General features: G+C 41.0%; 2 protein-coding genes across 2 annotated transcripts; both read left to right on the forward strand.

The window, feature by feature from the left end:
* Nucleotides 1–2,048: 2,048 nt before the first annotated feature.
* LOC139660737 (DNA-directed RNA polymerase II subunit RPB1-like) lies at nucleotides 2,049–5,844 on the forward strand. Its single transcript, XM_071538949.1, has 3 exons — nucleotides 2,049–2,138; nucleotides 4,268–5,592; nucleotides 5,802–5,844. Exons 1-3 carry the CDS (start codon nucleotides 2,049–2,051, stop codon nucleotides 5,842–5,844), a joined length of 1,458 nt encoding a protein of 485 aa, XP_071395050.1.
* Nucleotides 5,845–25,440: 19,596 nt separating this feature from the next.
* LOC139660736 (oxysterol-binding protein-related protein 2-like) lies at nucleotides 25,441–59,451 on the forward strand. Its single transcript, XM_071538947.1, has 14 exons — nucleotides 25,441–25,640; nucleotides 35,522–35,899; nucleotides 41,239–41,365; nucleotides 43,342–43,417; nucleotides 44,241–44,375; nucleotides 45,074–45,171; nucleotides 45,251–45,433; nucleotides 46,203–46,310; nucleotides 48,420–48,509; nucleotides 49,296–49,416; nucleotides 50,830–50,955; nucleotides 51,266–51,389; nucleotides 51,984–52,074; nucleotides 52,383–59,451. The coding sequence occupies exons 2-14, from the start codon at nucleotides 35,863–35,865 to the stop codon at nucleotides 52,483–52,485; spliced, it is 1,419 nt and encodes a 472-aa protein (XP_071395048.1). The 5' UTR covers nucleotides 25,441–25,640; nucleotides 35,522–35,862; the 3' UTR covers nucleotides 52,486–59,451.
* Nucleotides 59,452–61,995: the final 2,544 nt, after the last annotated feature.

Here is a 61,995-nt window from a genome sequence, read left to right on the forward strand (position 1 = left end):
AGTTCTCCAGTCTCCTCTACCAGAGCAACAGATCACAGAGAATTACTGATTTTGGGGTTTTATCATAGAGGAAGAGACACAACCAAAGATACTACCAAAGTTCAACATCACTTTAACGGTAAGTAGAATAAAGTGAAATTCCTGTATCACTAATATTACAATCCTCCCTGTAATATTCATGCAATTTGCTCCTTGACTAGAAGTTCTTTGTGAAATCCCATTTCCCTTTGTTTGATAATACTACAGCAGGTTTAATGGGTTTTTTTAATTTTATTCTTTTTCAAGGGAGCCCTGGGATATTTCACATAATGAGGTTAGAGAACCATTAACCTGTACAACAAATTATACAACACTAAACACAATGCTTACATTTGCCAATACACAGGATCTGTCCATTGTCCTGTTAAATTAGGCAGCAAGAAATTAGTGCCTACATAGAAATGTGGGGTGGTTGCTGAAGGAAGGTGGGGGTTGAGGTGGGGTGGGGTGGGGTGGGGGGTTTAACCACTACTACACTCTTAAAATAAGGTGCATTAATCCCAATATGATTTCTCTTAGCTTCCTTGAACTGCCATTTTATAACCTGCATCTGTTCTGTTTCTGTCGTCCATCACAGCTGCAGCAGCCGTCGCAACATATTCTTTCTTTCTTTTCTTTTTTTTTTCAAATATGGTTAAGGAGACACAAAAATAGACAGACTCATATTTCTCAATTGGCCCATTAACAGCTCATTTCTTGCATCTTTTGGCAGCTGGAAATAACTCATTTTTAATTTTTGGAAAACACAACAAAGTTGCAATCCAAGGCAACTTCTCCAACCGTTCTTTCTTTAATTCCTGAAAAGCTGTTGGCAGATGAAAGGTTTTCATCCAATAAAAGCGTTGCATAATCCACATACAGCTTGTGTGAGTCAGACAAACTATAACTTCCCATAATGGCTATCAATAATATTCATGAACTCTAGTGACAGAATTGACACAGCGGCAGCAGAGGAAGTTATGAAAGACAATAGAGGCTGTGGCTATATGAACAGGCATCACTCTGCAGTTATATCACTATGTTATATAAAGAGACTTCCAGAAGGAACACTGGGCAAATACAGCGCTTCAGTCTCCACTGGGACAATAGAGTAATGTGTGTGTGTGAGTGTGTGTGTGTGTGTGTGTGTGTGCTGGGGGCATTTCACTGTCATTACAATTTTATTTTATATATTTAACAGTACATATATTTAAATACAGTCAGGATTTCCTTCCCTCAATCTCTCTCTTTTTCTCCATGTCTCTCTCAGTCTCTTCAGTGGACACAACAGTAAAAAAAAAAAAAGAGAAATCTTCCCTAAAACACTTTAACACTGTCCAAAAAACAGCTACTGGTCATGTATGTTACATTTCTGGGTCTATTCTGTTGTTGGGTGGTGTATTTTTCTTATTCCCGTGGATAACTGGACAAACTTCAACATCATGATGAGATATTTCCAGCAGCTACAGTGGAGTTTAATATGAGAAAATGTTTCAGGATGTAAAACCTCAGCGATAAACGTCAGGTTTTGGTGTCAGTCCCTCAGAACCAAAAAGCGAGGGCTTCTTTCTAGAGCCGCCATTTTGCACCGAGAGACGTTCAACAATCATACAGGGAGAAATCCAACGCAGAAGAGGAGAGAGACCAATTTCTCCACCCACAGGAGCAGGAGAGGGACCAGAATGCAATGCAGCATCAAGGCAGTTATGAGTAAGGGCCGTGACTCAGGTTTTCTTGACTGGAAAAACTTGCTCTCTTGCTCTTACTATGCTATCACTATGACTATCACTCTCACCATAAGTATAACCCACAGATGAATGCAACAAGTTCAGGCCCGTTCTCTAGGGGTGGTCGAAAGGCATCGTGGGAAATGTAGGAACTCACTAACTGTTAGGCTTGACCTGATTAGCGGCTACCAAAAGGTGTTTATTCACCCACAAAAATGATATAACAAACTGGTTGACAAAAATGAGAGGCATGGCTGTGAGCAGCTCTCCAGGGTCCTACCAGTAGCAGAGTCAGATAAACACATGGTCCGTCCCAGAACTATATATAGGTGCTCGGACACCCCAGGGAACTCTTTTGCCCGAACACCCTGGAACACAGACAAGAGAGCACAGGTAAGTGATTGCATGAACCAACAATTAAAACCCTTACATTGCACCAATGTAGTATTGCCCTTAGAAGTATATATTGCACTAAGGAAGTATTGCACTTAAAAGTATTGCACTTAGAAATATTGCACTTGCCCATACCAAATCATGACATTCAACCAAACAATGAAAACCTATTTCATGTCAGGTTAAGTACTGAACATTTGTTTGCTTCTACAGGTGGAGCCTATCGTTGCCCATGCTGAGTAGCTGATCCAGCAGGACAAGATAAAATAACTCACTAAATACTAACTCAAAATAACTTTCCAGCCTATACGCGGCTCCATTTTGGAACGAGCTGTCAATGTAGATGCAATTCCTTGGTCGCCTATAGCAATCCAGGTGTAATACTCAGAATACTCCAGGGTCGACCAATGGCAAGAGACGGGTTTTGAATATGATGTAGCAGGATATGTATGCATCATGAAACGACAGATTGTGGAGTTTATCTGCAGACTTTAGTGGTGTCAGACAAGACGTTTAGCTGTTCATGTTCGCTTGTTGTACAGTGTTTGGTTAGAATGGAAAGCAGTTTAGGAGTCAATATGGCGGCATTGAAAAAACACTGACGCCACTGCCTCAGTCATGACATTTGTTGCATGTTATCAACCTCTCTCTCCCCAATCTGTCTCTCTTCACTGTAGACTATCTAATAAAGGAAAAAAAAGACAAAAAATAACGTTTAAATACATTTAAAAAAACCTCTGTATATATTTTTTTATGTTCTCAAACATTTATTCTTGTTGCCATGTGAATACAATCCGTCTACTTGCACTATACAGTGAGTATTAGTACAGTCCATCCATAATGGTGATACTGTCAAACAAAAGCAGCCAATCTGCACTTAAGTCATTGCACCATTTGTCGCCCACGACAATGAGAGGATGGAGTCAAAATATGGAAAAGCGCATCACCATACTTGCCTCCACAGCACATAATTCATACATCATGATGTTGAATGTGTTTCCTAACAAATTTTAAACTGCCAAAGAGATCAATGTGGCTGGGACAATTTATTTACTGATGTATAAGTTTATCTAAAAGAGACGCTGAGAATTATATTTTAATGGTTGGAAAAATATAGTTTTTAATCTGTTGTGCCTGGACAAGTGAGGAAGACACAATCAAATACAGCAAGACTATGGCTTGTGAATACAGACCAAAGTCTGTGATAAAATGCTAGATATCTCTGAGCTGGATTAAAATTCATTCCATTTCACTTAAGCATGGTCTACCAGCAGCAATCTATGGAACACTCCTGTAAAATAATTAACCACACCTCTCTTCTAAAATCTTCAGCTGTTTCCAACTAACCAATTAGATAGAGGAGAAGGTGATTGGATGTCAAAGCAATTTAAATAAAGCTCCAGAAGTCAGTTCACCAGGCTGGTGTGGTAAGACAGTTCCTGTTGTGTGGGCTGGTTGGATTAAACTAGAGGTTCTTGGGTTTGCCACTTCATCTGACCACAGCTATGGCAGAAGCCATGGGATTTCTTCTGAGGTGACGGTTTATATGAAGCCTGTCTTGTGTTGTGTCATGTTTCAACAGTGTGAACCAACTGTCACTGAGGTTATCCAAACTGTTCTGTTCTCTAGGGTGTTGCTGTCTCTCCTACTGCTTGGAAAACATCAAGCAAATGGTGAGTTTAGTCTTGATTAAACAAATGTTTAGATCCCTCAATACCTGTATTAACTCAAACTTGTTGACAGCTTACAGTATTGGATCTGTGGCCTCTGCAAAGACTGGTGACACCCAAGAGCCAACTTCTGGTTACTACACTGCTAACAGTGGTTCTGATTTTGGAGGTTCTCAACCACATGCTGGTCATGGTTCAGGTTTGGCTTACAGCAAAACTGATCCTTTGACTTATGACATGTCTTATGCTAGCCAGGGAACTGGCTATAAGCAATGGGGAGGCTTGCCTAGCTACCAGCCCCAGGTGCCTCAGCAGCCTAGCTACCAGCCTCAGCAGCCTAGCTACCAACCACAGCAGCCTAGCTACCAGCCTCAGCAGCCTAGCTACCAGCCTCAGCAGCCTAGCTACCAACCACAGCAGCCTAGCTACCAGTCCAAGCAGCCTCAGGTGCCTCGGCAGCCTAGCTACCAGTCCAAGCAGCCTCAGGTGCCTCGGCAGCCTAGCTACCAGCCCAAGCAGCCACAGGTGCCTCGGCAGCCTAGCTACCAGCCCAAGCAGCCTCAGGTGCCTCGGCAGCCTAGCTACCAGTCTAAGCAGCCTCAGGTGCCTCAGCAGCCTAGCTACCAGCCCAAGCAGCCACAGGTGCCTCGGCAGCCTAGCTACCAGTCCAAGCAGCCTAGCTACCAGTCCAAGCAGCCTCAGGTGCCTCGGCAGCCTAGCTACCAGTCTAAGCAGCCTCAGGTGCCTCAGCAGCCTAGCTACCAGCCCAAGCAGCCACAGGTGCCTCGGCAGCCTAGCTACCAGTCCAAGCAGCCTAGCTACCAGTCCAAGCAGCCTCAGGTGCCTCGGCAGCCTAGCTACCAGCCCAAGCAGCCACAGGTGCCTCGGCAGCCTAGCTACCAGTCCAAGCAGCCTAGCTACCAGTCCAAGCAGCCTCAGGTGCCTCGGCAGCCTAGCTACCAGTCCAAGCAGCCTAGCTACCAGTCCAAGCGGCCACAGGTGCCTCAGCAGCCTAGCTACCAGTCCAAGCGGCCTCAGGTGCCACAGCAGCCTAGGTACCAGCCCAAGCGGCCTCAGGTGCCACAGCAGCCCAGGTACCAGCCCAAGCGGCCTCAGATGCCTCAGCAGCCCAGGTACCAGCCTCAGCAGCCTAGCTACCAGCCCAAGCAGCCTCAGGTGCCTCAGCAGCCTAGCTACAAGCAGCCTCAGCAGCCAAGCTACCAGTCCCAGGTGCCACAGCAGCCCAGGTACCAGCCCAAGCGGCCCCAGGTGCCACAGCAGCCCAGGTACCAGCCCAAGCAGCCTCAGGTGCCACAGCAGCCCAGGTACCAGCCTCAGCAGCCTAGCTACCAGCCCAAGCAGCCACAGGTGCCTCAGCAGCCTAGCTACCAGCCCAAGCAGCCACAGGTGCCTCAGCAGCCTAGCTACCAGCCCAAGCAACCGCAGGTGCCTCAGCAGGCTAGCTACCAGCCTCAGCAGCCTCAGGTGCCACAGCAGCCCAGGTACCAGCCCAAGCGGCCCCAGGTGCCTCAGCAGCCCAGGTACCAGCCCAAGCGGCCTCAGGTGCCTCAGCAGCCCAGGTACCAGCCCAAGCAGCCTCAGGTGCCTCAGCAGCCCAGGTACCAGCCTCAGCAGCCTAGCTACCAGCCCAAGCAGCCACAGGTGCCTCAGCAGCCTACCTACCAGCCCAAGCAGCCACAGGTGCCTCAGCAGTCTAGCTACCATTATGGCTCTCACCCTACTTTTGCACAGATGGAAGGTGTGAGCAGCCGCTACTCGGATGGGTGAGTGATGCCTTCTACATCTTGCTTTTTACAGTAGCACTGCTGTAAAATGGTGCAATGACCCTTCTTGTAGGGGAAAAGCTCATGGCTATAGCCATGGTGACTCTGCAAAGCCAGAGGAATCTAGGTAGAGATTTCTCATAGTAAATGTTTGTTCTGGGCCTAAACTGCCCTTTTTTGGCTGTGGAAATGACTTTTTCTCTTTTCAGACCGCTCAACTTTGGACTTGCCTCCAAGACTCCGCTCAACTGATGGGGGGCCTGTAGAATTTCATCTTGTATGATTGAAAATAAATAGAATGTAATTTTAACCTTATGCATTGTCATTATTGCAGACAGTATCCTAGATTATACAAATTTGGGTTCCTCAACTATGCAAGTGAAAAGGAGCCATGGAGGCTTTGCTGAACTTGTGGCATTCCAGGTTAACCAGAGCTGTTGTGGCTTGTCCAGAACCTGCTTTTGTACTGGATCTTAGGGATTTTCAAGTAAACTGTTAGTTCATGCTTACCTAGAGTTGGGAGGGTAGCAGACTTTTTTTTTCTTCAACATGAGTTGAGGCATTTATGGGTTAAATCCTTCAAATGAACACATAAGGGAATCCAATCCACCAAGACGTGTCGCAGACCAAACCCCAACTTTGTATCTGTCGCAACATTTTTTTTTTCCCATGGCACACCATGTGGCCAGGGGGCATAAAGTGGCAAATTCAGGTCCCTCACTCGGGATGGTTTGCACATGGCCTCTAGAGGGTGTGCTGTGGATCTGTGCCTGTATACATAACTGCACACATTACACAAGTGCAAATTAACATGGTTATATTAAGGGGTGCTCCTGTAAATCCCGTCCCTCCATTAATAACCTGATGGGGAAACTCTGTCATAGGTACACATGCCCATTTTTATTTAAACTGGTCTGGTGGCTCTCAAAGTCATAACCACATGTGACTGTAGCCTTTCTGCTGCACCACTGATGAGACACTTCCATTCAACATACATACTTTCATATGTGAATGAACATGAAAACATATTCACACACATTTATGGCATGCTCCGAGCTTCATTTGTTTACTTTAGATTGAATTTGAGGGGGCGTCCTGGTCTCTCAGTTAGCTAACGTGTGGGTTAGGGTTTGTCACATGTCATCCCCTGCTTTCTCCTAAACTTTCTTGTCTGTCTCTACTGTCAACTATCACCAATAGCCCAAAGAATAATCTTTAAAAAATGTATATTTTGGAAGGTTCTGAATGAAGGGCCCTTTAGATATTAATCAACCTCTCACCACACTAGAAGCAAAACAAATCAGATTAGTGTGTTCTGTAAAAGTCATGGAAACTGTTCACAGCCATTACAACATTCTTAGTTATCTTCAACTTGATAACATGATCATTTTCAGCCAGTAGACATGGTAAGCCTGAACTGTAAAAATGGCCGAGTGAACTGTGTCTCTTCTGAAGTGCTGTACTCAGTGGTGTAGTGGTGCCTGGAGAAGTGGGTATACTCTTAATTTATGCCCCCAAATTTTTTTTTAAAGCAGCCCGTCCAGCAAAGGATAAACGCCCTGTGTTATAAACAGTGACATGTAAGACTACTCTTGCATGTTTAGTTCACCCAAAAATGGGCCAGTAGACTAGTATTTGCACATCGTCACTTAACTTCTGCTGCTTGACTGCAGGGATTAAGGATCATTATGAAATTAACATTAGCCACAGAAGAGGTGCAGATTTTGCAATCAATACTGGCCCACAGAGGATAGGGTGAGACAACTACGTAATTGTGCATTTTGAGTGAACTATTCCTTACCCCTTAGTCCATCCACACATGAAAATTGGACAACTATTCTCTCACTTTGCAAGTAGTCTATGGGCCAGTAGTTTCTTTTGTAAACTGTCTCTTGGAACAGCTGATTTGCAACAGATAGTGTCCCAGAGTGCCACCATTATAAATGTAACATTATTTGTCAAGGGGCAGTTTGCAAATATTACAGTGTTAATTTTGTTGAGGAATAATTTTCGTCGTAGTTTTCGTCAATTACATTTTTTCATTGACGAAAATTAGATAACTAAATAAAAAATAATTTATGATGACAAAAACTATCACGAAATGTATTGACAATTTCGTCAACGAATAAAAACGAGACGAAAATGTTAGGGAGAGACGAGTTGGGAAGAGATCCACACAGAAGTAGTCTCTTTGTGCGGTCTGTCGCTCTCCCTCTGTCGCGCTCTCTCTCTGTCTCGCGCACTCTCTCTGTCGCGCTCTCTCTGTCTCGCGCACTCTCTCTGTCGCGCTCTATCTCGCTCTCTGTCGCGCTCTCTCTGTCTCTCTCCCTCTGTCTCGCTCACTCTCTCGCGCTCTCTCTCTGTCTCTCGCGCTCTCCCTCTGTCGCGCTCTCTCTGTCTCGCTCACTCTCTCTCGCTCTCTCTCTCTCGCTCTTTGCAGCACATTGCTGAATGATGCGCATCAGAGGTGATTTAGAAGTGGGTATACGCAATGCCGACTGAAATACCATGCACTACACCACTGAGTGGATTTTTCCTTGAACGTCTTAAATGTAAGCGATTCAGCAAATCAGTCACTCTGCCTGCCCACTGTCTGTCTCTCTGCTTGTCTCTCTGCTTGTCTCTCCGTCTGTCGACCCGCCCACAGGACAAGGCCAACACCAGCCCCTACTCTTCCACACACAAACTGCCTACTTTCAAGGTGGGTGACTCTGCAAAATGTGTCGTGTGTGCTTTCTCTTTGGGAAGTCAGACAGGCAACCAGCCAGCATGGCAGACTGTCGGCCAACTAACCAGCCAACCAGCCAGCCGGCCAGTTTTAGATGAATGGTTTTCAATCAATCAGGAAGCCATCGTGGTCCAAGACTCTGCAGGTTTTTGAGGTTTTCATTATAAATAAACACTAAAACAGCTGATTTCACTCATTAGGGAAATAAAACATTGAAATCAGCTGGTTTATCAGATTTGTTTGAGTGAAAACCTGCAGACTACACATGATTGAGAACCACTGGATGAACTTTATTGATCCCTGTGGGTAAACATCCTTGAGTCATAATATTTTGTGTTTTGCATATGAAAGGTGTCCTGCAGAGCATATTGAAGCTGTTGATTCTGTTTTTTATTTTTTTACTTTATTTGTTTTCAGTTTCCAAATAGGAGTGAGCTTTGTGATGGCACGGTTCTTCATCCATGTCCTAACTTTAACCAGCGGCAGAAATAAATGACTGAAGAGCATCCTTAAAGAGAGCAACGGGACTCTCTCTCTAAAGTGGAGTAGAATATCTGATGCCTGACGTGACAAGGCACAAGCTACCATTACTTTTCCAAGTTTTTTCGAGGTGAGCTAATCTGCAAAATGTGCTAAAATGTTGCCTGAACATCAAGGGGAAATTAGACTTCTCCGTTGAACTGTCGCCGTAGCAACGGTGTAGGTGCCTACGGCGGTCCATTTATGGTTCTGCGTCGGTGATTGTGCAGTACTCCACCGAAACACTAGGCGGCAGTAGCGTGCTTTGTTAACATAGAAGTAATAACAGAAGAAGTAGTAGTGTTTTTTTTTGTTTTTTTTTGTGAACTGGCAGATAATTTTACCAGTTTCAACAAATTTGACTTTTTTTTTTCAGGAGAATGTAACTTTTTTTGGGACATTTACTGGTAACACTTTATAATAACCATCATTAATAAATGGTAAATTGATAGTTAATTAAACTTTAGTTAATAGTTATTTTACTGTTAACAAACAATGAAATGATCATTAATAATGTTTACTAATTATTAGTAATGCTATAATTTATGTTATTTTATCATTAGTTTGTGTAATATAAAATCATTTGTTTATAAATGATATATTGTATCATAGCTGATAAGAGACGGTAAAAAGGGTAAAAAGCTATGATTCAATATATCTTTACATCTTAGTAAAGCACTTAATGGCAAAATGGTTTTCAGGGATTCATGTATACATTTTGATTGGTTACCTGCTTGCTTGATTGAACTGATCGACCAGCCAGGCAATCATTCAGCCAGCCAATCAGCCAACCAGCTGGCCAAAGAGTGGAATGGGAGTGTGTATGAGGCGATGAACACCATGCGGGCGCCATGGCGACTAATCCCCCCCTCCTCCCCTCCTCCTCCGCTGTAGCACCAGGCCTGGATGGAGGATTGGGGGGAGGAAACCCGGCCGACCAATCAGCAAACACTTATTAACAATGAGCATATTTCACTAATTATCTGTGGAAAAACAGCCTGATGCTCCTTTCATTCCCGGCCAGTCTGGATAATGGGAGGCATGATTTCCAGTCTGCTTTACTGAGGAAAAAAGAGATGATAATAGAAACTTGCTGTCCTTGCAAGTTATCTTCAGGCCAGTAATTGGAAAGCAGTCATCCCGTAGTGTGTGTGTGTGTGTGTGTGTGTGTGTGTGTGCTCATGGTTATGAAGACTAGCTGTATCAGCAGTGCCACTGGTACTCTCTGCTTGCCTACATGAGGAAACAGATATATTCCAAGTCTGTTCTCCTGTCTTCTGATGTACAGTGTGTTGTGTTTTGCTCTTTTTTAAATTATGGTATTTCCTCTGCTCACAATTACTTTCTGCTGGTGTGTAATTTTCTGTTCTTTCATTATTTTGAGTCGATAACCAGGGATTCAAGCTTGGGGGTTTTTGGATGGTAGGTCCAGTTCACCTGTCATCCTATAGTGCTTTTTTCATTAACCTCCATTCAATTTATGATAAGTGAAGACAATGTTCTCACTTTATCCAAGATAGGAAATATCAGCTATGGGCTCAGAATGGGGTTCCAGTGGGATATTATGTTTACTTGCTATTATTTAATTTTTCTTCCATGTCCATTAACATCCAAAACAAAAATGTTCACAAAAATCACATTTATTTTACTTCTTTTTTTTTTTTTACATGGAAGACACACTCACACAGTCTTTTTGTGGTATTTGAAACTAAATCTAATTCAGAAATTAATCATTTGCATATCTTCTTTCTGCATTTTGTATCATTTTATAGTATCGCTGTGTTTTTTTTTTTTATTCACTTCACTTGCATGATTTATCACTGTGCAATTAGACTAAACTGCGGTTGGGTTTTTCCTCTGGGACTGAAGCTGCTGGTTCTGTAGCAGCGTTATCAGCCTCGACTTCAGATTATGTCGAGTCCCTTTGCAAGCGTCAGAGAGGAAATTTGTCATCCGCGAGTAAAATGAGTCTCCTGTGGCCGGTTTTATCTGGAATAACAAGTGTTTCTGCAGCGCTGCCTCCCTGCTGAGCACAGTAGATGGCCTATATATGAACGATAATGATATCAACTCACGACCTCCTGCAGATACTGCTGGAGCCCGCCTGGGGCTGCTCAACACTGTGTGTGGTGGTGGGTGTGTGTGTGTATGTGTGTGTGTCTGAGTGAGTGCTCCAATATCCTTGTTTTGACCATAAAGATGAGAAGAAGTGAGAATATTTTGTCAAACTTTATGAAAAAGTCCCATGTGAAAACCCATGTGACTTCAAAGCACATTGGCTTTCATGTGTGAACATGTGTTGTTTCATGTAGTTTTCTGACATCACGTGTCAGTTTCTACTTCAGAAGTGAGAATTTAAATTCATAGATGGTTTCCTATATGTGAACTTTTTTTTTTTTTCACGTTTTCACCAGCCATTACAGATGATGATGCTTGTTTCACATTTCACATGCAAAGAGACAGTTCACAGGAGCAGTTTCACGCGGGAAATGGGGGATTTCACATGTCCACATATGAAAACCAACACGTGTTCAGAGAGCAAATGTGCTTTGAATTCTTAATTTTCTCATGGGACTTTTTTGTAAGGGGATCTTCACTTTAAAAATGGCTCATTACTGGATTAAGGGTTAAAGGTTAGGATTAGGGTTAGGAATCCACCCTGCTGAAGAGTCCTTGAGCAAGACACTTCATCCCTACCAGCTGCAGGGGGCGCTGCTCTGTAGCTGATCTTCCTTTAGGAGACCAGTAAGCAGAAAGAGGATTTCCCAGTGGACATCAACAAAATATCACATTCCATCAGCATTACTGCAAAGACAGGCGGCTGAAATGTTTCTAAGCTTCTCATGTAAAAACAGCATGCCAGTAATCATTGTATCACAGTAGATTTTACTATTTACAAATGTTGGACATCTCGTTTTGCAGCAAAACTCTTCAGTTTGTTTTCATAATAGAACTTTTAGTGCTGTACTTTAATTGACCTCGGAGCATCATGGGTCCATCTATTGTCATAGTTGAAAAAAGGATTGATCTAATGAGGGGACAAGACTAACTCTGGACTCTTCAGGGCAACAGTAGACACCAAAAAACTAATTCAGTCATACTTATTGACAATTGCAACTTGCCCCATTGGTCATAACTGTCATAAGTAATGGAGTTGATTGGGATTCAAGACAAATTTCAGAGCTTCTGGCAAGCACTTAGTATTTAAAGTACCATCTCCTCTCATTGTAGCTTCATAACTGAACTGTTTCAACAATATAACAATCAACATTTCATTTGCTCCATTTGTCATATGTTGTCGTAAGAAAATGGAGCTGAGAGGGATTCAAGGAAAATTTCAGAGTGTCTGACAGTTAATTGAAATAACTTTAAGCTTAAAGTCAGAGCTTCTTTTAAATCTCTTTAAAACATATTTTTTTTTATAAAAAGGCATTTTTAACATCTTAATGTTATGGGGTGGTTTTCTGTTTTGCTTAGTATCTTCTTTTAAATCTTTTTATAACATATTTTAAACAAAATGTCTTTTAACTTCTTCATGTTGTGCAGAGCTTTTCTGTTTCGTTATATGTATGATTCAGTTCCTTCCTTTGATTACACTTGCACTGCTTGCTCTTACCTTTGTTTTATTCCTATATCATCTGTAGCCAGTGTTTTACATTTTATTTGAAAGCACCTTGTAACCTTGTTAAGAAAGGTGCTATATAAATAAAGGTTTATTATTATTATAATCATTATTAATAAAGTATTTACAGTGCTATCAACTCTGCTCTCATTGCAACTTCACAACTAAACAGTTTCCAATAAATAGGATTGTATGTCTAATCCAGCTATTATAGAACATTTATGAGTCAAATTCAATCCTGTATTACTGAGGAACATCTAGACAGACCGTCACAGAGGTAAAAGGTTTCCACAGTCTTTTACCTCCATCTAGTGCTGAGTGGAGGAACCTGCATGGGACACTGCAAGGTCAAAACCAGGCTGAATAAGAGCAAAACAACAACATGCTTCATTTGTGCATTGGTAAGAGGATAGAAGCAGTTTCTTGGCACGGCATCACAGGCCGTGGGACAGAACTGCTTTTACATTGAGAGGGAATTTGGCACAAGCAAGCAGGATGCAAAATATTCAAATTATTATGTTGGATAATTGCTGCAAAGATTGATGTTGAAGGACAGAGAGAGAAGAGGCTTTAGCGGGCTGCTTTTCCCTGATGATGCTGCTGCTCAGGCCAGTTTTTCAGTTTTTGACCCAAAAGTGTGTTGTTGTGCTTTATTGGCATGAAAGATGAGAACAACCTCTCCCTCTCTCTCTCTCTTTCTCTCTCTCAATTCAGTTCAATTCAATTCAAAGATGTTTTATTGGCATGCAATACGAAAGTACTTATTGCCAAAGCAAAGTTAACAAATTGATGTGACATTAAATTAGTAAATACAACAATAAACAGTCAACTAATTTATGTAAATACATATATTTTACATTCTCAAACAGTGCTGGACACAGATTTGTTCTTTGTTTTTTTTACGTTGTCAATTGTTGAGAGAACAGACTCTCTCTCTCTCTCTCTGTCTCTCTCTCTCACTCTCTCTCTCTCGCTCTCTCAGTAAACAATGATGGTAGACAATGGTAGTAATTATGTTGACTCTCTGTTGAGCCTGGTGGGTTGTTTGCCAATGGTACAGTACCACTATTAACACATTCCTAGTGTGTGTGTGTGTGTGTGTGTGTGTGTGTGTACAAGCAGGACTCTGTGCTGCTGAAAGCCTGAATAGAGACCGTTTTCTCCTCTCCTCCTCTGTTCTCCTGTTCTCTGTCCTCCTCCTCTCCTCCTTTTTCCTCTTCCTGTCCTCTGTTCTCTTTTCTTTTCTTCTCATCACACCATCGTGGCCGTTATGTAACTCGGGAAAAGAACTACATGCTTGTCTGTCTGACTCTCTCACCATCTCATCTGAACCACAGCGGATCATCACTGAAGGTTACTCTCCCTCTCTCTCTCTCTCTCTCTCTCTCTCTCTCTCTCCTTCCCGTGTTCAGTCACTTACATGTATAGACATGCAATCACTGCAGTTTAAAATGTCTTTCCAGAATGGTAATGGTCTCTCTCAATTATTATTGGCATGCAATACAAAAGTACTTATTGCCAAAGCAAAGTTAACAAATTGATGTGTCATTAAATTAGTAAATACAACAATGAACAGTCAACCAATTTATGTAAATACATATATTTTACATTCTCAAACAGTGCTGGACACAGATTTGTTCTTTGTTTTTTTTATGTTGTCAATTGTTGAGAGAACAGACTCTCTCTCTCTCTCTCTCTCTCTCTCTCTCTCTCCTTCCTGTGTTCAGTCATTTACATGTATAGACACACAATCACTGCAGTTTAAAGTGTCTTTCCAAAATGGTAATCAGCAAGATTCTTGTTTTTTGATTTACTCTCCCTCTTTATGTCTCAGCCTCATCACTGTGGTCATGCACTGCACTTCCCAGACATCACCTGTCAATCAAACAGTGTGGGCAGGACTGTTGTGCTAAGTCTTATATTACTGTAATAAATTCAATCCAGACCTTGAGACAAATTGTTTATTTTGCAGCTGTCAAACCTTGCAATGTCTTCTTTTTTTTGATCATCACTTCTGGAAAGAATTATCTCAGTGGTTACACAATCAATTGAATTGCCTAAAGAGAAGAAAGAAAGAAAGAAAGATTTTGTGCATAAATGTAAATGGCCAAATGGACACCCCAGACTTGCTCCTTTTTTGATAGATTGTAAGTTGCTATTATTCTGTAAAATATGTTTACAATGGAAAGGCTTTTAAAATATTAAATTTGTTTGATTTAAACAGGTGATATATACATGTTAATGTCATGCCTCAGTGCTTTTTTTTATGAATGACTGTATGTACTTGTACATACTTGGAATCTGTAGTAATTGAAACTGAAATAAGAAAACATTTCTGTAGGTGGCGCTCTTTTCTTTGTCTGTTCAGCCATGGTGCTATTGCTGCTCATGCTAACTACCCAGTTCTTCTTCTACTGTTTATTCCAAACAAACCGGAAACGTAAAACGCATCACTTCCTGTGCGGCAGAGGATTTTTCCCAGGAAAGAGCGACCAAACACCAGCTGTTTAGAACAGACAATGGAAAAGCTTTCATCAACTGGATATAGGATGGATCACTGTTGTGTTATAACAATTGGCAGTAGAGCAATAGAACAAACTTTTATTCATAACTTTCAGTCAGAAATCCACAGCATGTCAAATGAACAATATGGTCAATGAATACTAATTGAGTGGTTCACAAACACACACACACACACACACACACACACACACACACACACACACACACACACACACACAAAGAATCCCCACGGCGACCCTGTCTCTGTAGACCATATGTCTAGCTCCTCCGTCATGCCTGTGTTCCTCTCTATGAAAGCAGGCTGTTGTATCAACCATATCATTGACTGACAGGCTCCATTATTGATGAGAAGGATAATACACTTCGGCCAGGCTGATCTCTCATAAACAGGCTTGAAATGAACACCAGCTGTCATCCAGATGCCGGTCAGTTCTGGCTGCACCACGAGAGCTGAGTACCAAAATGAGATGCCCATCATTTCAGGAAAGTAAGCTCTGCTCTTACAAAACGACTAAGAGCACAAAACTGGAACAGCTAATGGTATTTTTAAAGAGTTAGAGTTACTTGGTTTTTCTATATTTTGGAGATAGTGAATGAGCAAACTCAAGCAGTTATGTTTTCTTTTTAAAAATGGATGTATGTTAGGACAGTGGTTCTCAACGTGGGGTCCGGGGACCACCAGGGGTCCTTGAGGGCATCCCAGGGGGTCCCCAGCAAATTGATGAAGTGTTAAACTTCATTATTTCATTTAAAAGAACAATTATAGAATGTAGGAGACTGACTATTTTGATCATAGTTTCTCTGTTATCTCTCTACCTACAATACAGACAGTCATGGAGTTCTGGACAAAATCATATCTGACAATAAAAAATATTCTCAGATTTGGGTCAGAGGGACAAAATCGCATCAAATGGGGGTCTATGGCCCTAATGTGGACTAAGTTAGGGGTCCTTGATATGAAAAAGGTAGAGGACCACTGTGTTAGGATATAAGAATGTAAAATGTTCAAGATATCATATTTACCCCTTTCCTCATCATTTTTTTCATCATCCTCCACATCATCACCATCTTCCTCCTACCCCCCCTCACCTCACCTCAACATCATCATGGTCATCAGTCACGGACATGAAGCGCTCTGGAAGTCAGCTGCAAGGCACAGACTAAGTGGGACTTAAGGGCAGGAACATGAATTCCAGTCGCTCACATAATGTTCAGTTAAGCTTGTTGAAGAGATAATGAGGGGACGCCTGGAATGTGAAACCATGGGGTGTGGTGGTTAATGGTTACCTTCCTTAGACAATCTCCCCAGCTTTATGTTGGCCCCAGAAATGTCCAAAATCATCTTAAAAACTAAATTCTTTGAAAAAAATAATTCAGCACAACTCTTGGATCGTGAAATGTTATATAATATTCAATCAATAAAATAAAATAAAACGTGAGAATGTGATTAAATTTCATGCACCCAGTCTCGGCTTTACAGGAAACCCGTCTCACATCAGAAAAACTTTGAAATCCACCTTTTTAATTCAACAATTAATAATTCAAACAAAATAAACTATTAACCTCTAAGTTGTAATATATCATATTAAAGCTCTCTGTGCAAAGATCAATAATCTATGAAACAAAAAAACAAACAAACCAAAACATCTCCCACAATGCGCGTGTTATTGCATTTCGGGTCACGTTTATGGTCGTAAATATCACCTGCATTGGTACACGCTGTTCCATTCTGTACCTGTGTTTCAGCGTGTGTTTCGATTGGGCAATCGGTCTGCTGACTAACACGTGATTGGCTGGGTGTCGTGTCTGTTATGCCTCTGACCCCGCCCCCTGCCAGCGACTTCCGCTTCTGTGTCAGACGGCTAGTCTTCTGCTCTTCTCTCTCCTGACTTGTCAAAACATTCGCGTACACTCACCGCCAAGGTAAGAAGGTGACATATTCGGGAAATTACAGTGTTCAGTCTTGGTCAGTGGTGTTGTTTTCAAGCCCGTAATGTTTGCTTTATCTTTGCGTAGTAGGGAGACTGCTAACAAAGCTAATTAGCCACCTTTTTATCTAGCCCGCCCGCTAACGTTAGCTGTCAAAAAGCTCCCAAACATTAGCTGGCTGTTAGCCGTTAGCCTCCTGTCAGATTGGAGACAATCAGCTTCATCTGTATCCATGTCGACAAGCAGCAGCTGAGATGTTTATTTAACTACCTTGTTCTCGTTCAAAACTCCGGTGTCAAGGCGCTGTAATCGATCCAGCTAGATCACTTGCTAGACAGTCCTGTGCTAATGTTAGCAAGCGGGCAGAGTTTACGTTAGCATAGCCTTTGGGATGGGTTTTTCTTGGCACTGATGTGTAGCGAGTTGCACGCTGTTAAGTGGTCAATGAAGATTTAGTGAACTTTAAACAGCCCGCCAATAAGTAACCTGTCCATATCCCAGTGTTATTGACAGTTATTAGGCAAGTTGGACTCTTTTCAGATTTAGGAACACACAGTACTACTGAGCTAGCAGGCATGGAAGTGGTACCTTTTTTTTACTGTTAATTCAAATGCAATCCAAGGGGAAATAGAGAGAGAGAAACGGACAGCCAAAGAGAAAAAGAGAAGCGAGTAGGAACGAGTGTGCTGTGTGAAGCAGGGCGTTGCTGAAGAAGCAGACAGGGTTCACCATCAGCACTTATCTCAGCCAAGGTGTAGGTTAACATCAGCTCCTATCTTCTGCATCATCACTTGTTAAGCAACTAAAGGAAACAGTGGGAATGTTCCCCTGCCTGTTTGGCTCCTTAATGCCTGCATCAGCTACATCTGACTCGTGAGAAAGACTAAACAAAGCGCTGTCTTGAAAGGTTAGTGGAGGTCATTGACTCCAAGCTCTGCACTGATAGTCAGTAGAAGACACAGCAGGCTGTTTATCTTGTCTGGGCGAGAGAGACATTTGAATGCCTCGGTTATATTGAGTTCTGTTGCAGTTAATGATGAATTACAAATGTGATCCATTGCGCAAGTGTGTGAGCAACACAGCCCCTGCTTCTATACATGAAATAGCACTGAAAATGGGTAGGGTGACATATTAAAGTGACAATTGTATATTAATTATTTTGTCTGTTAAAACTTATTGTTGGTAGCTACATTTCTTTAGTTTACAGCCATTGGCAGGTGAGACAAAAAGTTAAATTCGGACACTGCTGTTTACTCATGATTCTGCATAAGTATCCAATTTGTAAATGTTCTTTTCATTATCATGCAAAAACACTTCAACAGAAAATTAACTTTTAGCAGATGAATAAAAAATGATTCAGTTTTGCCACATGGTGTTTTTTAAAGATTTTACAACGCATTTTAATTTTGCCCTTGTCCTATAAATTTGATGAGACATTTTTTCACATCTACAAAATGATGTCGGCCGTCGATTAGAGTAATATAAAGAATTAGGAGGTTTCCTCTGGATGCTGAAGCCAGCAAGAGTGTCTGTCGACTGTCCTGTTGTATTCCTTCATGACACACGAGACTATTCCCTCTGGAAATGCACCTGTTGTCACTTTGTTATGTGACTTCCTCCTAAGGTGACTTAATTGCCCCCTCTTAGTTTGTTGCTATGGCGATGGTCTCCGTTTGGACGAGGAGCATCACACTGAACTACCAAGGGACTGGCTTCATCCCCATAGAGAAGCAGAGTGAGACAATTATGCCCAGACAAGGGTTTACTTTAGAGGGGGCGTCGTTAAGTGTTTTGGTCTGACCACCTTAAGGGGAAATTTCAATTATGCAGTTTGCCTCAGGGTTCTGTGTTTAAATTTAGGGGAACAGGAAAGAGTTTAGGCAAGGGTCAGGAAGTTGGCACGTCTTTAAAGCAAAGTTTCAACACAAAGTTTCAGGGGAATGTTGCAGAAGTGGCCAGACCAAGATGCACTAATGCAACCCCAGTTGTAAGTTTTGCAATTGTGCTATCAGTGTTTGAACTCAACTTTTTGGCTCACCTGCCATGGACTGGTAAACTAAAAAACTGTTTACCTGCCTGGAAGAATTTCACAGGCCACAATAAGTAATCTACATTTTTCATAAAAATGTCACCCTACCTGTTTTCAGTGCTGTCTTGTGTATAGAATCAGGTACTATGTGAAATATTCAAAAAAGCGGCAATTTAAGTTTTAATTTAAAAGTTGCTCACTCACTTATACAATGGATCTCTTTTTTGTCTTGGGCTTCATTTGTTCTTTTTGGTTGCCTTATACCTGCTTTGTGTCGCCACTTGGGAATAACACGAAGTTGGAACTAATGTAAGGCTACTTAGTCATCCAGGCAACGGAGGAACAGAAGTTTAGATGCTACTGCTTTGTATAATAGAGCGGTGTAACAGGCAGCCAATCAGGAGCCTGTTTGATACAGAGTTTGATACACAGAGAGTGTACGGTGGTCAGCAGGGACAAAGCTTGAGAACAGGCAAAGACCAAAGCCTGTGTATAACCATAGCATTCAGATGTTATTGTCTCAAAAAGTTACTGAGTGGTCCGTGTGGCCGGTGACTCGTATTGATATGAATAAATCAGCCTTACTGCCATTTGGTGCTTGGCGAGTGTTCATTTCCAATCCTGTTTGTGGTTTTATGTGTCATTGTCTCAATTGCATAATCTTCAAAATCAGGCTGTTGCCCATAATTCAGTGCATTTCAGTGCTGTGTCCCGCTGTAGAAACAGGGCATGAGAGTTAAGCCCAGGCCAGCCTGTTAAACTTTTGGGTGACCTACATTTATTTTTTTAAACTTCAGTTATCCAGGGCAGGGTTTTGCTGTGCTCACTTGCTCTTTTTCAGCATCACCCTGCTTCACATTCATAAGTATACACATTCACACCAGGGAGCTGCCCACTGCAACCAGTCTGCTACTGTTGGCCAATAAGCAGCTCCACTGGAGCACCTGGGGGATAAGGCAAGGGCCACACTGATCCGAGAAAACAGACAGAATTATTACCTCCACCAAGGAGGTTATGTTTTCAGTGCCGTTTGTTTGTTTGTTTGTGTGTTTGTTTGTCTGTTAGCAGGATTACGGAAAAACTGGCCTGATTTTCATGAAACTTCGTGGAAGGGTGTAGCATGGGCCAAGGAAGAACCCATTAAATTTTGGAGCGGATCCGGATCCGACTCATGAACAAGCAATAATAGCACAAACCTTGGCGGAGGTCTGCGCTCTCCGAGTGTCCTTCTAGTTGATGGATAGATTTCTGTCTGTTGGTTTGGAAGAACAAGAGACTTTGCTCATAACGGAGCTACTTCATAGAAAAAAGAAGAAACAGACTATACAGTTTAAAAAAAAAAAAGAAACTGACCAGTAAAAACACCCTACTATCATCCCAACGTTATACCCGGCTTTCTTCATTTTATCTTTGTCTCGGTCGGACTGTTGTTTCTGTGTTTGCTGCTATTTTTTTCCCAAAACAAATTTAGGAACACCTCTGATTAGCTGAACAGACGGTGATGAATCAGTCCATCCAGAAATTGGGTTGAACTTTCTGTCCGTCAAAACGGATGGAAATCTGACAGACGGACGCATCATCAGTCCTGTCAGCTCTCTTTGAAAATGAATTGAAATGAATGTAGACTGACAGACACAGTGAGTGGACCAGTGTGGCCGCTGCCTGAGTGCCTTGCTCAGCGGCACCTCGACTCTAGTTGCTGAGGGAAAGGTAGAGAGTTTCTCCTTCACTTCCCCTGCCCAGACTTTCCCACCTGGTCCGGGCGCAGACCTGCACAGTCTCCACCCTTGTTGAACACAGAACTTGCGTGTGTTTTATATGCATTGAGCTGGGAGTGCCGTGTTGTTTGTATGTAAGGGAGGGATCATGGTAGAAGTTTCGATGCAGCATGCTGAGCTGGCTTTCTTGTCTATAAACCTGTGTGAGAGAGAATCATCCCAGCAGGTTTCGCTTCCTAGCAGGTATTGCTGGAACGTGCTGACTCATGCTACACTGAATGGAGGTGTGTGTGTGTGTGTGTGTGTTTCTGTGTGTGTGCGCTCAGCCTCATCCTCAGAATGAGACAGTGTCACGTTCCCGAAGGGTTTACACTGAGTTCCAGCAGGAGGAACAAGAAAAGGACAGACTCATCACTTCACAGCCAGAGGCACAGACCAACTACCTGATCATGTATGCACTACATGAAGAGTTTGTTTACAAAACGCTATATATCCATTTTGTGAAAAAAAAAAAATCTTCTTGATCTGGTCTGTAAAAGTAGAGTTGAGGAAATTTTAAGCAAACTTTTGAAATATCGCAAAAAATAACGTGAATTAGGTATGTTTACATCATCTAGGTTGAGGTGAATAAATTTGCTTTACTGAATGTCAGAAAAATATACATCCACCAGAAAAATTAAATTGAAAATACTGATTTATTGAAATTTGCCATTTCCATTCAGCTTTTCTAATTCGATGGGTAATAATTTGCATAAAAATACTTGGATTGAAACCCAGCTAGTGTTCTCATTATGTTAAACAAGGACTTGATTCACCTTCAATCCTTTAAAATCTACGACTATGTGTTACAACTGATGGAAAGCACATTTTGGAATGAAACTCTTCGCTTGCAGCTTATCCTAAGTCAGATCTCACGTTGTTATTCATTTTCTCATTCTCAGTAGTTGAAAAAGATTTTTGAAGGATTTTCTAGGATTTTAGCTCGACATTTCAAGTCTGTTTTTCATAGTAATAATGACATCCCTGCTTTGCTTTCTCGGTGATGGTGAAGGAGGGAATGGAGGGAATTCTTGAGACTTGAGAGCCTGATGGCAATTTAAATTCTGGGCAGCACCAAAACACTTGAAGGTTTGGGTTTATGCAGCTCTAGATTGCGCCACCACAGTTAGGCTAATACCATGCATGTGTGGTTGTGTGGTTGCGTTGGCATTTGTGTTAATTTACCTCCCTGGCTCTTATTTCTTCACCCAGCACTCCTGTATTATGTATGAATACACACTGTGGCCTGACCCTTCCACTCCTTACTGTTGGTAATCTAGGAATTTAACCTTATTATTCTACCGTTGTTCTCATTGTAAGTCGCTCTAGATAAGAGTGTGAGCTGAATGCCTGCAGTGTAATTTTTGTGTGTGTGTGTGTTTGGGTGGGACAGTGTGTGTATCCTTCTGTGATTTACTTCCAAGGCAGATGTCCTCGTCCAAGGCCGAGTGTCTCAGCCGTAAATCTAGAGCTTGCATCAGGTCTTCTCTCTCGCTCTCTCTCTCTCTCTCTCTCTCTCTCCCTCTCCCCCGTCTTCTCTCTCTTTCTGTGTCTCTTTCTCTCTCATGTTCATTCTCTCTCTCTCTCCCTCTCTAGCATGTTCTTTTTCTCTTGCTCTCTTGCTGTTTCTTAATTGCTTTCTCTCTCTCGATCTTGTCTTTTCTCACTCTCCCATCTCTCTTGAAAACACGTCTGAAAGCTCATTTTTTATTAACTCTAGTAGTAAAAGCTTGTTTTCAGAATTTAGCTGAACGCGACTTAAATACTCAGCAGTATCAGTTGTCTTTTTAGCTTCAATTTGATATCTATATACTTAGATGTTTCTGAATTGTTTAGGTGACTGCTGCTCAAGGCAACATCGCACTTTGGCGGCCTCAAGTGGCAGCGAGAGATAACTGTTTAAATTTTTGAAAGTATGAACGACTTTGTTAGCCAGAAATCATATAATGTGTCATCAGTAAACTAGATGTCTTCATCTCAGTCTTAGTCTGGTGGGAGTGGAGTTGGTGAAGAGGTTCATCCATCGTTGGTGAGTCCGGTTTTCTCTGGATGCAGATCTTGCTCGCTGCTGTTTAGTAGGGCTGAACAATTAATCGAAATTTTATCGAAATCGCAATATGGCCTACTGCAATTTTCAAATCGCAGGAGGCGCAATATTTGTTAAAGGCGAAATGTGTGTCAAAATACCATTTTAAATTAAATATTGTCGTGCTGCAGAGATGTCCTGGCCTACACATCATATTCTACAGACTTAAGAAAACATCTTTGTTTGGTACAGATCCCCGCAAAATTCAGCCCTACTGTTTAGGAGACAGTTCTCTATTTTAGTCTTTAAGTTTTAATTCACCACTTCCTGGGCACGGAGATGATTTCCCGCCATTGACCACACCTGACACCTGAATCTACGGTGTCTGTTACATAGTCTAGTTTTACACTACCAGTCAAAAGTTTGGACACACCACATTGTCTTTATTTTTACTATTTCCCACATTTTAGAATAATAGTAAAGACATCAAAACAATGAAATAACACAAATGGAATTATGCAGTGACCAAAAAAAGTGTTAAACAAATCAAAACTATCTTATATTTTAGATTCTTTAAAGTAGCCGCCCTTTGCCTTGATGGAAAGGCAAAGGCTTTGGAAAGAAATTCATACATAGGCATCGATTTCACTATTTATATTTGTCTAAGAAACACATCTCAAGCATTTAAGCAGAAGCCTTTAGATCAAAATGGCTTTAAGAGAATGAAAAGTAAAGTACATTCAATCAGGTGGGTCCAAACCTTTGACTGGTAGAGTATGTCTATTTCTATTGTGTTTATTTGGAGCCAGCAGTGCAAGTCTTCCCCACAGACTGCGTTAGATGTTGGCATTATAACCTTTTCCCCGACTGCCTAATCGGCGAATGTCCTCCGACAAGGTTAGCCTTGTGATTGAGGTTGACTGAATTTGATTTCATACCCACGCTCTCACACTAATAAAAAGTAGGCTGCGGGCTATTGACTTTTTCAGCTCTCCCTTGGTAGCAGTCTTGTGATATCAGCTTCCATTTCCAAGCCTTCGGGCGGTGCTGATGCATCTTTCTACTGACGTTGTAGACGATGTCTTAAAGGGGCACCTCATGAAAAAAACAAAGCTGATTTATCATGTATAGTGCTGTGTGTGCTGTGTACAGTATTAACCACTTGTTTGTACTTTCTGCCTTTTTGTGCATTTTTTCCCCCACGTTGAATTCAGTCCGATGTTTTTTGTGGGTTGCAGCAGTTTATAGAGGCAGTCTGACAGACAACATGACTCCAAACTCCAAAGTTCAGTGCTTCTCTCTCATTATTTGACACCCTGATTTGGGCCAACACAACACAAACCTTGACCCTCACCGTTAGAGTGAAGTTGTCAGCACACAGGATCTTCTTGTACTGGCTCTGTTCAATACATTGTAATGAGAATTTAGGGTGTAGGGTGAACTCTGCTTCAGTTTTTGTGTTGCACAGTTATGGAAAACCTGTGTCACTTTTGGATGGCATTTGATTGCAGCTCCTGGGATTTCAAATAAAAAAAATCTTCCTTCAATCACTACATGTAATTGAAGGACTGACATAGTGATGCAATAGTTGGAGAATGTCTGAACATCCTTTAAATAAGTTATTTTAAATAACTTAATTTCCTCTGCAAAGATCAAGACTTTGAAGATGCTGATTCACTTCTTCAGCTCTTCAGCTCAATGTAGGACAGACTTGGTTTATGTAGGCAAACAGCATTACTTGTGGGTGTATCACTGGAGGTTTTTTCGTTTAAGATTCACAGTGCTTCCTATTAAGTATTTGTGTATGAATACTTTTAGTTTTCTTCACTCACTAAGCTGGAAAGTTAACTGTAACACAAAATGTTTTTTATAGGACAAATGTGCAACACACACACACGAACACTTGCAACACACAGATATTCAGGTGTGGATCTTTCAGGCGTGTACCTTTTCCATGTGTTCCATGTAATTCTAAGCTTACTAATGTGCGTGTGCGTGTGCGTGTGCGTGTGTGTGTGTGTGTGTGTGTGTGTGTGTGTGTGTGAGATACAGAGTCATTATCCGCTCTGAGAAGCCACTGTTCTGGCCAGGCAGGATTCTGTTCTAATGAGACAGAAGCTAGCTTCTGAGCTCTGTAAGTCCAACACTAGTTTCAGGCAGGTTAGTGTGTGTGTGTGTGTGTGTTTGTGGTGTCAGGATCTGGGAAGTCTTGAAAAAGATGAAATATAAAAGTGATGATTTCCAGGTCTTGAGAAGTTTGGAAATTACCCAACAAGATAGAGGGAAAGGAAAAATTTGAAAAACTATTGATACACATATGACACATTTTATTTATTAAATACATATTTTATGTAGTTTATGTAGTCCCACTTTCATGTCACACAGTGTGGTATTTGTTATGAAAAGTATTTGTCAATTATAGAGTGGTACGGCCTATTTCACAGTTATAATAACTATCAGCATGCATCATGTTGAAACTTTGATTCTACAAATCAAAAGCAAAAGCATGGCATTTTTAAACTGAAAATGTGCATGAAAACCTGTGTGCATTCCTGTGTGTGCTTGATATTGATATATGGTATGTGTGTCAGAGGCAGAGGTGTGTCACACATCTAGGTAGGTAGGTGTGTGTGTGTGTGTGAAGAGAAAGAAAGAGGTGTGTGTGTGTGTGCCGTATCGTTGCTCAGTACCGTGTTCCTTCTCACATGGTAACAGCTCTCGTCTCTTAATCTCTTCCTCCCTCTCTCTCTCTCTCACTCTGTTTTTTCCCTTTGGCCTGTCTCTCCCTCTCTCTCGCTCGCTTTCTCTGTCTCCCTGCGGCTTTGGATGTTATTGTCAGCCCTCGGAGGACTGTGCAGATCCATGTCGCTAGGCTAGTATCTGCACACCGGACCTATGAATGGAACAACCGAATGGTAGGTTTGCCTGGCCAGGTTTTTTTATGAATGGTAACGAGGTTATTAGCAGTTGGAAGGTTTCTCTAACCTGCTAATGTGGTCAGTAGAAAGGTGTAGGCTCGCTAACAAGCTGTGATGGTTAAATGTTTTGAGAAGGCGATGCTAACAAGCAGTCATAATCCTTCTGAATGGGTAGGATTATGCCTTTTCACAGTTAGTAGAAATGGTTCGGCTGGCTGCAGAGATACAGTAGTTATTTGGGTTTGGGGGCGGCGGTGCTAACAAGGTCACTGGAAATGGATAAGCTCGGCTAATGAGGTCAGTAGAAATTGGTAGATTGGGATAAAATGCCCCAATAGTTATTCGGACTGACTAGGGAATGCTAACATGCTGACAGTGGCATTTAGAAATGGGAAGGCTTAATTAACAGCCCAACATAAGATTCCTTTAGTTCTAGTTGCTGTGTTGACCTTGTTTTTCTAGATGATGGCAAACAAAAAAGTAAGATGGGAAACTTTCTTCTTTATCTCTTACATTTGTGTCAGCTTAACTCAGGCTAAATCTTCTTTACCTTCACTTTTGTCTATCAAAATCATGGAGTGTCTTCCCATCCTTTTGTCAGTGTAACTGGTGTCAGTAATAGAGCTTCTAGAGGCTGTTTGTTGTTGTTTGTTGGTTGGTTGCGATGGGCTAATCACTAATTAGGACAGACATGGCTGATCATTTTAGGGTCTGTTGTGGCTTCAACTCTGGGTACGGACTAATGTTGCATGCAATACTGATACTGAAAAAGTAGAGCGGCACCAGATTTGAGAAATTGTACTATACTACCATGTTTTATGAAACCTTTATTCAATTTTGTGTTTTTTTCATGTCCTATATTGTCAGCTGTTAAAGTTCACAGTCATGAACATAAAAAACATTTTTTACACACAGCTCCATAAAATCGTTATTGATGAAAATAAGTTCTAAAACAAAGCTCACTTGAATAATTATGCATGTTACTTTAGCATATTTCATTGAATTCAAACTGTGATACCTGGGCTAGTGTTTTTGACTTCAACAACCCAAATGTGGACCAAAAACAAAGGCCTTGTTCTGGTGCTTCCCTATGTGACAAAAATAGCAATATGATTATACAAGCATCTTTTCTCATCTGGGTCCTGGGCTGAAAAGGTTGAAGAACCTCTGCTTTAGCTGATGAGTCATGGTTGATTATTAGTACTTGGTAGCCTGTTTCTGTTGGAAAAAAACTGAACTTAGGTGAACTTTGTAAACAAGGTCTGGTTGTAGTTAGCAGTTTGGAGTTTTAGTGGGTGACCCATGTCGAGGAAACCCTGGGATAAAAGAATAGTGTCGTAGACTTTGTGAAGTAGATTTAGCTCCATTCCCTCTGCAAACGTGCATAACTCTGCAACTGTCACACCATGTACATGTCTCTCTTTCTGTGTGTGTGTGTGTGTGTGTGTGTGTGTGTGTGTGTGTGTGTTTGAGTGAAAGACCCTCCAACTGAGATTATGTGGAATAAGCTACTGTATGTGTATGGAGGTGTGTGTGTGTGTGGTGTGTGTGTGTATGGTGCCATGTCTGTCATGGTTACGTAACTGCTCACGGGCATCTGGGAGAGAGCGGCCGATATGATCTGAGGGTCTGCTGCAGCCAATCAGAGAGCTCCGTGTGTGTGTGTGTGTGTGTGTGTGTGTGTGTGTGGAGGCATTTTGTTTATTTAAAAACGTAGCAGAATTGGGGTCAAGTTACTTTCTGCTCACTCAAATCAGAACGTAGATTGGAACTGAAATTCACAGCATAATTAAATTATAATTAAATCCTCAAATCATCTAAAGGAATAATGGGGATTAATAATTGTGATCACAGTATCCAGCAAAATAATTGGGATTATCAGTTTAGCCGTTATGCAGCCTTAGATATTGCCCTCATTCTCAATTTCTGCATAGATTGGACAGAAGAACCTCTACACAGGAAAAGATTTCCAGTTTTTGAATTGTGAAGAAAACTCATTACCTGAATTGAAAGTGAACTGACCTAAACCCCTGTTGCAGTCTGAGAGCGACCCATGTTACAAGTTATTTGAAGCTATTCAAACTTGCAAAGCTTTGGTATTTGGTAGCTAGTGAGGCCCAGATATTGAGTGTGCATTGTGCCTCCTCATCCGTGCTTTCGAAACACTTTAAGGAGTGGAATCTGTGTATAATCTGGCAGAGGCCAAGGACAGCCTGAAGGCAGCAGTTCAACCGCTGCTTGTCATACTTTGTGTGTAGCCACATAATCAAAAGGAATTTTCTCATGATCTAAACTGCTCATGATGTACGCTCTTTAGTAATCTAACAGAATAAATCTGCTTTTAATGGGATATAAACTGAGATCAATGTAAGATATTAGCCTGGAGTTTTATTATTCAGTGTTCTGAGCATTGCAGGGACTTGGGAAAGCTCTGGCAGCACGATGCATCCTGTTGCTTAATACAAAATTTGAATTGTCTGGTGACTCCCAGCCGTTGTTTTTGAGTCATGCATGGAAGCAGCACAGTATGAGATCAGGTCAAAGCTCGATCTGGTGCCGATCAGCTACTCAGCCTCATTTACTGAAACTGTATGGCCAGATGGATCGCCGGCTGGGCGCTGGTGGGTCCCCACTTAGAGGAAAATTGGAGAAATTTAGCTAATGAATTGTTTTTCTTTTGGGATTCAAGCCAGTATAAAACCACAAGCACATGTAAGGAAAGTTTGGAAGGTTTGATTATGCTGATTACATTTGGAAAGGAGCCTGTCATTCAATATTTTCCCTGGGCTACATTGCTCTATGCCCCAAGCTGCGCTCAGAAAACTGCAAATTTGTAGTTAAAGTGCCAGCCTTTCCTTTTTATTCAAGCCAGCATAAAATAATGAGTGTAGGTTAGGAAGCATTTGATGATCTTGACTACTTTAGAAAGTGTTCAGAGAAATGGAAAAGTGCAGACTGCCAGTCTGTCTTTCGGGATTAAAAGCAGTGCAAAAAGAGGAGAGCGGGTAAGGAAATATATTGATGATGCAGATCAGTTATTCAGGCTTTTCTCTCATGGCTACATTTAGAAAACTTGAAAAGTGAAGGCGACAAAGCGTCTGGTGCATGATAGACTACTCAGAGATCAATGAAGTATCAAATTATTATTATTGTCATGAATGGATCCTACAGTTCTGCAGCAGCAATAGGGTCCTAAAATGAGGCTCAAATGATGAGCAAACATGCTTATTTGTCATGTGATAGTGAAATAATAGCCTGTAATAGCATAAGCCTTGTGACCCATGCAAATCATGTTTTCAAGATAGCCAAGTTTGCTCTTTCCACTGATACAGGCATGAGTAGCTTCTAGGAATACACTACTGTTGCACTATGGCAAAGGGTTTTACTGTTTTCCTAGATTCTATTCTAGTGGGGCACTGGGTTTGTCTTAATTTACAAGTGATGTTCCCACATTTATAGCTATTGAAGTAGGCTACCTATTAAGTTTACCTGAATCACCAGCCTCTCTTTCAAAAGTGTGTTTAAACTATTTCCTAATATTTCTACCTAAGTCTCTCAGTTGCTACATAGTTTCTAGTGATGTTCACAGAGCATTGCTTCATTAGTTATGTGTAAGGACACACAGTACTCTGAGGTGCATTTATGCACAGAAATATGCATGATAAGGCTTATCATGAATGTAGGCTAGGTCATGTTTTGTTACATAACCATGCCTAACACACCCTTTAATGAAGCTGGCAGTGGTTTTGGCAGGCTTTGTATCCTTAGGTTTGAGGAGTCACCTTACTGCAGCGTTAGTTATTAGTCAATGGTTAGATTATTTCTTCTTTTTTTGTAGTTTACACCACTCCTAATGAATCTGTGTTTAAAATGCAGATCTCAACTTTTTGGAATGTGACAAAGCTGGGAGTGGCCTGGTTCAAGGGAATTTATCAAGATTTATCTTTGTAGATTCCTTTGTTTGATATGCTTGGCTGATAAACAGTGAACTTCAAGTGAAGATTGTTTTTTTTGTATTTCAGCTTTAGGTCTTATTGGCTTCATATCGGCCCAGGCCAAGCTAATATATCTCCCTTATGAAATGAGATCTCTTGATTCTATTGAAGTTTTGTTAGGTAAACATAAGTGCTTATTACATAGTAAGTAGAGATGCACCGATTGCAATTTTCTTGGCCGATTCCGATTTCCGATTTTTTAAAAGTCTGACCTGCCGATTCCGATTTTGGCCGATTCCGATTTTCTTTCTAAGAACTAGGCTATAATTGACAGCACACACAAACATTTTTGTAACTTTTCTTTAATTGAAAATTAAAATTCAATTGTATGTTCATAATAAAACATTGACTATTAATAACTTACATTTTCTCCAAAACTGCACCAGGTTACAGGACCTTCTCTCACTCTCACTCAAACAAATCTCAAAATAAAAAAGTGCTCCAGGTTACTGGACAGAGCTTTTTTGAACAAATAAAATCCAAATGAAAATGAATTGCAGTATATCCCACTTTATACTTTCCCGAAAGAAAACAGGTGCAACAGATCTATATAACAACACACAGACTATTACTATTATGGACTATTATACAACAGGTAGTTCCGACCAAGCGATCTGATTGGTCAACTAGACATTTAGAACGTGATCAAATCAGCATGACAGCACACCTAGCCGTGCTCATCACTAAATATTACTCCGCCATATTATCATACAATATATTTAAATATAACGCTACGTTAACTCTGTTCAGCCTTGATGTTACCAGATGCTCTGGTATCCTCCATCAGCTGTGCCGGTGAGTCGGTGACACGGCGCTACTAGCTTAAAAATACATGTGAAGTTCGCGGACATAGCAGCTTAATCTGTCCATGGAAAAAATATTTTTTTCAGCAGATATCTTAGTTACAACAAGATTGAGCTAGCAAGGTAGTTTTGTGTTTATATGTGCGGTATTTATTCAGTTTGGGAAATCCCGCGATCTCTAGAAAGCATTAGCTCAAGTTGGCTGGCTGACTCAACAGGGACTAGAAATCGTCTCTGTTGCAGGTCGTTACTAAGGCTCCGCCTACTTGCTGGAGCAGTAAACTAGGTTCCATTACATAGGAGTCTACTGACGTGACTGATTATTTTCCAGTTATTAGTCAGACCCCATGAATTTCCAGGGAAACGGAGATAACACTAGCAAACTTTTTTTTATTTTGAGAGCGAATTGCCCCACAATATGAATACATTTTGTTTGTATCTTTTATTTTGTTGGTAACTGTTGTATAATCGCAATATTACACTCGAGGGTGTGCGTTACCGTCATTATTGGCACGACAGTGATGCGGTCAGTAAGCATCACGGTAACGCACACCCTCTCGTGTAATATTGCTTAATTACAGCTGAGTTTTTACCGTTGTCTTGAATTTGACCGGCACAGAATCAGATATATGAGACTGATCGGCCGGTCACCGGTCATGGCCGATCAGCTGAAAACCGGCCGATTCCGGTCACCGGCTGATCGATCGGTGCATCTCTAATAGTAAGTTTTCTTACTATGTAATAAGCACTTATGTTTACTTTCTGTTGCTTTATCTATTGCCATTCAAAACATTAGGCTACACAAAGCACATCACCATTAATGAAACAGGAGCCAGCAAATTCATCAAAACTGACAGCAGAATGTTAAATAAAATAAAAACAATACAAAGTTGGATTTACCAAGAGAAGATATTTGGGTAAAAGGTGAGAGGTTTTCAAAGTTAACTTGCAGAATATATTGAATGGCTGTTGGAACAACTGAACGCCTGTTTTCTCTCCTCTTATCGATTGTGGACATTGAGACCAAAGTCCGTGAGTGTGTTCGAGCGTTACCTGTCTGTGTCAATGGTCCCATCCACAGTGTGTACAAAAAGGGAGAGCGAGTGAGAACAAGGGAATGACGAAGAGGGACAAGCATTCAGTCTCTTTGTCCGTTGCTTCACATTCAGAAAATTGAAGAATTGTAGCAAATGACTTGTCTTCCTTTTGGGATTTCAGCCGGTATAAATTCGGGCGTGCAGGTAAGGAAAGACTTGATGATGCTGACTATTTTAGGAACTGCACACTCATTCAGTCTCTTCCCATGATTGCACTGCCATTGTGCCCAAGCTGTTTTCAGAAAACTGTGAAAGTGTTGCTCATAAAGTGTCAGCCTTTCTTTTGGGATTAAAACCCAGTGTAAAGAGAACAGCAAGTACAGAAATGTTTTTTTTTTATGATGTTGTCTACATTAGGAAGGGTGGAACAGTCATTCAGTCTTTTTTTTTACTAAGGCTAAAAACAACTAAGAGGAAAACAGTTGGAAAGTACTCTATGAAATATTTCTCAGTGATGGAATAAGGCCAGTATAGACGCAGAGGGAAAACATTTCATGATGGGTTTACAGTGTTGGAAAGACTAAAGGGACCAGGTGACTCTACTCATTGAATCCAAATCCTTTCGAATCCCTTATCGAAACTTTTACATAATTAATTGGGGAAAAATGGACTAAACACTTGTTAACTTTTATGGGACACTGCATTGAAAAGTGCTTATTTCATCAACTGTGCCACAAATATTGCATTTTGCCATATTCCGATTTAAATTTGAGAAGCTTTTGTCGACTCACATGCTGACAAGCACGCTGGGAAGTGGGGACTGGAATGCAGGCGACTGACATCATGGGGTTCCCGGGAGATTCGATAAGAGGATTCGGGCTTGGAATTACGAATCTGTGTATTTTGCTAACTTGGAATCGGTTCCAAAACAGATCCGGATAACGTAACCCGACCCTCGAGGTCAGGCCCCACTGGGATTAGGGCCTCTTAAGCACAAATAACTGTTCTTTCCTCTGGTCTTCCTCTAGCTCTTCTTTCCCTTCACTTCTCTATCATGAATCACAAAAATATGTATTGTCCCAGCATGTGCTTTGAGCTTCGACCCCTGTACTCAATACTTTTGGTTCGCAATCTAGCAAGCGAAGCGTATTACTGCCTAAAATGTAAACAAGTCCTTTGGAAATTCAGAAACCGTGATGAGAAAGGATGCCATTGAAACTTGTCCGCGGCCTTATGCAAAGATGACACACCAAATGTTTTGCATGACAAGTTTTTTTTGTAGTTTTGGGTACTTTGTATTGCTGTTGAGGTGGTTAGGAAAAAATTTTAGTGCATAGTTTCAAAGTATAAACAGGCTGGAAAAACCCTGGTGTTCCCTCTGTGTTCATTGGCCACCGCTTGAGAAATGTGAAATTAAAATATCCACAAATAATTTCCCTCTTAAATAAGAAGTGCAGTCCTGATGTTTGGGAACTCGTGCTTCTCTCATGATAAAGTAGCGTAAGAAATTTGGATTTAGCTCTATATTTGGAAGTGAACAGGAGCAGATATTGAGCTGAAATCAAAAACTACCCTCAAGTACTGCTGCTGTTTAAAATTAGAGCAACCACTGCCACATTAGGAAGAAGACAAGCCACAGGCTGTGAGGTTCTGCTACAAGTGATGAGTCAGTGTGTAAGCAATCTCCGAACCCATCGTCTATCGGTCTGACGACGATTAGACTCTGGGGCGACGGCCAATATTTCGGGTTCCGGTGTAGCCAGCGGACATCCGGGCCAAGACTTCCTCTTCCGTGAACCGGTCATTGTTTACAGTCCGATTAGCAACTTGAGACGTGAGAGTCGAACGTTTCTCCACACAATACACAAACATCGATACTTTTTGTAGGTGTTTTAGGTCCGGACGACATTTCGGCTAATCTCTATAAACAGATATCTGCATATGAGACGTCGTCTCTCAACTCCAACTCCAACATTCTCGCATCTCAAGTTGCTAATTGGACTGTAAACAATGACCGGCGCATGGAAGAAGTAGTCTTGGCCTGGATGTCCGCTGGCTACACCGGAAAACCCCGAAATATTGGCCGTTGCCCCCAGAGTCTAATCGTCGTCAGACCGATAGACGATGGGTTCCGAGATTGGTGTGTAAGTGAACAATTGTCATGTGGGTCGTGTCATTGTGAAGAGTGTGTTTCATGCCGAATCAGTTTCCTCGTAGTGTCACCTAACGTGAGCATGTGTGGGTTATAGTGATGAGTGATATAAAGTGGGTTAATATTGTGTCATGTGTGTGTGCTGTGTCATTGTGAAGAATGCGGTGAATGCCAAATTGGTTTCCTTGTAGGCAGTGTTAACTAGCCATGGAATGATAAGTAGGTGATACAAGTGATGGGTAAATATTGTCTCTTTACATAGCAGAATAACTTGGTGTACGCCAGTTCAGTTTTCCCTGTAAGTGAAGTGTTACTTTCCATAGCTATTTGAATTTTAGTGGTGACTACTTGGTGTAATCATTGCCCTATTAGCGAGTGATAGTCTCTTGTACCATATATAATGTGTTGAGGAATGGAAGTGGAATTATGGCCTCTAGCTTGGCTGGTACGTTTAATTTCCCTCTCCATATCTTCTCTGTTGACTCCATTCAACAGTCTGGTAAAATTGCCATCTATGGATGTTATTGTGATGTACATGGTCAAAACCAGTTCACTTGAACGTTAGATATTATGGATATGGTGCTTCTTATTCTGATTTAGCTAGATGCTAATGGACTGTAAGGTGTAAGCTCAGAATGAGGCTTTCATTCAGTGCCCAAAATGAAATTTTTGTCTCACCTGCCAATGGCTGGTAAAACAAATTACCTGCCAAGAATAATTTTTACCGACCAAAATTCCTGCCAGTCTTCAGTGCTATTTTATGTGATGATTTTTTTGGGGGCTTTTTTTGCCTTTTATTAGTCAGCTGAAAGTGGAGAGAGACAAGGAAAGACTGGGAGAGAGAGGGGATGACATGACAACTAGGTCCTGGGCCGGATTCAAACCCTGGTCGTCTTGGTTACGTGGTGATTTAGAGTTTTAATGTAAAACTTGCATCTAGTGTAAACGACCACCGAAACCTGTTTGATACAGAGCCATTGTTTTGCTTGATTTGATTGGCTCACTGTCAGAGAGAGTGTAGCCAGCAGGACGTTTTTAAAACTGGCAATACATCAGAGACGGTGTGTATAGGTATTCAACTGTTATTGTCTCAAAAAGACTCTTATTGATTTATCTGCCAAAGACAATTTGGTGCTTGGTGGTAATTTTGGACCCTGCTTTAATGTAACTAGGCGTCGAAATCCAGAATTGGTTATGGGACGATTGTTGGTGGGTCCCTAAATGAAAGATTAGCAATTTGTTGAAATAATAACTTATCATTTTAGACAGTTCATTGTTTTGGGTCCCGGGTTTAAAAAGTTTAAGAACCCATGACCAGACAGAAGTGCAACAAAGAACCAGATTGCCTGTTACAGCGTTGTCCTGGTTATGTAACCGCTAGCCCAGAAAACTCTCTGTTTGTACTCAGTCGGCCATGATGATAAGATTGTTACTCAGCCAAACGAGCAGAGTTTCAGCTGGTATCCTAGATCAGCTGGGAATGACAGGAGACAAAACCTTTTATCTGTGAAAGTTGTGAGTTTGAGGGTCTTAAACTGTTTTAATCCTTCGTTTACTCTTCCTGGAGCTAAACAATACTAAATACTAAAATCTAATTCAATACCAAAATTGAAGCAAGATGTGAAGATTTATAGTTTAAATACAATTTTCACAATCCAACTGTTACCTTTTTTTTAACAGACTTTTTTTTTATCACACCATGATGAAGTTTCACAGCATTCGACTGTTGAAGCTCAAGTGTCTCACTCTTTCTAAGTCACAATCTTTGCTTGGTTTTAGTCTTTCTGACTGAGCTGACTTTGGCACTTAAAGACCATGGCACTACACAAAAAAAAAAAAATACTGATTTACCAACACTGTAGGCTCATATTGTTGATTTGTGTCTCTGCAGGTTACTGATTTGCATCTTTGAAGGAAGCCAAAGAAACACAAAGTGAAATCTGAAGTTCCATCAAACTTTCCAGCGGCTGTCCATCGACCAAACAGTGGATTTGCCCCCGGCTCACATCTCACAGTGTCGTTCCACCGACGTCGGTCCGACCCTCAGCTGATATCTGTGGAACCTTCCACTGATTCTGAAGGAACGTTCCGCTGTTGCCGTGGTGACGTTCCGGAGGGACCTTGACTGACAGGTCTCCCTCCAGAGGAACGCCGAGGGAGCGCCACCGAAAGGAACATGTACTAGAAGTTGTAGATCTGTCCTAAACGACCGGTCGGCTTTGACTCTGGAAAATGAGCAATGAGGATGAGTTCTTCGACGCCGTCACAGGTGGGTGCTGAGTGCTGAGTGACTGAGTGTGTGTGTGTGTGTGTGTGTGTGTGTGAGTGTGTGTCAATTTCAATAGAATGAAAATATTCTCTCCAATATACATCTTGGTTTGTTGGCCAAGGATTCTGCGCAGTACACAAGGACCTTTTTCTGCAAGTTGTTTGAAACGTCTTTCTCTCCAAGAATAAATTGCAGCATCTTGTAATTTGGGAATTGCAGTAGTCAATATTGGAATTTCATTATTTTTTATGACTGACGTTCCATGTGCCAGTTAGGGCTGTCAAAGTTGGCCAAAAATGACATTCGATTATTCCTTCTAAAAGAACACATAGGTTCGAACCATTCGAATATCTATTTTTGCGCATTATGTCCATAAGAGGGCAAACCAATACAACGAGAGACATAACTACTTGTATAGGTATATTTATTTCAACATAAACATGTCTTTTAAAAGATCTACATACCTACACATTACAAAATAAACAAATAAAATAATGTCCTATACCGTAAAACTTAATTTAAAGACCGTAGATCTCTCTCTCTCTCTCTCTCTCTCTCTCTCTCTCTCTTTCTCTCTCTCTCTCTCTCTCTCTCTCTCCCTGCGTGCTGTGATTGGTGCTAGAGTGAGAACTGAGAACGCGCTGTCCCTCGGAGCGAGATCAAATGAATGATTCGTAATTGATATGTTATTCGATAGCCTAATTTTTATACAGGTTAGGTAATATTAGCTGTATAGCTGTAGTTTACATAGCTTGCATACAACTTTATCTCGAGGTTCCACAATTTTGCCGTCTGCTGACCAAAATCCAAAGTATTTCCAAACGGGGCTTTTTAGATCGCTCGGAGTGCAAATCACTCTCTCTGCGGCCGAGTTGGGTTGTGAACTCTCTGCCATCATTACCACACTGTTGTTGTTGAATTATTCGCTCATTTCAGCTTGACCTACATTTCATTTTCAATCAATGAATGTGATGTTGTGTGATTCCTGTCCGTCATGCAGTGTATTCAGTGCAGCGGCCAACGCGAGAACTCGCAAGGCAGACAGCCACGGTAGTGCTGCTTTTTTTTTCCCCCAATCGAATATTAATTTTCACAATCGAATGTCTGTTTTTTTTTTTACAATTCGATTATATAATCGAATTTAGAATATTCGTTGACAGCCCTAGTGTCAGTTCAGAAATTCAGAAAAATGTCTTCCTCAGGGAGATAAATCAAAGTGCTCTTGCATGCTGGATGCAACTAGGATGGCCTAGTGGTTTGAGAAGCCATCCTGTAACTGGAAGGTCACCAGTTTGATCCCCTAAACAGCCAGTAGTGATGTCGATTCACGTATCCCAAAGAACTGTTGACCACAAAACATTTTTACAGCTATTTTTACAAAAGTGAATCAAATGAACTGGCCTTGAATCGATTCACTACTGTTCCACAGCTTGAAAGAATCGACCACTGACAACCACGTGTCCTGTTGAAACGCACTTGATCGAGACACTGAACCTCTACTGCTCACTCATTTTGAGTCACTCTTGAGTGTCAGCTGAAAGTTTACATTGTAAATGTGAATGCATGGCTGTCAAAGTAGCTTCTGTCCAAAAGCAGCAGGCAGTGCAGTATTTTGTCATTTAAAAATTAAGATTTTCTCAGGACTTATCAGGGGTTGTGTCACCAAGGTTGGGGCACCCTGTGTTTTTAATATAAGAGGCTGTCAGTCCTAATTAGATAATCTATTTTCTTCAGTGGTATAATACCATCCAATGGAACCTAACCTGCCTTAGTCTGATGATTACGTCAATAATTCAGAGGTCTTTTGTTTTGCTCTCATGATCGCCTGTGTCAGCAACACCCTGTGTGTGGGTGTGTGTTTGTGTGTGTGTATGTGTGGTGGTGAAGTGGGGGATGGTGTTGGTTGGGGGGGGGGAGGGAGATGAGTGTATTTTTGTGTGTGTGTCTGTGGGTGTATGTCTATGTTTGCATCTGTATGTTTCTGTATTCACAAAAATGAAACATCAAGGAACAAAGCAGCGACCACTCGGTGTTGATTTATGGGATAGGAAAAAAACACATTTTCTATCATACAAACTAATGATCATGTCCATTTTTTTTATGTCTTTTTCTCTTAATTTTTGCTTTTTTCTTGTGAAATACTGAATGGTTTTCAGCCTCGAGGCCTTTTCTGATATCAAATGAAACAACCTGGAAAGGGAAAAATCACTTTGGTTGGACTGTTGTAGGCATCGCTTCGTTTTAAGGGGTCACAAGCCAAACAGGTTGAGAACCACTGGTGTGGAGGAAGCCTTCCTCACTACGGTACTCAAGCACCAGCCTCTTGTCCTCTATCTCACAGCTTTTGTACAGTTGACAGCTATTAGTGTTAGCTATTAGTATTGTCACCTGGGAAATGCACACAGGCTGGTGGGTCGGGGCTGAAGAGCAGGACAAAGCAGCGGTATTGTTCTCTGTCAGCAATTATTGGCAGTTGCTATATATTGAGACGGTGCTGTTTTTTTGCACCCGCAATTTGTTTTCTTGTTGTGCGGTATTGCTAGGTGTCCATGGTAAGGTCCAGGCATTGTTCTGTGTCCCTGTTATTATATCCTTGGCAAGCTATTGTTTCCATGTGGATATAAATAAAAGATTCAAGTGTGTGTGTGTGCCCCTGTCTGTCTCTATGCCATTATTATGATCATCTTACTAATCTGATGGGGATAATGTGTTTGACGTAGACCAGTACCAGCATTTATTATTCATTAGCAGACGACGCCCGGGCTCAGCTACGATCCCCGAAGGTCTCAGTTCAGCGTTGGGTGGCATCCAGCAGCATCTAATTTTTCCCCTCACTGGCCTGGTTTTTCTTGCTAATCAAAGGTAGTATATGTTTGAGAAGATGAATCTCTCAGTTGCCCACATTGTGGTCTGAAAAAGTGGGCGTTAACCCGCGTGCCACCGTCTGCCTCCACTTCTGCCCCACAGATAATGCCCTTACCACAGGGACTGATCTGGAACAGACCTCAAAAACTACCATCACAAAAACTTAATTCTTAGCCCTAGATGTTAACAATACTTTTAGATAGTGTGTAATGTGGCTCAAATAAACCTTAGGTGTTTTTAATGGAGGATAGATGATAGAGAATTAATTGAGAACAGATTCTGGTTTACAATCATTTTCCCGTCATGTTTTGCAACATCATTTCATTCCAGAGAACTCTCTGTTTTTCCCCTCTTCTCGGTTTCTAACCTTCTGGCCTGAAGTAGAATTAACCAGTGGCAGTGCAATGTTGGAATGCAATGTTGTAACCATGACATGTTGACCTTTGACCTTAACATTGATGTATAGCCTAGTTTCTGGTTTGGGTTCTTTGATCATACACACTGAATGTGGTCACCTGACTGTATTTGGCACTTTTTGGCCCCCAGGAATTTCCACTGTCGCCAAACACAAAAACTATTGCTCTAATGAATCATCTATGAATTACTTAAAATACTTCTCCACTACTCTTACCACAAATAAGAGATTTAATTTGTCTTCTGTGGAACGTGTTGTATGAGCCTATCTGATATCCAGGTCCATGGGTCAGTGATGAGAGGGCTGGAATATGAGCCAAAATACATAGACTATACTCATACTTTACTAGAGTTTGTCCAGAATTCAAACTTGCTTCACATTTACTATCGTCAATTTGTAAATTCACACCCTCAAGCATAAATCCTGACAAACCTTTTTTTTTTACATTTAAAAAAATATAGCCTATATATTTTATGTTTGCACGCTATTTTAGGGGCAGATATGGCTAAAATGCTTGCCTATTTTATTCTATTCTGTTCCGTTTGTGCTAGATATTGCTGTAAGAGGCAAGTGCCAGGTTTACCTTATATGGTAAGAAACCTGCAGCTCACCTCAGCTCCACCCTGCATCAGTAGCAGTTCACATGCTGTGTTTACGTTCTGCCTGCCACCCACAGTATTGTTGAACAGCAGCAGGTATTCCCTGTTAAGTCTAATTCTGTCGCATACAACAAATATAACCTGTAGGCCTACGTCAACAGGCGTAGCTACATGACTCAGCACCTCAGTGTCTGGAGACCTGCCAGCTGTGTTGTGTCACTATAGGTGTTTCTCTCTATGGTGAATGAGGTTTTGCAGTGAGGAAATTCTGTCAGTCTTGTCGGGTGATGATATAACCTTCCTCTAGTTTTTCACTATATCCCATTTTGTTGATGTCTTCCTATTTGTCTGTCTCAGCTAGTTGAGTGATTGCCTGCCTCTGTCCATTTACCTGTACATTTGTTTTTACTGTATGTTTAAATTGCACATGCATGGTTGTGCAGTATGTGTGGGGGTGTGAAGTGTCAGTGGTTAACAAGTTTGTGTGTGTTCATGTGCTTTGTTGTTGTTGACGGTAATAATAATAATAATGTGTCTATTATGCTATTATGTCCTATTATTTATTAGCTATGTTGCGTCAAACTAATTATAGTGCTTAAGCACTATAATTAGTTTGACGCAACCATTGAAGTTGGGCGGACAAAACGTTTTACGTTTTATTGTTGTAATTTTGCTATGTGAAGCACTTTGGGCTGCATGCTTGTATGAAAGGTGCTATATAAATAAAGTTGAGTTGAGACAAAAAGTTACTGATGCAAAACATTTTTTTATTTCGGTATTGCATTGTCTAAGATTGTCTAAGCTCGCATTCAAAACATCAATATTAGACATAGGGCTGGGCAATATATCGATATCGTGATATGAGACTAGATATCGTCTTAGGTTTTGGATATTGTAATATCGTGATATGGCATAAGTGTTGTCTTTTCCTGGTTTTAAAGGCTGCATTACAGTAAAGTGATGTAATTTTCTGAACTTACCAGACTGTTCTAGCTGTTCTATTATTTGTCTTTACCCACTTAGTCATTATATCCACATTACTGATGATTATTTATCAAAAATTTCATTGTGTAAATATTTTGTGAAAGCACCAATATTCATCCCTACAATATTGTCGCAATATGTATATCGAGGTATTTGGTCAAAAATATTGTGATATTTGATTTTGTCCATATTGCCCAGCCCTAATTAGACACAAAGTCCTGTATCAGTCGGGGCTCCTATGCAAGCAATTTACAAGCAAAACTAGAAATTCCTCTTCAGCTTTATATGCACATGACTCAATGTACAGGCAGAAAAAAACAACAACCATCTCTTACATTTTAAGCCGAGTCCGCCGTCTTGCTCAAAGACGCGTCGACAGAACACGTGTGGCTGGCTGACGGACACGTATCGGCCGGCTGTAGTGGGAATCGAACCTGTGTGACCTACATTATGTGACGTGTGTCGTGTCCCTTCAGGCCTGGATTCGGACGAGTCGAACGAAGGCGTGTCGGAGGCCAGTTTTAAAGATGCGCTGGTGTTTGACGGCGGCAGTCAGAAGAACAACGGATCGGTGCCGCAGGAGAACGGCATCAAGAAACACAGGTACCGCCGCATTCCTCCACCACATGCCATCTGCTGTGTGTGTGTGTGTGTGTGTGTGTGTGTGTGTGTATGTTTGTTGCGTGCGTTGTATCTCTGTTCCATAAACTATTTGACACAAAAACTCTCCATTGAAACCATTACAAATGAAATGGGCAGGGTGGCTGCTCCTACTGACACTCCCAGGGTGGGGCGACCTGCTCCACAAATGCAGTGTTCTAAATTTGGAACATTAGATTTGTTGTTTGATTTTTTTTTCCCCCCTTCAAATCCTTTTATAGTGCCATAAATGCTATAATTGTTAGTAGGGGTAGGACGATACACTTATCTCACGATATGATTCAATACGTGATATGGGGTTCACAATTCAATACAACCATGATACGGTGTAATAAATAAAAGTTTAATGACAAGAAAGTATGACTGTGCAGAACGACAATGTAAAAATGTCATTACAAAGTGTAAATAATATAATTTTGATGGAGAGCTTGTGAAATTGTGATGGTCAAGCCGTGTAACACTGACACAAAATTCTTAACTTGGCTGAATATGTTTTACATATGTTCTACAGTCTTACCTTGAAACATGTAATGTGTTGTGGTTGATATGATGATTTAGTAATTGAAGCATATTGCAATAGTTTTTAAGACTTTCATCTTTTCATCTTATTAATAATGATCAAGATAATATTGTATATGGAGATAATTATGGCCAAGATAATCTTACTATGACATTTTCATATCGGCAGAGGCCTAGTGATAAAACAGGGAGCAGAAAATCTCCAGAAAAATCCCCCCAAGTTTTACTGTCACTGTTTCCACAAAGTCATCATCCCACTCATCCCACTCACTTCCAGTGTTTAGAGATTTTTTTGCCACGGGGGGATGGCATCATCAAGAGAGACGTGACTTTCTTGCTCTTGCTTTTGGGAGAGGCTTGTTCATGTGAAGCAGATGCAGACTGGTTTCTCTCTCAGTCTGTTTCTCTCTCTCTCTCTCTCTCTCTCTCTCTCTCTCTCTCTCTCTCTCTCTTCCCTTTTTTCCTTGTTCTAGCACTTTCCATTGCTTTCCGTCCAGCATTGTCTGTGTCCTCTGTCCTGACAGCAGACCTGTCAGACCACATGCCCCGCTTATCTGCCGCTTCGGTACCCATCTCTGTCTGTCTGTCTCTCTCTCTTTCTCTTCCTCTATCTCTTTCTCTTTCTCTGCCCCCCCTCCCCTTATCTACCGCTTTGGTACCCATCTCTGTCTGTCTCTATCTCTTTCTCTTCCCCTATCTCTTTCTCTGTCTCTTTCTCTGCCTCTGTCTCTCATTCTTACGTTTGCTGTTTCTCATGTCTCTTTTTGCATTCTTTTACCTTACTAGCATACACTGTCTTGCACATTCTCTTCCTCACTCCCTCTATTTTCTTATTTCTATCACTTCCCTCCCCTTCTCATTTTATTCTTTCAGTCTTTCTCTTTCTCCGCTCATCTGTTTCTCTTAATCTGGTTTTCAATCTGTGACACCGAACAGATCTGAGTCTGTCAGATCAGATACTGTTGGTACTGATACACATCACAGTGATACTGAAGGGTTTTCGTGTGTGTGTGTGTGTGTGTGTGTGTGTGTGTGACTAGTCCCTCAGAAATATTTTTGGTTGGATGTAAAAGATATTGAAATACTTGCAGCACCATTTAGACCCTCTGACCCTTAAAGTACTCATTGAAACCAATACAAATGACGTTCTTTAAGGCAGGGTGGCAGATGTTATTCAATTCTAGGGGACACATTAGTATTTATATCTGTTGTACTTTTTTTTTTTTTTAAACTTTCAGGAAGTTGTCGTTTATTCTGGTGCAAAAGATCTTTGAAACATCATTTCATCCTGTGATGCCAAATCTACTCATTGAAGAAAATACAAACAAAGTGTCAGATATTGGGGAAACTGTGTGTGTTTGAGCGCGCCCTTTTTCATTTCTAATTTTGTTTATTTTCAGGACGTCGTTACCTGCCCCCATGTTCTCCAGAAACACTATCAGTGTGTGGGGTATCCTGAAGAAATGCATTGGACTGGTAAGGACTCCCAGGTTTCTACACATGAGTGACAGCATGATTGTCCTGATGATAATTATCTCTTTGGGGGATATTTTGGATGCTTTTTGGTGGGATTGGGAGGTAATCGAATATACCAGTGGGCTGTTAGTACACCTTTCTTTACAGTGCTAGCTTCTTTTTCATATTCTTTAAATGAAAAGGAAGCACTGTTGAAAGATCCGACAGGGCTAAGAGCTTAGCATGATTTTAGCACTGAGCGCTAGAGGTTTAAAATGTATTAACTTTTAGAAAGAGAGCCCCACAGCTTCAAACAGGTTTTCAGTAGCCTTATAGTAACTGTATGGGCCATGTAACAACTGATAATGTAATACCTGTAATAAATAATGTCAAAATGTAGTAAAATATCCCTTTTAATGGCTCAAAATATAATAAAACTTCATATTATAATATTGTTTTTCCTGATTATGTAATACATGTCTACATTAGCCAGCAATTATTACATTTTAAGAGGTGTAAATTATAATTATTTCAACATCAGTTACATTATCTGGAAATTCATTACATGAATGTGTTTTATTACATATTGGACACATTTAGAGGCACATTTTATTGCATTTTAAGAGTCATTATATCATCTGGTATATATTAAATTATCAGTTTCTACAGGCCAACATCAGAGCATTTCCTGAGCATTTGCTGAGCACACAAAAAAAAAACAGTTCCTGTAGGACATAGGGGCTCAGAGCTGTGTTAGCCAAGGTGAAGCCAAATTAAAAAGGATCCAGGATATCATTGGCTCTGGACTGAGGATTAGTGGCTTAATGTTGTGTCGTTTTCACAGGAACTGTCCAAGATCACGATGCCCATCGTCTTCAACGAGCCTCTGAGCTTCCTGCAGAGAATCACAGAATACATGGAACACACTTACCTCATCAACAGAGCCTGCTCACTGCCCGACTCCATAGAACGCATGCAGGTCAGAGAGGGGCACACACACACACACACACACACACACACACACACACACACATACACACACACACACACACACACACTTACCTCATCAACAGAGCCTGCTCGCTGTCCGACTCCATAGAACACATGCAGGTCAGAGAGGAGCACACACACACACACTTACCTCATCAACAGAGCCTGCTTGCACACATACACACACACACACACTGTTATTTCATCAACAAAGTCTGGTTGCTTTCCGACTCCGTAGAAGGCATGCAAGTCAGAGAAGAACCAGGATTGGTCGATAGTATCAACCAATCATCATGATCACATATATAGCCAAAGATCAAAGTAATTTAAATCGGCATGGTTATATCCACTCAATCCATTGCTGATCCCCAATGTATTTGTCAATCGCCCAGCTCTAATGTACACACACACCAGCAGGCATACACACACACACACACACTCACACACACACTCACTCTGTCTTACCTTATCGACAAGGCCTGGTGACTGTCTGATTCCATAGAACTAATGTGAGAAAGAACACACAGAAACACTCATAGAAAGGGAAAAACACACACATACTTATGGAGATGTACGCCTCATTATCAAAGTCTGCTTGCTGCAGGTGAACACACACACACACACACACACACACACACACATACACACACACACTAACAAGATCTGTAAATCTGTCTGTGTCTCCAGGCAGTAGCTGCTTTTGCTGTGTCAGCAGTGGCGTCGCAGTGGGACAGAACTGGAAAACCCTTCAACCCTCTGCTGGGAGAGACCTATGAACTCACCAGGTACACACACACACACACACAGGGTCATCCACCCAGTTTGAACAGTTTATTTACCCCCTCTGTCCCCTCCCCTGTGCAGAGAGGAGCAGGGTTTCAGGCTGGTGTCGGAGCAGGTATCCCATCATCCCCCGATCAGTGCCTTCCACGCAGAGAGCCTGGTCGGAGACTTCGTCTTCCACGGCTCCATCTACCCCAAACTCAAGTTCTGGGGCAAAAGTGTGGAGGCCGAGCCGAAAGGGACCATCACACTAGAGCTACTCAAGTGAGTGCAAAGGGATGTTGGTGGAAGTGTGTGTGTGTGTGTGTGTGTGTGTGTGTGTGAATATCATCACAATGTTGTTAATTTTCTCTCTCCTCTCCTCTCCTCTCCTCTTAATCTTCCATATCTTCTCCCTCTCTTCCCTTTTCTTCCTTCCCTATTTTCTCCCTCTCCTACTTTTTCTCCCCTCCTTTCTTCCTTCTTCCCTTTTCCTTCTCCATTCTCTCATCTCCCTTTAATTTTCCTTCTTTCCTTCCCTTCTCCCTCTCCTTTTCCCCCTCTTTCTCATTTTCTTCCCTGCTCCTCTCCTTTCCTCTCCTCTCCTCTCCTCTCCTCTCCTCTCCTCTCCTCTTAATCTTCCATATCTTCTCCCTCTCTTCCCTTTTCTTCCTTCCCTATTTTCTCCCTCTCCTACTTTTTCTCCCCTCCTTTCTTCCTTCTTCCCTTTTCCTTCTCCATTCTCTCATCTCCCTTTCATTTTCCTTCTTTCCTTCCTTTCTCCCTCTCCTTTTCCCCCTCTCTCTTGTTCTTCCCTGCTCCTCTCCTCTCCTCTCCTCTCCTCTCCTCTCCTCTTCCATATCTTCTCCCTCTCTTCCCTTTTCTTCCTTCCCTATTTTGTCCCTCTCCTACATTTTCTCCTCTCCTTTTTCTTCCTTCTTCCCTTTTCCTTCCCTTTTCCCTCTCCTTTTGCCCCTCTTTCTCTTTTTCTTCCCTTCTCCTCTCCTCTCCTCTCCTCTCCTCTACTCTCCCTCTCTCTCTTCCTCTCCTCCAGGCACAATGAGGTGTACACATGGAGTAACCCTTACTGCTGCGTCCACAATATAATCCTGGGCAAACTGTGGATAGAGCAGTATGGCACAGTGGAAATTGTCAACCACAGGTAAACTACAGTATACATGGGGGTTGTAGTCTTGAATGTGAATTGTAGTCCTTGTTGTGAGAGGATGGAGTGATTTGGCGTTCCCATAAGTTGATATGGGAGTTGAACGCATTTTTGGTTTTCAAAACAGTGGAGATCATCAATAACAGGTACACCAGTGGATATAGTAAATTAGACTTGACAGTTGTAGTCTTTAGTGTGATTTGTAATTATAATGGGATTATTATATGAGAGAAGTTCTGGAAAGAGCAAAACAACAATAAGGTTGTTGATTTAAAGGGATATTAAGTAGGGAACTTTTATGGATTAACATTTATTTGGAAGTAATACAAATCTAACGTCACGTTTGGTGGCCAAAGACGAGCGGGATAACCTGTCAGAATCTCAGAAACAGACAGATGTCCCCATTCCTCTACTATTCTCATTTCAATGTGAAATGTGTGGAAACCCATCCGACCAATGAGGAGAAGTCTGAGGCATAAGGCGGGACTCCGGCCTGTCAATCACTCCTCCTGTCACTCACTAGGAGGAGTGGAAGGCGTGTCGTTCCTTGTGTTTCCGGAGATTTGATCTCTTTCCTCAGCAGCTTTAAGTAATCTATGACGTTTATTGACCTCTACTGGCGATCAACTATTGACTCAAACAATAAAGTCACATTTGCAGAATAGAGGCGAGTAAGCCAGCTAATTAGAGCAGAGATGCTTTTTGGTCATTTTGTGCGAAAGGTGGAGTAAAAAACGTACTTATTGCCCCTTTAAAGAACTGCCCGAGCTTGATCACAAGGTGCATGTGAAGCTTTAGTTATCATGTTGGTCTGCATCAGCATGATAGCCATTAATGTAGACCTGGTTTTTGGCATTTAGATTTTATCCCTAGCACCTTAACAGGTAGAGTTAGTGTCTTTCTGAACACTTTGACATGACACATGGCTGTTGGCAGGGACTGAACCTGTGACAACCCCGTCTCTCCTCAGTGATCCATGACTGTCCCTAGTGCTTACTGTTGAAACGGCAAAACAGTCGAGTACAAATAAAGCACAATAAAGCACAGTAAACCTAACACAGTGACTCACTCTGCTGTGTTATCTAGTGCTCACATTAGATATCACACCACCTGCTTGGCATTCTTGGATGGCGCCCGCATGCCTTGCCATGTTTACACAGATACTCGAGCCTGTCTTATTTACTTACCCACTTAATGTGTCTCCTCAGGCACAGTGGACAGGCAAACAGAATCACTGGATTGTTTTTTCCACCTTTATTTATCCAAGGCAGGTCTGCAGAGCATGTGTAGTCTTTCAGTAACACCCTGCTTCACATTCAGTTGCACAGATTCACACTGGGAGCTTCCCAGTCAAACCACAGTCTTCTTCTAAGTGCCTTGCTCATGGGAACCTTTTTTGTAGTCACTGAGGGAGGAGAGCGTGTGACTCACTCCCTCTCCATGCCCCGATTTTCCCACCCGCTCTGGGATTCAAACCGGCAACCTTATGGTCACAAGCCCAATTCTCCAATCTGGATTCAAATAGAGTTAATGAGCCTGTGTCCCAGGGCCAGGATAAATTAAAACATACTACTAATTATACTCTACTAGTAATGGTACTTTTGTATCTTGGGATGTACCAGAAACACTGGAGTCCTGACCCCAACATTGACTTTAATCCTTTATGTTTATGCTGGTAATTGGTTTTGTTTGACCTTTGAACTCCCAAAGCCTGATCTTTCTGTGTAAGTTATATGAACTTTTCAAAACAGTGTTATAACCTGTTAACCATTAGTAAATTTCACGTATGCTACTTATTTTTACACTATAGATTGGCTCTTTCCATGTACCATGGCAAGCAAATTTTACTCAAACTTTTTAAATGTCACAAAAAATAAAATTTGAATTAGATTTGTCTCCATCAGTGAGTGCAATGAGATTGAAGCGGTCATCAGCCCTGTGTCATTGCTTTTTGCGATACTGAGAACATTATTATTGAATTCCAACCTTTTCCATTCATATTTTCTGTTTCAATACATCACAATTCACGAAAAACTCACTTGGATGGAAGCCCAGCTAGCAAACAGGCAGTAACCGATTCTTCCTCTCTGCTCTTTTCTCCCGCAGCACTGGAGACAAGTGTGTGCTGAGCTTCAAACCATGTGGGATGTTTGGCAAGGAGCTGCACAGAGTGGAGGGATACATCCAGGATAAGAGGTACCAGGACCAGTTCACTTGAATATGAATAAACCTCTGTGTATTATCTAATGGTTTGGTTCACTATTATGCTCTGACTGTGTGTGTAAGGATGGGCAGAGCTGATGAAAGTCATATATAGTGTGTATATGTAGGGATTGTTTTGATTCTTTATCTTGTTCTTCTCTACTTATTCTTCTCCTCCCTCTTCTTCTCGCTCTTCTTCCTCTCCACCTTTTTCTTCTCCTTCCTTCTACTTGTTCTCCACTTAATCCTCTCCTTCCTCTTCTTCATCTTTTTCTCCTTTCTCATGTTCTTTTTCTGTCTCTTCTCCCTCTTCTTCCTCTCCTCACTTCATTCCTTCTCCTTGTTCTCTACTTATTCTTCTCCTTCCTCCTCTTTTTCTGCCTCTTCTGCCTTCTGCTCCTCTATATTCTATTCCTCCCTCCTCTTCTCCTCCTCACTGTTCTTCCACCCTCTTTCTCTTCCCCCTCATCTTTTTCTCCTTTTTCTCCTTCCTCCTCTTCATTTCTGCCTCTTCTCCCTTCCTCTCCTCCCTTTTCTTCCTGTCCTCCCCCTTCTTCTCCTCCCCCCTTTTCTTCTCCACCCCACTATTCTTTCTATACCTCTATATCTTCTCTTTCCTCCTCTTCTTGTCCTTCCCCCTTCTCTACTTATTCTTCTTCTCCTCCCTCTACTCTCCTCTTCAATTCCTTCCTCTTCTGCTCCTCCCTCCTGTTCTTCTTCTTCTTCTTCTCCTCCATCTCTTTCATCACATCTCTCTTGTATCTCTGTGTGTGTGTTCAGTAAAAAGAAGCTGTGTGTCATCTATGGGAAGTGGACAGAGTGCATGTGGAGCGTTGACCCTCAGGTCTTCGAGGCCAACAAGAAGGCAGAGAAGAAAGGAGACAACAAGAAGCACAAACAGGTATTTTCATTAAATCAGTTAAATGAAAACACCCAACGTTACTCTGAATCTCAAGCTGCTCCTTTTCTAATTTGCATTTATTTTTAGGAGCACATGCCTCTCTGACATTGAGTGATTCATAATTATTTGCGCCTGTTTGTGTAAAAAAAAATAGGTTTCTCCGCTGCTTCTTCATGCACGTTGAGGCATAAACCAAAATTGGAAATTCTCAAGTGGTTTATATTATTGTAACTGTGTGCATGAACATTGCACAGTAAGTTAACTTATCCCAACAGCAGAGTAGAGTAGAGTAGAGTAGAGTAAACTTTATTGTCCCCGAGGGGAGATTTGTCGTGGGCACAGGGCTACGATCCGTTGCTTCACATAAAAAACATCACAAAAACATCACAAAACATGAGAAGCGTTTGACACGATGCTAAACAGTTGCTTCACATAAAAACATCTTAAAGACATAAAAAAGACATTTGACTATACGTTTTACATTGACAACACGACGGCTTAAAAAGAAACTTTAGGAATTGAAGTGCTAAAGTGCTAAGTGCTAAAGTGCTTGTGTATTTATTGCACATTGCTCTACTGCAAGAAGATTTAGCATTAGAGTTCAGCAGTTTGATGGAGGCTGGAACAAACAGTAGCTTCAAGCGGTTTGATTTGCACTTTGGCACAGGGAGTATAGAGTTAGCTTTGTATATTTATTGTCTTATGATCATGTTTTCCACTTTCCATGATTTGTTTTTGTTTTTCTCTTTTTTTATTTTTTTATTGGTGTTTTATAGCATGCTATGAGGTATTATCAAGGTAAACCAACAGGCTGCTGTAGGCTGCTGCTGTAGTCCTTAGACATTCTGCTGCTATAGGCTGCTTGGTTACATGTAGTGAAGCATAATAGCCGGAACATGTATGTAGTGAAACAATGCGAACAGAGGTTTGTGTGTTTTTCAGTATGATGTGTGGTATTTCCTGTGTTTATAACATTCTGTATGTTTATTTATTGTTTGCATCCATTTATTGTTTGCAAAGCACCATACACTGCTATGATGTATAGAAAGAGGCAGAGATTGACAATGCAGATGACGAGTGTGTGTGTGGGTATGTGTGTGTGTGTGTGTGTGTGTGTGTGTGTGTGTGTGTGTATGTGGATGATGTGGCACTAAAACTCTGCTGTTAAAACCTGCTCCATATTCTTTATCTGTAGTAGTTTTTAACAGCAGTTGACTCCTCCAGAATAATAATTTTAATAGCAGTTATTATAGTTTTAAAGTCTTGAAATGTCATACTCAAGGCCCCAAACACCAAGCTACAGGAATCCAGGTGAAGGAAACACTGATGTCGGTGGTAACTCTATGTCTATGTAACATCTAGGTTGTAGCTGTTCAGTATAAAAGGTCGTTAATGAGCTGTGTTTGTTTCCAGGAGGAGCCGGAGGGAGCGGAGAACGACGACGCAGACGACATGCCAGAGGTCCAGGAGACGGTGTCGGTCATACCAGGAAGCACTCTGCTGTGGAGGATAGCGTCCAGACCGGCCCACTCTGCTACGGTGAGAAGACACACACACACACACACACACACACACACACACACACACACACACACACACACACACACACACACACACACACTGACACAGACAAACACACACACTGGCGCAATTCATAAAGCTTCACTCTTTCCAAATGCAGCTCATTCACTGCTATGTGGTTGGAGATGTAAGTTCATTTCTAAAAAGAAGGCTTCATCTGGCGAAAATTAACACTGGCTCTAGCCCACACACACACAAATGCGCCCACACACACACAAATTCACACACACACACACACACACCCCTAATTCCTCTGTTCTCTCCCCAGATGTACAACTTTACCAACTTTGCCATGTCTCTGAATGAGCTGGAGCCCGGCATGGAGGCCTTGCTGGCACCCACCGACTGCCGCCTCAGGCCCGACATCAGAGCCATGGAGAACGGCAACATGGGTAATGTAGTTTTTTACTCTTTCATCAATGTCCAATGGAGGTTTTTTTTGCCTGGCAGTGCTTGTATACTAGCAGTGTCCTGCTGAAACCTCACAACTCTTATTTAGGAATTATGTTATAATATATATAATATATAATTTAAAACTGACATTTGCACTGCTATCTCAATTCCTGAAAAGCTTACTTTTCAGAGCTTCTATATTTCTGCTGGGGAATAATAAATCTGAAAGCAAGGAGTCCTATAATGACTCATCATGAAACATAGACAGAATAGACAATAATAATACAATGCTGCCACCTACTGGTACATGGAAAAGTGCATAGACACATAGTCTAGGGCATCGTCTGTCTTGTCTGAACTTAATGATGAGTCACATAGATGAGCAAGGACATGCAACTTTATTATATTAGTAAAAAATACCAATGTTTTGTTTGAGTATCGGTCTCATGATCCAGGAAGACTGTTGTTTCTTGTAGTGTTTCTTAAAGACTGGGATGGGACCCAAAGTTGGCTCAATTGGTCTTAAATTTCATTCCCGGGAATTTAATTTAATAACCGGTGTTGGAAGAAGTCTGACTGTGTCGTTCTTGCAGATGAGGCGAGTCAGGAGAAGGAGAGACTGGAGGAGAAACAGAGAGCTGCCAGAAAGGAGAGAGCCAAGAGTGAGGAGGAGTGGTCTACCAGGTACGAAAGAGAGACACACTCACTCTCTTACACACACACACACGCACACACACACACACACACACACACACTCACACTGTGCAACTAAGGGCTGATAGCTGGTTTCAGGCTCTCTTTGTAATTTGAAGCGTCTGTGAAACAGGCTAGATAAAACCGATTACTGAGGGATCACTGAGCAAGCGAGGTGTCCTTAGCTGTTGTTTAGTGAAGTCTTTGTCAAATGGAAATCCCTGCAGACCGCTTATCTGTGTATGTGTGTGTGTGTGTGTGTGTGTGTGTGTGTGTGTGTGTGTGTGTTTGTTTCCCAGGTGGTTCCAGCTGGGCACCAACCCCTACACCGGCTCCCAGGATTGGCTCTACACTGGCGGCTATTTCAATAGGAACTACACAGACCTGCCCAATATCTACTGATATCCTACTAGCCTTCATCCTCCTCCTCCTCCTCCTCCTCCTCTTCCTCCTTTGTAACCTGTGTGGATTGTGGAGACATGTGAAGGATCCTTCACATGCCCACCTTCACTCCCATCTTCCTCCTCTTCTTCCTCTTCCGCACTGCACCACAGCGGCCTGCTACCCTTCAACATTTCCTTCGTTCTCTTTAAACTGCATCAACATACCCGATGCGGATTGGAAAGACGTATAAAGAAGAAGAAGAAGAAGAAGCAGCCTGTTTGATATTTACTGAATCGACTGGCCTTCCAGTGTTTCATCACTGATTTGGAGAGACATGTAAAGGATTCCCACACCACCTTCGCTCCATTCCACTTTTATTCCTCTTGCTCCTCTTCCTCATGCAAGAACTACAGCGACCTGCTTCATGCCTGCTGACCTGACTGGCCTTCATCACCTTCATCTCTACTTCAGTCATCATCGTCATCATCCTCCTCCTCCTTGGTGATTTTGTCACTAAATGACCAGCAGAAGGTCCCCATCTCTCTCTCTCTCCTGGCATCGTTTAGAGCACAATAACCATTACGCCCCCGCCCCGTTTCTCCCACAAGCATCACCTTGAAGGGTCCAGCCTTGTTGAATTTCATTTATGTTTTCCCTTCTACTCGCTAATCGTTAATCACGCACGCCATTTTGACTGCAGTGATTCAGGGGTCTGGCACAGCTTTCTTTGAGGTGGCCGCTTTCCTGAATTCACCAGCGATCGGATCGTGTGACGTTTCAATCCGGCGCCCACAGTGTTCCCGACGAGTCTCAGCGGCAGAGAGTTGCACAAGTAAACAACATGTAAACACAGGTTTAACGGCATCCAGCTCACAAACTCACAAGTCCAATCTGAATGTTTTAACGCCTTTACAATCAAACTCCGTCCTCCTGAGGAAACCCTTGCCCGGCCCCTGAACGGCGAAATTTAAACAGCTACGAATAGATGAATACGAGTGACAAAAACAAAAATAAGTATTTCACATGGTTGGATCCAGACAATATTATCACTGATGGATTTATGGACATGGACAGACACCCAGTCAATGGGGAAATCAGGGATGTGAATGCTCCTTTGACTGAAGATGGATCTTGAGGATGTTTTTTTTATTTTTATTTTGGGGACTTAAGACACACGAACACAAGGAAAAATCAGTGTGGGTGACACTGGTCGTCAAGGAACAGAATTATACTATAATAATTTGGGGGGGGGGGGGGGACAAATTTCCCATGTACATGAGCTCAGTGTTGTCCCTGTGTCACACCCCTAAAACATAAGAGCTAACCATCTATCGTCCCTCTGCTACTCAAGGTTTATATATCAGATAAGGTCAAGACAAAAGGACAAAATGTTTCCTCAACAGCAGTCTGGAATGTTTGGCTTGTTGCAGGATCGATGCCGGGAGCAGAAAAGTGAAAATCGAAGCAGCCGAAGAGAAATAAATCCCAGCAGCAGAGTTGAGGTCCCATGTGACGCCCGAGCTGTTCGCCCCTCAAAATTTGACTCCCATCTTCTTCTAATCCCCGGCCTGTAGCTTCTGTATGCGTTCCTATAAGAATCATTTTACTTCCAGGAGAAATTGTTAGATCAACAATCCACATCGCTTACTCCTAATGTGAATTCACTATATCAGGGCTTCTAAAATCTTTTCAACCCAAGGGCCGAGTTTAGCGCTTCCAGGTAGTTTCCCACTGAGTGTTCAAAATGGCCGCTGTGTGACTTAAGGTCAGTTAGAGCAGCAACTCTCAGAGTCACTTCAGCAGGGCAGAAGTGGGGTTTAAACCTGGGTGATCCAGTCAGAGGGCGATCTCCATGCTCAATACACCAAGCTGCTGCCCAAAAAAAGAAATCTGAATCAGAGCCAGAAATCTGAATCCGTGTTTTTACCCTGTTTTAACAACCATGAGAAGATCAGATCTGTCCCACAAAGAGTTCAGATCAGATGTTTTGTGCTGGTGTCAATCTGAGCCTGGAGGGCTGGATTCATTCATAAAGAGTTTCATCTAATCCTCTACAAAAGCACCAGTGGATTTTACCTTTTTGAAGTAGATGTTTCAGTCCTGGATTAGACTCAACCTCCATCTATGTTTCTGGGTAAGGCCTTGAGCACTGAAGTGGGTTAATTATGACTAACAATAATGAAATGAAAGTAATACCAAGTAACAGGTGTGTGTGTGTGTGTGTTTGTGTGTTGTATAAATGCGTGTAGAAATATGTACAGACTCTTAAAGCCATATTAACTACAGGAGCGAGTGGATTTGCTGTGCGAATGAGGAGAACTTGAGAATGTGAACCCTCCAGATTTACATTATTATAGCTACTATCATTATAGCATGTTTAAAAAAAAAAAGCATTATCCATGTTGATGTAATATAATGTAACATGCAGCGTTAGGTATTCTGCTCTCTGGCTGGAGTGGATGTTAGAGCTCATTCTCCGGAAGCTTCACCTCTTTATTGCCTTTTCTTACAATAGAGACTGATTGTAGTGAAAATAAGACTTGCACCACATGTCATCAACAACTAACTACATATGAAGTGTTTCATCATTCCCAATATGAGATGTCCACTGTTTAAAAACAAAAAAAAGAAAAGAAAAGAAAAATGTGACACCTACTCTTATGAATGTTAGCACAAAAAAAAAGATGGTACTTTTGAATGGATAGTCGGTAACTTTCCAGTTTGGCAAACTGGATCCTCTTAAAAAATAGTCTTTTTCCATACAGATATGTATAGTATTTTGAAAGTGAACTCTCTCTGTACAGAAGCCCATAACTCAACATGACATGCTGTGTACAGTGCGTTCTTCATAGTACCTTGTGCACATGTTCTAGATATTGTGGCATTGAATCATGTCAGACATAAGTTACGACATCAATGCTAAATGTTAGGCCCAAATTTGGACTTTAGCTGTTCTGTAGCTTTATCTTGACGTTAAAATACATGATGCTTCTTCTTAGATTGTAGATTCTCAGTATTTTGCCTTTTCCTTCTAGCTGAGCAGGACTCAACGCATCCAGCAGCCCGTTCACACCTGGGGTTCAAATCCAAACGCAGATAGAAAATTAATACTAATTCTGTGTTGATTGGACACCAAGCCACATGTAAACACCTAAGTAAATACACTTGATTGGACAGATTTTCCTTAACCCCTTATAGCATTATAACAGAAGGTCAGAAAGAGCTGCAGAGTTTATCACACGATAAAAATAGTGTTGAAGATGCTCTGTAGCAACTGATAATGTAATGAATTGTCAAAATTTAATAAAATGTCCCTTTAAAATGGGTTAAAAATGTAGTAAAAACTGTTATTGTATCACATTGTTACATTAACTTGCAATTATTACTAAATTAGTGGTTCATAAAAGTAAGAAGCATGTAATAACAATACTCTGTAATAACTAAATGTTATATTATGTCATCTGTTAGAAATATGTTAGACCCCTTATGAAGTCATAATTGCAGCTGATATTACATTTACTGGCAATTTATTAACAGGTTTAATTACATTTTCAACCATTTAGAGATATTTTTATTACATTTTGACAAATTGGTACATTCAGCTGCTACATGCTCCTTCGCTTCAGATAAAAATATAGATCCAACACTCTATGAATGAAGTTATGATCCTCAATATGTTGTATGATGGATATAAACTGTAAAAACTCCTCATGATGTGGAAGAGTTTACTTGTGTTTAAATGTGACTTGGACACATTCATATAAAATCTTAGTATATCTTGGATTTTCATTCCAGGTGAAACAGGGCCTTATCATTATAAAACAGTGTCTCATTGTGATTTAAACAGACATAAAACAAACAGATTTTTAACATTAACAGCATTTTGAATGCATGCAGCCATTGAAGTCTCCCCAGACTCGTCTTCATACCATAATGTATCACACCGTTCTCCTACCTGCAGACCTGTTTGTACTGGTGAAACTGTGGCTTTGTACATTTGAGCACAAAGAGAACTCTTGCTGAATAGGTTTCAGAGCTTTTTGTACAGATTTTTTTTAAGTATCTGTTCTTCATTATACAGTTATATATGGGAGAGAGAAAGACAAATTCAAATCTGTGGAGTCACAAGTCCTTGACATGCGTCGGCTGGTATACCAAGATGCTTTTTTTTGGGTTGATGTTGTAAAAGGGAAAAGAGAGGAAAAAAAGAGAAAAGATTCGTTTTTACTTTTTTATACTCGAGATAAAACGTGCTGAGGCAAATGATGCTGGGCAAAATTGAAGTTCAATATTTGATTGTCACATCAACTTGCAGTTGTTTGGAATTTGTCTCACAGAACATAATACACAAAAAAGATCAGTCATGTGAAACGTAAAACAAAAACCACACCCTTCCCTCCATATCCCACAACATAGAATGGGAAATTGCGCACGTTCAAGTGCATAAATAAAATAAAAAAGATAAAATCAAAAATATTAAAGTCAACAAATGTACAGCACATGCTCCAGGGCTGAGTTCTTCAGGATTTTATGTTTTGGACATATAACTCCCAATCATTTCTAATACAACATTCCTGCTTTCCTGTTTTGTGTGTTGTTGTTTTTTGTGTGTGATCCTGATCCCTACTGGTCACATGTCTTTTCTCTTAGCGCTCTGTTTGAAATAAGATCTTTAAAAAAAAAAAAAAGCCACATTTTCACAGTCACATTCAGGTCCTGTGATGTGTTTCACAGTAACAGACTCAATCTATGCAACCTACCAGTAACTCTCAGTGTGTGATGTGGCATTGTACAGCAGCAGTGCAGTGTAGAAATACTAAATATAATACTAGTTTCCATTTCTTTCCATTCCTTCTGACCAGCAACAGAAACAAATGACATGTGAGACTCCAAACTGCAGCTCATCAGTGATTTGTGTGATGTGACTTCACTTCCCTTGTAAGCTGTACTGAAAGAGAGAGGAGTAATGGGGGAAAAAAAAGAAAAGATCAACTTTAGAAGAATGTGAATTTGACTGAAGAAATCCCCCCAAACCTCTGCCCCCCCCCCCCCCCCCCAGAAAAAACCTCTCTGCTGCTTCCTTTGTTCCTTTGATTTAGTCAGAAACGTCTCAACATGATGACTATGCCTTCTTAGTGAGTATGTTAAGATATTCCAGATGATTAGAAATTATTACAACCTGTGGTAAGCAACACAACCAGCCTTGTATCACGACGTCTTGATCAATTTTTGGTTTTATTTGTATCTTTTTTGTATTTACTTCATTTCCATGTGATGCTTAGTGCCTGGATTTAAGTCAGATTCCCTTTTCTTCTGTGTTTGTTTTTGTTTTTTTTAATTCATCTGTGTATTATTTAAGATGTTTTAGGTTTTATGAAATATTTTGTTCAATGTTTTTTTTTTTTGGTTACGTAGCTAATCCAATCTTTCTCTTAAGCTCTTAATTTTTCTATTTTACTTGTGACGAATCTGAACCGTAGTAGAGAGGAGGAGTGTCCGTCTCCAGGGCTTCACATTAACGTTAGTCACCAGCTTGATGACACTTGTATGTTTTGGCTGTGGCTGGTGGGTCTGTCGGTTCTGTTAGCCTTTATGGCAGGTAGCCAACCTGTGTTCAATCCGTTTTTTTTCCTACTACAAACTATTTTGGCTGCTAGAATTGGCGAGTGAAATCCTGAATCTGTGACTTTACTGAGAACGTTGATTTGTGGCCAACTTCTGTTCAGCCAGTCTTCAGGATTCTTAAAAAAAAAATACTGATTCAATTATTGACTGGTTGAATGATGAGAAAGTTAGTTTCATTTGTTTTTTATTCACTTCGGAAGGTAACTAACTTGTGTTGAATCAGTGTTGAATTAGTGTTTTCCTGAATCCACTGTGGCTGAATGGTGAGAAAGTTATTTTGGTAACACTTTACAATAAGGGTACATTAATTAACAGTTAACTAATGTGTCTGGTAATCATTTACTAATGGTGTTCATGTTAACTAAGGTATTAATTTGTAATTTATTTAATAGTCATCTTTATAAACTATTAAATAATGTATAAATTAATACCTTAGTTAACATGAACACCATTAGTAAATTACACATTAGTTAACTGTTAATTAAGGGTTAGTTAATGCTTATTAAGCATTAACTAACCCTTATTAAGCATTAACTAATCCTTATTAAGCATTAACTAACCCTTTACTTAACGACCCTTATTGTAAAGTGTTACCGTGCCCAGAGTGAATGTTTGTTTTTGTTTTTTTCTTTGTTTTTTTAAATGTCTATCTAGAAAAAGTCATAAAAAGTCATGAAAAATAAATCACACAAACACTACTCACAGCAGTCACACTGCCTCAGTCAGAGTCCGGGTGGGAAATGAACACCAGCCACCAGCCAAATGCCAGCAAATGAATGCTAATACATTTAGGCTGTGGCTGGTAAGATCGCTCACTCCTCTAGCTGTTTGGCAGAAAGTTGTTTTCTACTCTAAAAAAAATAAAATAATTTTGGCTGGTAAAAGTGGCTCGTAAACTGTAATGGTCACCATCATCGTGGACAGATCAGTGGCTGTCCTGTGCTAACACCGATCCTACCAGCTGCAAGACTAAGCTCTGTCAGTAAAGTAGAAGTAGGTTTTCTGTTGCTTTGAGTGTTGGTTATTTCTATAAAACATGTTTCCTGTTGAGTTTGACCCTCTCTTGGACTGTGTCGTGGTTGTCGATGTTATATATGTGTACAAGTGTTGCACAGAGGTAATCACAAGCAAAATGGCATATTATTTGTGCAATTGATTTATTTTTATAGTATTTAAACAGTTTTTGGTGAGAACATTGTACAAGATGTTTTATTTGAGGTGGGATTGTAAGGGGGTAGCATCAATACTTTGGACAGCTTGGTAGATTAATGAACGGGGGAAATGTCTACTAATAAAATCCTAATTTCAGTTTTGGAAAATGTCTCTTTCTTTTTGAAATAAAATGAATATTGAGGAACATGTTGCTTGTGGCACAGTCGTCCAAACTCACATAAAACACAACAGCCACTGATATAAAGACGCAGATGTCACTTCTGTTGCAGCCTGAAGCCGTTTTCATTCACACTTCTGTGTTCTTGCAGCCATTCTACTGTGAATTAATGGATAAAGTAGCTGCTCATCACCCTGTGCAGAATTACTTGAAGTGACTGTCTTCTTCAACTCAACAATATAGGGATATTAAGAAAATTACCAACCACCACCTGACTGGATTATACAGATAATATGGCTTTTAAAGGATATAACCAACAGAAAATGAGAATCAGAGTTTTTCTAGTCTGAACCGCTTGATGGTAAAGAGTAAGTGTAATTTGTTACTTTCACCCTTACCAAATATATAGTGTCTATGTTTCATGCGCACATACATTTCCAAATCATGGGTGTTCTCAAAACATAATCATAACAGCTGTCCTATAAACAGATATAAACACTGTGATTAGTTAGGAATGTTAATCATGGCAGTTATGACTGATATGAGGGTCCAGCTGATGTTCAGTGTGAATGTTTGTTGCTTCAAAAAGCTTCTGTCTGAACGCAGATTGGACTTTTAGCTCTTCAAACATTTCTCAGAGGCAGAGCTGCTCTGGAGGCAGAAATAATCTGATTGGTTGAGTTAAACCTCAGTGGGCGGAGCCAGAGAACCACAATTTTTCTGGCTAAATTAACGTTTCATTGAAGCTCAGTGAAAAAGACAAGAGGTAAGAGAAGAGGAAGCTAATATTATGAAGCTTAACACTGCTGAAACTAACTGAAAAAATACAATCCAGCCATACTAAGTTATCTAGGTTAGCTAGTTAGCCAAGCTGACCTTCCAAGTTCAAACTAGCCCATAGCTATCTAGCTAGTTAGCTGTCATGGTCATGGAAATGAAAAAATTAAGTCACTGCTATTTACATTTTATTTATATTTTGACCAGAGTTCCTTCTTTGCCATTCAAGATTTCCAGTTAGCTAACAACCTGTGCTCTGAAAAACTGTAGTTCTTTGGCTCCGCCCCCTGAGGTTTAACTCAACCAATGAGATTATTTCTGTCTCTGAGCAATGTTTACATAACTAAAACTCCAATCTGCTGTCTGAACCTGGACACTAATCTGATGTGTGTGTGAACAGCCTCACCAGACTATCAGATATAATTACAAATGCAGATTTGGTCTCTTGGTCTGCCAGCACAAATTATATTTCCTTCCAAAAATGTGCAATTATTTGAAATTCATCTGTCAGTATTTCAAAAACACACATGATTTTATGCTCAGCAACATGACTTTTTCCTATACAACTATTGAGTGTAGGCATCATTTATTTCAAATGGTCATTTTGGAACAAAACTCTTCAAATCCATCCTGTTGCAGGAAAAAAAAAAAAAGAAACAAAAGGAAAAAAGCATACACAGCAGTTTGTTGTTTTTATGTATTTGTCTTTTATTTATTTTTCCTGATTGAAATGTATTGTAAGGTCATAATTTTTCATTCATCACATTACATGGCATGATGCACCAGGTCTACTACACCCATTTACAGGAAGAATACACGGAAACATACACAAGGTTTTACAATGGGGAAACAGGAATTTAGCTCATTGCACTTACAACAGTGAATGGAACACTTTTAGTCATTTTTAGGGTCTCCAACTTTTTTAGTATTTTCTTTTTACCCTCTTTTCTTCATTCAATTAGGTTATTTTTCTTTGTTTTGTAATTTTTTTTTTTACACATCATCCAATTTTCTCTCTCTTCTCGTTCTCTCCATCTCCCAAAAAAATTCTCTCTCTCCACCCCAAAACTTACATGGAAGCCAGGATATTTCTTATGAGGAAGTTTTTCCCTTTTTTATTTTTGATATCATCTCATTTTACAAACACAACATGTATAGAAACTCTACACAGACCAATATGTTTTTATGTTTTTTTTATATCCGAATACAACTTTTTATGATTTTTAAACAGTCCGCACGAGCCAGCCACATACGTACACAATGCAATTTTTGTAATTTATTATTAAAATCAACAACTGCTCTTCTTTGTTATTTTATTTTTTTGTCATTTTTATACACAAAAGCACAAGAGTTGGGCGGGGAGGGTTAGGCTTGCATACGCTGCAGCTTGTGTCGCTGTCTTGTGTGCGACGCCTCTCTCATGCCCGTGACGGTTGTGTGTGTGTGTGTGTGTGTGTGTGTGTGTGTGTGCATGTGTGTGTGTCTATATGTTGTGGCATGTAGTATGTATGAGATTTACATGTTGTACAGAACATGGCCTTCATGGCATTTACATGTTGTTTGTTCAGAGCGGACTGTGATCGCTTCCTATCTGGTATTTACACTGAAAAAAAGATGGCAGCCTGTGAGGTGGAAGTTCAAAGGTCGAAGAAGTTCAGGAGGGGGACGAGAGGGCGGGGCAGGGGGGGGTGGAGTTGGAGTTGGAGGGGGCGGGGCTTGTCTAGGTCATGCACTTGTAACTTTTATTCATCGACTACTCATTACAGGTGAAAGATGAAAAACGCTCCCTGATGGTT

This window comes from Centroberyx affinis, unplaced genomic scaffold (genome assembly GCF_046629955.1).
Source record: "Centroberyx affinis isolate AG114_WGS23_722 - 3 ecotype Tasmania unplaced genomic scaffold, CSIRO-AGI_Caff_v1 ptg003376l_1, whole genome shotgun sequence".
In the NCBI taxonomy this organism is placed as follows: domain Eukaryota; kingdom Metazoa; phylum Chordata; class Actinopteri; order Beryciformes; family Berycidae; genus Centroberyx; species Centroberyx affinis.

What these genes read in the sequence shown, in the direction of transcription:
- LOC139660737 (XM_071538949.1), top strand. Translation starts at nt 2,049, where the DNA reads ATGGTCCGTCCCAGAACTATATATAGGTGCTCGGACACCCCAGGGAAC. An exon ending in ACACAGACAAGAGAGCACAG is followed by an intron (nt 2,139 to 4,267) that starts GTAAGTGATTGC and finishes GTGCCTCGGCAG; the next exon opens with CCTAGCTACCAGTCCAAGCA. An exon ending in AGCAGCCGCTACTCGGATGG is followed by an intron (nt 5,593 to 5,801) that starts GTGAGTGATGCC and finishes TTCTCTTTTCAG; the next exon opens with ACCGCTCAACTTTGGACTTG.
- LOC139660736 (XM_071538947.1), top strand. Translation starts at nt 35,863, where the DNA reads ATGAGCAATGAGGATGAGTTCTTCGACGCCGTCACAG. An exon ending in GTTCTTCGACGCCGTCACAG is followed by an intron (nt 35,900 to 41,238) that starts GTGGGTGCTGAG and finishes GTGTCCCTTCAG; the next exon opens with GCCTGGATTCGGACGAGTCG. An exon ending in ACAACAAGAAGCACAAACAG is followed by an intron (nt 49,417 to 50,829) that starts GTATTTTCATTA and finishes GTTTGTTTCCAG; the next exon opens with GAGGAGCCGGAGGGAGCGGA.